Source organism: Mytilus trossulus, chromosome 4 (assembly GCF_036588685.1).
Source record: "Mytilus trossulus isolate FHL-02 chromosome 4, PNRI_Mtr1.1.1.hap1, whole genome shotgun sequence".
Classification (NCBI taxonomy): Eukaryota; Metazoa; Mollusca; class Bivalvia; order Mytilida; family Mytilidae; genus Mytilus; species Mytilus trossulus.
In genome coordinates this window covers 42117382-42189470 of record NC_086376.1, presented here as the reverse complement: position 1 = coordinate 42189470, position 72089 = coordinate 42117382, and the positions used below count along the sequence as shown (strand labels likewise).

At 32.1% G+C, this 72089-nt stretch overlaps 2 long non-coding RNA genes across 2 annotated transcripts in view; one reads left to right on the top strand and one right to left on the bottom strand.

The window, feature by feature from the left end:
• The window catches only part of LOC134713943 (uncharacterized), a 10402-nt gene extending 9369 nt beyond the window's left edge, over positions 1 to 1033 (top strand). The window contains exon 5 of the long non-coding RNA XR_010106438.1: positions 1 to 1033. This exon is cut by the window's left edge and continues 86 nt beyond it. This is a non-coding gene — a long non-coding RNA (uncharacterized LOC134713943).
• Positions 1034 to 43377: 42344 nt separating this feature from the next.
• LOC134715307 (uncharacterized) lies at positions 43378 to 69050 on the bottom strand. Its single transcript, XR_010106652.1, has 3 exons — positions 68302 to 69050; positions 67493 to 67545; positions 43378 to 43714 (listed from the first exon to the last, which is right to left on the bottom strand). It is a non-coding gene; the product is annotated as an uncharacterized LOC134715307 (long non-coding RNA).
• Between the last annotated feature and the right edge of the window lie 3039 nt (positions 69051 to 72089).

Genomic DNA, 72089 nt, shown 5'->3' with positions numbered 1-72089 from the left:
AGTTTGAACTTTGAACTGGCATTTCGCACTAAACTTGTACATTTTTTATACAACCAGAAAAATTCGGTTTGGTTGGTATGATATTGTCGTCTGCTGCTTCATTGTCATCGAAAGACACATTCTGCTTTCAGACAATTATTAAAGTTTGAGTGAAAGAATGTCCATGAAATTTTTCGAATTTACAAGAAGCAAGAAGGTTAAATTGTTTAAGTGTATTGATGTCTCTTAAATTGTACTACAAGGTTCTATGCTACAAAGGGAAGTCTGGAATTGAGGCTGTGGGTTGATGGTTTTGCCTTAAAAAAAATATTTCCTATTCATTTTTATCAATATTTTTCAAATAACAAATATTTTGAGAAGTTTCAAGAAAAAAACTTCAAATGCACAGTTTTGTGAAAGAGACTTTTAAGATCTTAAACCACATTTATTTGGTGTCAAAAATTAGTCACAATCTTAATTTGGAATTTTCAAGCTGGAATATTGTGTTGAAATTTGTCCAAACTATTCAGGGTTTGACCTCTGGGGTTGTATCAGGCTGTGCTCGCCTCTGCAAAGCATTTTATTTTATTATGTTTTATTGTTCTTTGCTTTTTTATTTTAATGTTGGATAATTGTATATAGCTATTAATTTAAACAAATATCAATCTGTGTTGTGCATGTTTGTGACATACATGTGGAAATACTGCATCTAGTTAAGAAATTTATAAAATGTTTCCTAAAATAACCTCTTTCCTATAATTGACTTATTTAAGGAAAGGAAGTGAGAAAAAGTGTTCAAGTCTCCAGACTAGATTTGAATAGTCATCAACTATATAAAGAGACATTTTAATATCTTTTCATAAGAAAACTGATTATCATTTATAATTTATTTGTTGTGAATGGTACTATCTAACCTTTGTTGAAAACAACAACACATTTTCTTTTGTTTATTTAGTTGATGAAGGAATGATAATCAGTAAAACACTGAAATTAAAAACTTTTTTTTATTAATTTTATAACATGTTATGTTTAAATCATGCTTCTGTTGCACATTTTTTATTTAGTAATGTTGTTAAGTATACTAAGATAGATTTAATTAGCACTTTTGTATGAATTAAAACCAAAAGAAAATCAAAGAATTTAAAGTTTTCTTTATCACTTTTATTAATGAGTAATCATTTGATAAATGTTTTTCACTTTATGTTGTCATCATGCTGTTTCATTTGTACTCTTGTTATACTATTTTGTTGTAAAATATTGGGTCTTTTAAAGTAAGATTTTTCTCAGAACTTAATACGAGGAACGTATCTAAGAGCTTATAAAGGTTTAATTATTGTCGTTAAAGAGAATATACTTCAGCCTTAGCTGGATGGAAAGCTGTAGGGCATAACAAATTTTTGGAACCTTATAAAACATCTAAGAAAAGCAGATTTGTTATATTCCTATACAAGACCTGTTTATTGTCTCTTGCTTATGACATTAGATATATTATTGCTGCATGTTAATGCTTATGACCTTAAATATATTATTGCTGTATGTTTATGCTTATGACATTAGATATAGTATTGCTGTATGTTTATGCTTATGATATTAGATATAGTATTGCTGTATGTTTATGCTTATGACATTAGATATATTATTGCTGTATGTTTATGCTTATGATATTAGATATAGTATTGCTGTATGTTTATGCTTATGACATTAGATATATTATTGCTGTATGTTGATTGTCTTTTGCTTATGACATAAGATATATAATATTGCTGCATGTTTATGCTCATGACCTTAGATATATTATTGCTGTATGTTTATTGTCACTTGCTTATGACCTTAGATATATTATTTGTGCAGGTTTATTGACACTTGCTTAAGTTATTTTATTGCTGTTTGTTTAATTTTCTGTTTTTGTTTCATACATTTTACTTGATGGTGTTATCTCAGTGAAAGATTAAATATTAAAACACAAGTGCCTTATTTTTTATACCAATTGTAATGTTTTGTCTTTTTGAAAACGATATTCTCAAATGTACATAACTTAAATTAATAGTGTTGAAATTAAGTAAGGATATGGTATGTGATTGCCAATGAGACAACTAAAAACCAGAGATAAAGGTATTTTCATCCATAGGCGACTGTACAGCCGTCAACAATGAGCAAGACCTATCAAGATTTAAATGTCTGCATGAAAAAAACACAAAAACATTCAAATGGATAAACATAGGACACTGTGTGAAAGCCATATATGCAAAACTATAATACTGAAAATTCTGAAATTATTGCTAGCAATGGTAAGTGTGATTTTTCTCAATTTCAGACCTAAACACTTTTTTTTGTGCAAAATTTAGAATAATTCTGTTTAGTTCATAAAAAATTTCAATATGCAAGTGTATATTATTGTGATTATAACCCTATTACTATTTTCACAATAATAAAAACAGCAATAATTTCTGAATTTATAGTAGATAAATTTTTGTTACTCAATTTGCACTATGTCAGAAAGTGATTTAATTTCAATTAAGCATGCCAAGACAAAAATCGTAAAACACACAATTATATATTTCTACAATTAAGATACAAAGAAATATTTGTACCCATAATAACTTAGTCCGTTTTCTGAAATAGCTTCACTCAAACAATGAGAGGATTTGTTTATGTTGTTTTTTTTAGTTATATCAGTTTCCATGGAAATAATTAGTGTTCCCATGGGAAAAGTATTTTCCCATGGGAAAGAAAGGAGTTCCCTAGGGAAGAAAAATTCCAATGGGAAATTTAAAGTTTCCCTTGGGAAATTTGGAACTTCCCATGGGAACAAACAATTTACTTATGTTCCCATGGGAAAAGTAATTTTTCCCATGGGAACTTTCAATAATCCCATGGGAAATTCTAATATTCCCATGGGAATTATCAAATTTCCCATGCCATGGGAAATGTTCTTTTAATCAGCTGCAGTGACAAGAGTGACAACAGTGGTCACTGAACCATGAAAATGAGGTCAAAGACATTGGACATGTGACTGACGGAAAATTTGTTACATGAGGCATCTATTATATACAAAGTATAAAGCATCCAGGTCTACCACCTTCTGAAATATAAAGCTTTTAAGAAGTTCAACAAAAATTGCAGGCTTGACAAAAATCGATAACAATCATTAATAATATAAAGGACAATAACTTATATTTAAAGTATAAAAAAGAAGATGTGGTATGGTTGCCAATGAGACAACTGTTCACAAGAGACAAAAATGATATAGACATTGATAACTATAGGTCACCTTTCGGCCTCTAACAATGAGCAAAGCCCATTGGTTTCGAATTTCGGCTATCTTGACATATTTGTAGATATAGCACTGGCAAACTTTTTTTTTCCATTTAGAATTTCTCTCTATCTGTTAAAATAGTTTACAAGATACTCAACAAAAACACATATGATGATGAAAAAAATCATTAATCAAGTGCACTAAGTTAAGGATTCGGCTAACGATTAAAGCTATGATGACTTATATGTAGATTTCATCTTGCCATGTTGGGTCATTTTGCTGGTTAAAAAGCTTTTTACTAGTATATTATTTCAAAATGATAGGCAAAAGTGAGAAGAAAATGGTCAGGAAGGAATTCCTACATTAAATCGTATGACTAATTTTTATTTTTACTAAATAAATTGTCGAAAAATCTTGATATTCTGCACTTCTCTGCCATTGCCAGATATTCTATATACGAAATGGTTTTCAATTCAAACCAGGGGCGTAGCTAGAAAGAAATGACGTGGAAGCAAGTTCTGCCAAGCGGAGCGAGGCAAAAACATATTGGGACCCTATTTTGCAGAAAAATGTTTTTTTTGGGGTGTTTTTAGGTCATAGGACGGCTAAAAGAGGAACTATATGTACATGTAGATAAAAATTTATGAATATAAAACTATTAATAAATCTTCTGAATAGAGTAACAAATAAACAACTCATATTTTTGATAAGAATTTACTCAAAATTGTCCAAAATCTGCTCTTTGCGTCTTGGAAGAAAGAAACTTCTCTATTACTTTGTCAATATTCACACTGAAATCCCGATGAATATGCAGTAATGCTATGTAACTGTCGTTGTTCATTGTTGATCGTACATTTGTTTTCAATTACATATGTAGTACCCACAGTGTAGATACTATTCTGTACACTATCCGGAAGTCGCGATTTTCGAAGCGAGGATTTCAAACTGGCTAACAGAACGGTTTTGCTTTGGTGCTTTTTTTCATCATTTGTTTACTCCTATATCTATAATGTGCTTTACACATGTTGAATGTATGTATATCATCATAAATTTTAGTAACTGTAACAAATACATGCAGTAGAATATAAAATATACGTGTGCATCACACCAACTTCAAAGAAAAAAGTGAAATCGATGCACAATTTTGCTCTCGTAGCTAGTACAAAACAAATAATCCTTTTATTGCAAATATTTGCATCAATTTACAGTTAAACATAATTATACTGTTTCAATATTCTTACCGTATTTAAGTAGAATGTTTGTATTTCAAATAAAAAATATGCTTTCCTTGAGGATCCCAAAATAAATTACTGTACGATCAGTCTAAAAGTGACTGTATTCTAGAAGCGATTTCAGATTTTTTGTCTGTATGACCAGTCGTGATTTTGAAGAAAAAAACAACGGCAATTTGAAGGTATATACGTGTCTATGTGATTTTATTATTGTGTCCATGGAACTATAACGTGTAATTTCTTTCATCAGACAATACAAATATATTTCTGATGATTTTTGTAGACGGCAAAATAATTACATTTTTGTTCCGTCAGTCTTATCTAAAATCAAATGCCTAAAAAGCAATACATGATTCGCTTGTGGACTTTGTATTAGTGTGGCGTTGCAGTTATCTGTTTAACTATTGCAATTTTAAAGACTAATTACACCGTCTGCCGTTGACCAATTGGTGATAACATACATCAAGCTTGTCTCTTTTAAAATAACAAAAAAATAGATAGAGAAAGCTTTGTTTAAAAACTTAAGGTATTGTGGAAAGAATTAACGAAATTATACCCGCCACTTCTATAGTCCATGTTTTGGAAAAAAATAAACCACCAAAAAGACTAAATTATAGGTGCACAGGGGCATCATTTAATAACGAATATGAGGAAGTTTTATTAATATATGGTAAGAGTTTGAAAGTTGCGTATAGTAAATGGGTACCACCCAATAAGCCGGGTAGTGGAAAAGTCCTTATCATGGAAATAGTAAACTGCTGAATTTTCGAAAAATCAAAATAAGAGGTGCACAATTGAATTAAATGATAAGGAATCTGAAAAAGATTCATTAAGTTATGACAAGTGTCTAAAGGAAGTTGTGGATATAAAATAGGTACCCCCAATCAAGATAAGGTTATGACAAAGTCCGTATTTTAGATAAAGAAACATCAAAAATATGTTTACCAAAAATTCGAAATAGAAGGTCCATAATACATTACAGCAGATTTCAGTCAGTATATACATAGACATATAATATAATATTGTATTATATGTCTCTGGTATATACTACCCTCCTTTTAAAGTAGCTTAGTCCTACAGAGAGATAGATTGGTTATCAGTTGGGCTAGTCTACTATTAAAGGAGGGTAGTTTACCTAACCTAACAATGACTTCACAGTTCAGCTAACAAGCAAGCTAACCAAAGATATTGCCATTATCTACATACTGACTGAAATCTGCTGTAATTGATTAAAAATGGTGCAATTTTAGAAAAGTTTAACAATTGGTTTTGGAGGTCACGGTTGGAAATACCTGATGGGTGCCCTCATATAATGCAATGGTCAAGTCCGTATCTTATATAAAGAAACCCCATAAAAGATTTTTAATAAAATTCGAAATACATTCCTTTTTTTTTTATATAAATAAGGCCGCTAATTTTCTCGTTTGAATTGTTTTCCATTGTCATTTCGGAGCCTTTTATAGCTGACTTTGTGGTATTGGCTTTGCTCATTGCTGAAGGCCGTACGACGACCAATGTTTGTTAATGTCTGTGTCATTTTGGTCTGTTGTGGACGGTTAATGCCGTCATACTTTTGTAACGTGTAACCGGGCGGGGACGTTTAGATATTTTTATCCTCGGGTTCGTACCAGTTTCCTGGATTTAAAAGGTACGCACTGAAACCCTGAGCGGACCGGACTCCGGACCCGGACTTGGGTATGAAACCCGGACCCGGACTGGTCGCCGGACCCGGACTGAATGCCGGACCCGGACTGTGTTCTTTTTTACCACTTTCAGAAATATTTTTTTAAGATTTATACTGTCATATAATAAGTAATAGTATAGTTTTAAAAAATCCACATTCCGAGCGCAAAATTGACCAAAAAGATTAAAGTAAAGTAAGGAAGAGATAAAATAATTCCCTTGTCGTTATTGTTTTATGGAAATTAATAAAATCTTTTTATTATCAATGAAAGGCAATTAATTTTTTATTCAAAGGAAGAGTGAAGCGCAACAGTTTGAAACAATCGAGGATTATATTTCTTTGTTTGTTTTCTTCTTCTAGACATAAAGGGAAAAATAGAATTCCTGCTTTTCTAAATAATGCGCCCGTGTGTTTATATTTCTCTAAGAAACTGTATAAATAAATTTTGAGTTATTACGACTTTTTTGTCTTATGACTCAATGTTTTACTTCTATAAATGATATATGACGGTTATTTTCTCCCTCTTCATAAACATTTATCGAAATTTACGAATTTAGCCTTAACTTGTGCTTTACATGCAATTGGATAAGAAATTAGATCTTTCTTGTTTTTGCAGTCTTAATTAATCACTTTTAATATTAGTTCACTTTCATGAGAACATTAATTAAGCGTTGTTATGCCACTGTGTAATGAAAGTCTCGTGTTTTATTGGGTGTTTGACATTTACGCCGATTTTTAAAAGTTTCGATCTTTCATTTGCGCCGATTGTGCACAGGTAAATTCCAGGTGAATATCACTTTCTATTCATCAATATAAACCTCTTTCGTTAGCGAGTTGTACATATCATAATTGTCAACTAGTATCATAAGAATTCCTATGATCTCTTATTGTTCCTCATAGTTCTTATGATTTTTTATTGTTCCTCCGAATTCTTATGACTTGATTTTTCCTCCGAATTCTTATGACCTCTTGCTGTTCCTCAGAAGCCTTGTGACTTTTTATTGTTCATCCGAGTTATTATAATCTCTAAGACTTATCGTTCCTACGAATTTGTATGTCTTTTAATTGTTCCTCTTAATTCTTATGATCTTTTACTGTTCCTCATATTGTATTATTGACAAAGTTTTACACAGACTCGCTTTAGGATATTGGGTTAATTGAAAGAAAACGAAAAAAGAAGACACAACCAGGAGTTACTTACAAGATACGTTAAGGCTGTTGGTAATTCAGTGTTTTAATAACCAAAATATAAACCATGATGGATTGCTTTTTACCTTTAGTTGTTGGCCATGTACTAGCTGTGATCAGTAACTGCGAGCATTCTCATATTTGTAGTTGGTGTCGTTATGTTGTGTGGCTGTATAAGTTGTATAAGTACCCATCCAAGTATTAGTACCAACCCAAGTATACTCTGTTTTTGTAAATCTATTTGTATCCATCTGATGAGTTAATATTTTTTCAACTGATTTTAATAGTTTGTTCTTATTTTAGAGCACTGCCCTAAGTTAAGGGGGGTTGTCGCCTTCATACGAGTTAAAACTGGCAACATTAAGTATGTGCCTGTCCCAAGTCAGGAGCCTGCAATTTAGTGGTTGTCGTTTGTTGATGTGTAATACATTTGTATATCTTTCATTATACCGATTTCTTTTCCTTTTGTCATTATTAGGGCCTTCTATAGCTGACTTTCCGGTATGTAATTTGCTCAGTTTTGAAGGTCGTACTGTGACCTATAGTTGTATATGTCTGTGTCATTTGGTCTTCTTTGTCAGCTCTCATTTGCAATCACATCACATCACATCATTCTTATTCTATATCAACATCTCAAATAACGCTTCACTGGTAAATAACATAGTATTTTAATTACTCCATTTTTTTCTACAGTAAAAAAAAAAAGAAAAGATACACTTGCTTATTTCGGATTGTCATCACAAAGTCTATAAAAGTAATTAAACAATCAGATGTGAAAAGGTGTCAAAGACTAAACTATCAATCATAATCAAGCATGTATAGAAGTTAGATTTAAAGGGGCATTAGCTACGAGATATAATGAAATAATAAATAATGTTCAATATAGTGAAATAATTTTATTTGAGCATCCATTGTCAAAATGAACTAAGATACCTCACTTAAGAATTATTCACTCGTAATCTCCGTATCAGTAGTATTCCTTTGGTAAGAAATACCGAAATAATCTTGTGTTATATACAATGAGTGGCATATTACAAAGGCCGTATCCATTAACCGGGATATTTTTCACCCCAAGATGGTACTCTGAATAAAATATTATGCAGCTCCTGATTGGATGATACAAAGTTGAAATTGCTCCAATAAAATTTAAGCAACGATCGATCATCCATGTAATACACAATGTTGAACAGGTGAGTCCGGACTGTGACCTGACATAACCCCGGACTAGTTTGAAGTTTACTATACCTGCGTGTATTGCATTACGACGACTAACTGTATGTACACTGTTAATTGTCGTAAAGTATATTGACGGGACCTTTGATCAAGCATGTAATACAGAAAACAATTATAAGATATTTATCCGACATTTAACGAAACAATTACATGTACTAGCCGAGTCCGGATGGTGACCTGAAGTAACCCCGGACTAGGTGTATTCGCAAACTATAGACATCGAAAGAGATATAAAACTTCACAAATTATTTGATGAAACGAACTTTATCATTTTTATTCATTCATTGTTTTGCTTACTGGATTATCGTCTGAAACATTAATAAAAGACGTTTACCCGAGAATCAACAAAATAATATTAGGCGAGTCCGGACCGTGACCTTAAATAACCCCGGACTGGGAGTATACGGATTGTATATAAATATACCAAATTATTTGTTAAATTGAAAGATTTTTTTCCCCGTTTTGCTTTTGGCTTTTCCTTTATTCATTTTTCTATTTCTTAAATTATTCGATAGTCATCGGAAAAATCAATAAACGACATTTAAGCAGCGATCACCCATGTAATACACAATGTTGAACAGGTGAGTCCGGACTGTGACCTGACATAACCCCGGACTAGTTTGAAGTTTACTATACCTGCGTGTATTGCATTACGACGACTAACTGTATGTACACTGTTTATTGTCGTAAAGTATATTGACGGGACCTTTGATCAAGCATGTAATACAGAAAACAATTATAAGATATTTATCCGACATTTAACGAAACAATTACATGTACTAGCCGAGTCCGGATGGTGACCTGAAGTAACCCCGGACTAGGTGTATTCGCAAACTATAGACATCGAAAGAGATATAAAACTTCACAAATTATTTGATGAAACGAACTTTATCATTTTTATTCATTCATTGTTTTGCTTACTGGATTATCGTCTGAAACATTAATAAAAGACGTTTACCCGAGAATCAACAAAATAATATTAGGCGAGTCCGGACCGTGACCTTAAATAACCCCGGACTGGGAGTATACGGATTGTATATAAATATACCAAATTATTTGTTAAATTGAAAGATTTTTTTCCCCGTTTTGCTTTTGGCTTTTCCTTTATTCATTTTTCTATTTCTTAAATTATTCGATAGTCATCGGAAAAATCAATAAACGACATTTAAGCAGCGATCACCCATGTAATACACAATGTTGAACAGGTGAGTCCGGACTGTGACCTGACATAACCCCGGACTAGTTTGAAGTTTACTATACCTGCGTGTATTGCATTACGACGACTAACTGTATGTACACTGTTTATTGTCGTAAAGTATATTGACGGGACCTTTGATCAAGCATGTAATACAGAAAACAATTATAAGATATTTATCCGACATTTAACGAAACAATTACATGTACTAGCCGAGTCCGGATGGTGACCTGAAGTTACCCCGGACTAGGTGTATTCGCAAACTATAGACATCGAAAGAGATATAAAACTTCACAAATTATTTGATGAAACGAACTTTATCATTTTTATTCATTCATTTTTTTGCTTACTGGATTATCGTCTGAAACATTAATAAAAGACGTTTACCCGAGAATCAACAAAATAATATTAGGCGAGTCCGGACCGTGACCTTAAATAACCCCGGACTGGGAGTATACGGATTGTATATAAATATACCAAATTATTTGTTAAATTGAAAGATTTTTTTCCCCGTTTTGCTTTTGGCTTTTCCTTTATTCATTTTTCTATTTCTTAAATTATTCGATAGTCATCGGAAAAATCAATAAACGACATTTAAGCAGCGATCACCCATGTAATACACAATGTTGAACAGGTGAGTCCGGACTGTGACCTGACATAACCCCGGACTAGTTTGAAGTTTACTATACCTGCGTGTATTGCATTACGACGACTAACTGTATGTACACTGTTTATTGTCGTAAAGTATATTGACGGGACCTTTGATCAAGCATGTAATACAGAAAACAATTATAAGATATTTATCCGACATTTAACGAAACAATTACATGTACTAGCCGAGTCCGGATGGTGACCTGAAGTAACCCCGGACTAGGTGTATTCGCAAACTATAGACATCGAAAGAGATATAAAACTTCACAAATTATTTGATGAAACGAACTTTATCATTTTTATTCATTCATTGTTTTGCTTACTGGATTATCGTCTGAAACATTAATAAAAGACGTTTACCCGAGAATCAACAAAATAATATTAGGCGAGTCCGGACCGTGACCTTAAATAACCCCGGACTGGGAGTATACGGATTGTATATAAATATACCAAATTATTTGTTAAATTGAAAGATTTTTTTCCCCGTTTTGCTTTTGGCTTTTCCTTTATTCATTTTTCTATTTCTTAAATTATTCGATAGTCATCGGAAAAATCAATAAACGACATTTAAGCAGCGATCACCCATGTAATACACAATGTTGAACAGGTGAGTCCGGACTGTGACCTGACATAACCCCGGACTAGTTTGAAGTTTACTATACCTGCGTGTATTGCATTACGACGACTAACTGTATGTACACTGTTTATTGTCGTAAAGTATATTGACGGGACCTTTGATCAAGCATGTAATACAGAAAACAATTATAAGATATTTATCCGACATTTAACGAAACAATTACATGTACTAGCCGAGTCCGGATGGTGACCTGAAGTTACCCCGGACTAGGTGTATTCGCAAACTATAGACATCGAAAGAGATATAAAACTTCACAAATTATTTGATGAAACGAACTTTATCATTTTTATTCATTCATTTTTTTGCTTACTGGATTATCGTCTGAAACATTAATAAAAGACGTTTACCCGAGAATCAACAAAATAATATTAGGCGAGTCCGGACCGTGACCTTAAATAACCCCGGACTGGGAGTATACGGATTGTATATAAATATACCAAATTATTTGTTAAATTGAAAGATTTTTTTCCCCGTTTTGCTTTTGGCTTTTCCTTTATTCATTTTTCTATTTCTTAAATTATTCGATAGTCATCGGAAAAATCAATAAACGACATTTAAGCAGCGATCACCCATGTAATACACAATGTTGAACAGGTGAGTCCGGACTGTGACCTGACATAACCCCGGACTAGTTTGAAGTTTACTATACCTGCGTGTATTGCATTACGACGACTAACTGTATGTACACTGTTTATTGTCGTAAAGTATATTGACGGGAATGTAATACAGAAAACAATTATAAGATATTTATCCGACATTTAACGAAACAATTACATGTACTAGCCGAGTCCGGATGGTGACCTGAAGTAACCCCGGACTAGGTGTATTCGCAAACTATAGACATCGAAAGAGATATAAAACTTCACAAATTATTTGATGAAACGAACTTTATCATTTTTATTCATTCATTGTTTTGCTTACTGGATTATCGTCTGAAACATTAATAAAAGACGTTTACCCGAGAATCAACAAAATAATATTAGGCGAGTCCGGACCGTGACCTTAAATAACCCCGGACTGGGAGTATACGGATTGTATATAAATATACCAAATTATTTGTTAAATTGAAAGATTTTTTTCCCCGTTTTGCTTTTGGCTTTTCCTTTATTCATTTTTCTATTTCTTAAATTATTCGATAGTCATCGGAAAAATCAATAAACGACATTTAAGCAGCGATCACCCATGTAATACACAATGTTGAACAGGTGAGTCCGGACTGTGACCTGACATAACCCCGGACTAGTTTGAAGTTTACTATACCTGCGTGTATTGCATTACGACGACTAACTGTATGTACACTGTTTATTGTCGTAAAGTATATTGACGGGACCTTTGATCAAGCATGTAATACAGAAAACAATTATAAGATATTTATCCGACATTTAACGAAACAATTACATGTACTAGCCGAGTCCGGATGGTGACCTGAAGTTACCCCGGACTAGGTGTATTCGCAAACTATAGACATCGAAAGAGATATAAAACTTCACAAATTATTTGATGAAACGAACTTTATCATTTTTATTCATTCATTTTTTTGCTTACTGGATTATCGTCTGAAACATTAATAAAAGACGTTTACCCGAGAATCAACAAAATAATATTAGGCGAGTCCGGACCGTGACCTTAAATAACCCCGGACTGGGAGTATACGGATTGTATATAAATATACCAAATTATTTGTTAAATTGAAAGATTTTTTTCCCCGTTTTGCTTTTGGCTTTTCCTTTATTCATTTTTCTATTTCTTAAATTATTCGATAGTCATCGGAAAAATCAATAAACGACATTTAAGCAGCGATCACCCATGTAATACACAATGTTGAACAGGTGAGTCCGGACTGTGACCTGACATAACCCCGGACTAGTTTGAAGTTTACTATACCTGCGTGTATTGCATTACGACGACTAACTGTATGTACACTGTTTATTGTCGTAAAGTATATTGACGGGAATGTAATACAGAAAACAATTATAAGATATTTATCCGACATTTAACGAAACAATTACATGTACTAGCCGAGTCCGGATGGTGACCTGAAGTAACCCCGGACTAGGTGTATTCGCAAACTATAGACATCGAAAGAGATATAAAACTTCACAAATTATTTGATGAAACGAACTTTATCATTTTTATTCATTCATTGTTTTGCTTACTGGATTATCGTCTGAAACATTAATAAAAGACGTTTACCCGAGAATCAACAAAATAATATTAGGCGAGTCCGGACCGTGACCTTAAATAACCCCGGACTGGGAGTATACGGATTGTATATAAATATACCAAATTATTTGTTAAATTGAAAGATTTTTTTCCCCGTTTTGCTTTTGGCTTTTCCTTTATTCATTTTTCTATTTCTTAAATTATTCGATAGTCATCGGAAAAATCAATAAACGACATTTAAGCAGCGATCACCCATGTAATACACAATGTTGAACAGGTGAGTCCGGACTGTGACCTGACATAACCCCGGACTAGTTTGAAGTTTACTATACCTGCGTGTATTGCATTACGACGACTAACTGTATGTACACTGTTTATTGTCGTAAAGTATATTGACGGGACCTTTGATCAAGCATGTAATACAGAAAACAATTATAAGATATTTATCCGACATTTAACGAAACAATTACATGTACTAGCCGAGTCCGGATGGTGACCTGAAGTTACCCCGGACTAGGTGTATTCGCAAACTATAGACATCGAAAGAGATATAAAACTTCACAAATTATTTGATGAAACGAACTTTATCATTTTTATTCATTCATTTTTTTGCTTACTGGATTATCGTCTGAAACATTAATAAAAGACGTTTACCCGAGAATCAACAAAATAATATTAGGCGAGTCCGGACCGTGACCTTAAATAACCCCGGACTGGGAGTATACGGATTGTATATAAATATACCAAATTATTTGTTAAATTGAAAGATTTTTTTCCCCGTTTTGCTTTTGGCTTTTCCTTTATTCATTTTTCTATTTCTTAAATTATTCGATAGTCATCGGAAAAATCAATAAACGACATTTAAGCAGCGATCACCCATGTAATACACAATGTTGAACAGGTGAGTCCGGACTGTGACCTGACATAACCCCGGACTAGTTTGAAGTTTACTATACCTGCGTGTATTGCATTACGACGACTAACTGTATGTACACTGTTTATTGTCGTAAAGTATATTGACGGGAATGTAATACAGAAAACAATTATAAGATATTTATCCGACATTTAACGAAACAATTACATGTACTAGCCGAGTCCGGATGGTGACCTGAAGTAACCCCGGACTAGGTGTATTCGCAAACTATAGACATCGAAAGAGATATAAAACTTCACAAATTATTTGATGAAACGAACTTTATCATTTTTATTCATTCATTGTTTTGCTTACTGGATTATCGTCTGAAACATTAATAAAAGACGTTTACCCGAGAATCAACAAAATAATATTAGGCGAGTCCGGACCGTGACCTTAAATAACCCCGGACTGGGAGTATACGGATTGTATATAAATATACCAAATTATTTGTTAAATTGAAAGATTTTTTTCCCCGTTTTGCTTTTGGCTTTTCCTTTATTCATTTTTCTATTTCTTAAATTATTCGATAGTCATCGGAAAAATCAATAAACGACATTTAAGCAGCGATCACCCATGTAATACACAATGTTGAACAGGTGAGTCCGGACTGTGACCTGACATAACCCCGGACTAGTTTGAAGTTTACTATACCTGCGTGTATTGCATTACGACGACTAACTGTATGTACACTGTTTATTGTCGTAAAGTATATTGACGGGACCTTTGATCAAGCATGTAATACAGAAAACAATTATAAGATATTTATCCGACATTTAACGAAACAATTACATGTACTAGCCGAGTCCGGATGGTGACCTGAAGTTACCCCGGACTAGGTGTATTCGCAAACTATAGACATCGAAAGAGATATAAAACTTCACAAATTATTTGATGAAACGAACTTTATCATTTTTATTCATTCATTTTTTTGCTTACTGGATTATCGTCTGAAACATTAATAAAAGACGTTTACCCGAGAATCAACAAAATAATATTAGGCGAGTCCGGACCGTGACCTTAAATAACCCCGGACTGGGAGTATACGGATTGTATATAAATATACCAAATTATTTGTTAAATTGAAAGATTTTTTTCCCCGTTTTGCTTTTGGCTTTTCCTTTATTCATTTTTCTATTTCTTAAATTATTCGATAGTCATCGGAAAAATCAATAAACGACATTTAAGCAGCGATCACCCATGTAATACACAATGTTGAACAGGTGAGTCCGGACTGTGACCTGACATAACCCCGGACTAGTTTGAAGTTTACTATACCTGCGTGTATTGCATTACGACGACTAACTGTATGTACACTGTTTATTGTCGTAAAGTATATTGACGGGAATGTAATACAGAAAACAATTATAAGATATTTATCCGACATTTAACGAAACAATTACATGTACTAGCCGAGTCCGGATGGTGACCTGAAGTAACCCCGGACTAGGTGTATTCGCAAACTATAGACATCGAAAGAGATATAAAACTTCACAAATTATTTGATGAAACGAACTTTATCATTTTTATTCATTCATTGTTTTGCTTACTGGATTATCGTCTGAAACATTAATAAAAGACGTTTACCCGAGAATCAACAAAATAATATTAGGCGAGTCCGGACCGTGACCTTAAATAACCCCGGACTGGGAGTATACGGATTGTATATAAATATACCAAATTATTTGTTAAATTGAAAGATTTTTTTCCCCGTTTTGCTTTTGGCTTTTCCTTTATTCATTTTTCTATTTCTTAAATTATTCGATAGTCATCGGAAAAATCAATAAACGACATTTAAGCAGCGATCACCCATGTAATACACAATGTTGAACAGGTGAGTCCGGACTGTGACCTGACATAACCCCGGACTAGTTTGAAGTTTACTATACCTGCGTGTATTGCATTACGACGACTAACTGTATGTACACTGTTTATTGTCGTAAAGTATATTGACGGGACCTTTGATCAAGCATGTAATACAGAAAACAATTATAAGATATTTATCCGACATTTAACGAAACAATTACATGTACTAGCCGAGTCCGGATGGTGACCTGAAGTTACCCCGGACTAGGTGTATTCGCAAACTATAGACATCGAAAGAGATATAAAACTTCACAAATTATTTGATGAAACGAACTTTATCATTTTTATTCATTCATTTTTTTGCTTACTGGATTATCGTCTGAAACATTAATAAAAGACGTTTACCCGAGAATCAACAAAATAATATTAGGCGAGTCCGGACCGTGACCTTAAATAACCCCGGACTGGGAGTATACGGATTGTATATAAATATACCAAATTATTTGTTAAATTGAAAGATTTTTTTCCCCGTTTTGCTTTTGGCTTTTCCTTTATTCATTTTTCTATTTCTTAAATTATTCGATAGTCATCGGAAAAATCAATAAACGACATTTAAGCAGCGATCACCCATGTAATACACAATGTTGAACAGGTGAGTCCGGACTGTGACCTGACATAACCCCGGACTAGTTTGAAGTTTACTATACCTGCGTGTATTGCATTACGACGACTAACTGTATGTACACTGTTTATTGTCGTAAAGTATATTGACGGGAATGTAATACAGAAAACAATTATAAGATATTTATCCGACATTTAACGAAACAATTACATGTACTAGCCGAGTCCGGATGGTGACCTGAAGTAACCCCGGACTAGGTGTATTCGCAAACTATAGACATCGAAAGAGATATAAAACTTCACAAATTATTTGATGAAACGAACTTTATCATTTTTATTCATTCATTGTTTTGCTTACTGGATTATCGTCTGAAACATTAATAAAAGACGTTTACCCGAGAATCAACAAAATAATATTAGGCGAGTCCGGACCGTGACCTTAAATAACCCCGGACTGGGAGTATACGGATTGTATATAAATATACCAAATTATTTGTTAAATTGAAAGATTTTTTTCCCCGTTTTGCTTTTGGCTTTTCCTTTATTCATTTTTCTATTTCTTAAATTATTCGATAGTCATCGGAAAAATCAATAAACGACATTTAAGCAGCGATCACCCATGTAATACACAATGTTGAACAGGTGAGTCCGGACTGTGACCTGACATAACCCCGGACTAGTTTGAAGTTTACTATACCTGCGTGTATTGCATTTCGACGACTAACTGTATGTACACTGTTTATTGTCGTAAAGTATATTGACGGGACCTTTGATCAAGCATGTAATACAGAAAACAATTATAAGATATTTATCCGACATTTAACGAAACAATTACATGTACTAGCCGAGTCCGGATGGTGACCTGAAGTTACCCCGGACTAGGTGTATTCGCAAACTATAGACATCGAAAGAGATATAAAACTTCACAAATTATTTGATGAAACGAACTTTATCATTTTTATTCATTCATTTTTTTGCTTACTGGATTATCGTCTGAAACATTAATAAAAGACGTTTACCCGAGAATCAACAAAATAATATTAGGCGAGTCCGGACCGTGACCTTAAATAACCCCGGACTGGGAGTATACGGATTGTATATAAATATACCAAATTATTTGTTAAATTGAAAGATTTTTTTCCCCGTTTTGCTTTTGGCTTTTCCTTTATTCATTTTTCTATTTCTTAAATTATTCGATAGTCATCGGAAAAATCAATAAACGACATTTAAGCAGCGATCACCCATGTAATACACAATGTTGAACAGGTGAGTCCGGACTGTGACCTGACATAACCCCGGACTAGTTTGAAGTTTACTATACCTGCGTGTATTGCATTACGACGACTAACTGTATGTACACTGTTTATTGTCGTAAAGTATATTGACGGGAATGTAATACAGAAAACAATTATAAGATATTTATCCGACATTTAACGAAACAATTACATGTACTAGCCGAGTCCGGATGGTGACCTGAAGTAACCCCGGACTAGGTGTATTCGCAAACTATAGACATCGAAAGAGATATAAAACTTCACAAATTATTTGATGAAACGAACTTTATCATTTTTATTCATTCATTGTTTTGCTTACTGGATTATCGTCTGAAACATTAATAAAAGACGTTTACCCGAGAATCAACAAAATAATATTAGGCGAGTCCGGACCGTGACCTTAAATAACCCCGGACTGGGAGTATACGGATTGTATATAAATATACCAAATTATTTGTTAAATTGAAAGATTTTTTTCCCCGTTTTGCTTTTGGCTTTTCCTTTATTCATTTTTCTATTTCTTAAATTATTCGATAGTCATCGGAAAAATCAATAAACGACATTTAAGCAGCGATCACCCATGTAATACACAATGTTGAACAGGTGAGTCCGGACTGTGACCTGACATAACCCCGGACTAGTTTGAAGTTTACTATACCTGCGTGTATTGCATTACGACGACTAACTGTATGTACACTGTTAATTGTCGTAAAGTATATTGACGGGACCTTTGATCAAGCATGTAATACAGAAAACAATTATAAGATATTTATCCGACATTTAACGAAACAATTACATGTACTAGCCGAGTCCGGATGGTGACCTGAAGTAACCCCGGACTAGGTGTATTCGCAAACTATAGACATCGAAAGAGATATAAAACTTCACAAATTATTTGATGAAACGAACTTTATCATTTTTATTCATTCATTGTTTTGCTTACTGGATTATCGTCTGAAACATTAATAAAAGACGTTTACCCGAGAATCAACAAAATAATATTAGGCGAGTCCGGACCGTGACCTTAAATAACCCCGGACTGGGAGTATACGGATTGTATATAAATATACCAAATTATTTGTTAAATTGAAAGATTTTTTTCCCCGTTTTGCTTTTGGCTTTTCCTTTATTCATTTTTCTATTTCTTAAATTATTCGATAGTCATCGGAAAAATCAATAAACGACATTTAAGCAGCGATCACCCATGTAATACACAATGTTGAACAGGTGAGTCCGGACTGTGACCTGACATAACCCCGGACTAGTTTGAAGTTTACTATACCTGCGTGTATTGCATTACGACGACTAACTGTATGTACACTGTTAATTGTCGTAAAGTATATTGACGGGACCTTTGATCAAGCATGTAATACAGAAAACAATTATAAGATATTTATCCGACATTTAACGAAACAATTACATGTACTAGCCGAGTCCGGATGGTGACCTGAAGTAACCCCGGACTAGGTGTATTCGCAAACCATAGACATCGAAAGAGATATAAAACTTCACAAATTATTTGATGAAACGAACTTTATCATTTTTATTCATTCATTGTTTTGCTTACTGGATTATCGTCTGAAACATTAATAAAAGACGTTTACCCGAGAATCAACAAAATAATATTAGGCGAGTCCGGACCGTGACCTTAAATAACCCCGGACTGGGAGTATACGGATTGTATATAAATATACCAAATTATTTGTTAAATTGAAAGATTTTTTTCCCCGTTTTGCTTTTGGCTTTTCCTTTATTCATTTTTCTATTTCTTAAATTATTCGATAGTCATCGGAAAAATCAATAAACGACATTTAAGCAGCGATCACCCATGTAATACACAATGTTGAACAGGTGAGTCCGGACTGTGACCTGACATAACCCCGGACTAGTTTGAAGTTTACTATACCTGCGTGTATTGCATTACGACGACTAACTGTATGTACACTGTTTATTGTCGTAAAGTATATTGACGGGACCTTTGATCAAGCATGTAATACAGAAAACAATTATAAGATATTTATCCGACATTTAACGAAACAATTACATGTACTAGCCGAGTCCGGATGGTGACCTGAAGTTACCCCGGACTAGGTGTATTCGCAAACTATAGACATCGAAAGAGATATAAAACTTCACAAATTATTTGATGAAACGAACTTTATCATTTTTATTCATTCATTTTTTTGCTTACTGGATTATCGTCTGAAACATTAATAAAAGACGTTTACCCGAGAATCAACAAAATAATATTAGGCGAGTCCGGACCGTGACCTTAAATAACCCCGGACTGGGAGTATACGGATTGTATATAAATATACCAAATTATTTGTTAAATTGAAAGATTTTTTTCCCCGTTTTGCTTTTGGCTTTTCCTTTATTCATTTTTCTATTTCTTAAATTATTCGATAGTCATCGGAAAAATCAATAAACGACATTTAAGCAGCGATCACCCATGTAATACACAATGTTGAACAGGTGAGTCCGGACTGTGACCTGACATAACCCCGGACTAGTTTGAAGTTTACTATACCTGCGTGTATTGCATTACGACGACTAACTGTATGTACACTGTTTATTGTCGTAAAGTATATTGACGGGAATGTAATACAGAAAACAATTATAAGATATTTATCCGACATTTAACGAAACAATTACATGTACTAGCCGAGTCCGGATGGTGACCTGAAGTAACCCCGGACTAGGTGTATTCGCAAACTATAGACATCGAAAGAGATATAAAACTTCACAAATTATTTGATGAAACGAACTTTATCATTTTTATTCATTCATTGTTTTGCTTACTGGATTATCGTCTGAAACATTAATAAAAGACGTTTACCCGAGAATCAACAAAATAATATTAGGCGAGTCCGGACCGTGACCTTAAATAACCCCGGACTGGGAGTATACGGATTGTATATAAATATACCAAATTATTTGTTAAATTGAAAGATTTTTTTCCCCGTTTTGGTCTTGGCTTTTCCTTTATTCATTTTTCTATTTCTTAAATTATTCGATAGTCATCGGAAAAATCAATAAACGACATTTAAGCAGCGATCACCCATGTAATACACAATGTTGAACAGGTGAGTCCGGACTGTGACCTGACATAACCCCGGACTAGTTTGAAGTTTACTATACCTGCGTGTATTGCATTACGACGACTAACTGTATGTACACTGTTAATTGTCGTAAAGTATATTGACGGGACCTTTGATCAAGCATGTAATACAGAAAACAATTATAAGATATTTATCCGACATTTAACGAAACAATTACATGTACTAGCCGAGTCCGGATGGTGACCTGAAGTAACCCCGGACTAGGTGTATTCGCAAACTATAGACATCGAAAGAGATATAAAACTTCACAAATTATTTGATGAAACGAACTTTATCATTTTTATTCATTCATTGTTTTGCTTACTGGATTATCGTCTGAAACATTAATAAAAGACGTTTACCCGAGAATCAACAAAATAATATTAGGCGAGTCCGGACCGTGACCTTAAATAACCCCGGACTGGGAGTATACGGATTGTATATAAATATACCAAATTATTTGTTAAATTGAAAGATTTTTTTCCCCGTTTTGCTTTTGGCTTTTCCTTTATTCATTTTTCTATTTCTTAAATTATTCGATAGTCATCGGAAAAATCAATAAACGACATTTAAGCAGCGATCACCCATGTAATACACAATGTTGAACAGGTGAGTCCGGACTGTGACCTGACATAACCCCGGACTAGTTTGAAGTTTACTATACCTGCGTGTATTGCATTACGACGACTAACTGTATGTACACTGTTTATTGTCGTAAAGTATATTGACGGGAATGTAATACAGAAAACAATTATAAGATATTTATCCGACATTTAACGAAACAATTACATGTACTAGCCGAGTCCGGATGGTGACCTGAAGTAACCCCGGACTAGGTGTATTCGCAAACTATAGACATCGAAAGAGATATAAAACTTCACAAATTATTTGATGAAACGAACTTTATCATTTTTATTCATTCATTGTTTTGCTTACTGGATTATCGTCTGAAACATTAATAAAAGACGTTTACCCGAGAATCAACAAAATAATATTAGGCGAGTCCGGACCGTGACCTTAAATAACCCCGGACTGGGAGTATACGGATTGTATATAAATATACCAAATTATTTGTTAAATTGAAAGATTTTTTTCCCCGTTTTGCTTTTGGCTTTTCCTTTATTCATTTTTCTATTTCTTAAATTATTCGATAGTCATCGGAAAAATCAATAAACGACATTTAAGCAGCGATCACCCATGTAATACACAATGTTGAACAGGTGAGTCCGGACTGTGACCTGACATAACCCCGGACTAGTTTGAAGTTTACTATACCTGCGTGTATTGCATTACGACGACTAACTGTATGTACACTGTTTATTGTCGTAAAGTATATTGACGGGACCTTTGATCAAGCATGTAATACAGAAAACAATTATAAGATATTTATCCGACATTTAACGAAACAATTACATGTACTAGCCGAGTCCGGATGGTGACCTGAAGTTACCCCGGACTAGGTGTATTCGCAAACTATAGACATCGAAAGAGATATAAAACTTCACAAATTATTTGATGAAACGAACTTTATCATTTTTATTCATTCATTTTTTTGCTTACTGGATTATCGTCTGAAACATTAATAAAAGACGTTTACCCGAGAATCAACAAAATAATATTAGGCGAGTCCGGACCATGACCTTAAATAACCCCGGACTGGGAGTATACGGATTGTATATAAATATACCAAATTATTTGTTAAATTGAAAGATTTTTTTCCCCGTTTTGCTTTTGGCTTTTCCTTTATTCATTTTTCTATTTCTTAAATTATTCGATAGTCATCGGAAAAATCAATAAACGACATTTAAGCAGCGATCACCCATGTAATACACAATGTTGAACAGGTGAGTCCGGACTGTGACCTGACATAACCCCGGACTAGTTTGAAGTTTACTATACCTGCGTGTATTGCATTACGACGACTAACTGTATGTACACTGTTTATTGTCGTAAAGTATATTGACGGGAATGTAATACAGAAAACAATTATAAGATATTTATCCGACATTTAACGAAACAATTACATGTACTAGCCGAGTCCGGATGGTGACCTGAAGTAACCCCGGACTAGGTGTATTCGCAAACTATAGACATCGAAAGAGATATAAAACTTCACAAATTATTTGATGAAACGAACTTTATCATTTTTATTCATTCATTGTTTTGCTTACTGGATTATCGTCTGAAACATTAATAAAAGACGTTTACCCGAGAATCAACAAAATAATATTAGGCGAGTCCGGACCGTGACCTTAAATAACCCCGGACTGGGAGTATACGGATTGTATATAAATATACCAAATTATTTGTTAAATTGAAAGATTTTTTTCCCCGTTTTGCTTTTGGCTTTTCCTTTATTCATTTTTCTATTTCTTAAATTATTCGATAGTCATCGGAAAAATCAATAAACGACATTTAAGCAGCGATCACCCATGTAATACACAATGTTGAACAGGTGAGTCCGGACTGTGACCTGACATAACCCCGGACTAGTTTGAAGTTTACTATACCTGCGTGTATTGCATTACGACGACTAACTGTATGTACACTGTTAATTGTCGTAAAGTATATTGACGGGACCTTTGATCAAGCATGTAATACAGAAAACAATTATAAGATATTTATCCGACATTTAACGAAACAATTACATGTACTAGCCGAGTCCGGATGGTGACCTGAAGTAACCCCGGACTAGGTGTATTCGCAAACTATAGACATCGAAAGAGATATAAAACTTCACAAATTATTTGATGAAACGAACTTTATCATTTTTATTCATTCATTGTTTTGCTTACTGGATTATCGTCTGAAACATTAATAAAAGACGTTTACCCGAGAATCAACAAAATAATATTAGGCGAGTCCGGACCGTGACCTTAAATAACCCCGGACTGGGAGTATACGGATTGTATATAAATATACCAAATTATTTGTTAAATTGAAAGATTTTTTTCCCCGTTTTGCTTTTGACTTTTCCTTTATTCATTTTTCTATTTCTTAAATTATTCGATAGTCATCGGAAAAATCAATAAACGACATTTAAGCAGCGATCACCCATGTAATACACAATGTTGAACAGGTGAGTCCGGACTGTGACCTGACATAACCCCGGACTAGTTTGAAGTTTACTATACCTGCGTGTATTGCATTACGACGACTAACTGTATGTACACTGTTAATTGTCGTAAAGTATATTGACGGGACCTTTGATCAAGCATGTAATACAGAAAACAATTATAAGATATTTATCCGACATTTAACGAAACAATTACATGTACTAGCCGAGTCCGGATGGTGACCTGAAGTAACCCCGGACTAGGTGTATTCGCAAACTATAGACATCGAAAGAGATATAAAACTTCACAAATTATTTGATGAAACGAACTTTATCATTTTTATTCATTCATTGTTTTGCTTACTGGATTATCGTCTGAAACATTAATAAAAGACGTTTACCCGAGAATCAACAAAATAATATTAGGCGAGTCCGGACCGTGACCTTAAATAACCCCGGACTGGGAGTATACGGATTGTATATAAATATACCAAATTATTTGTTAAATTGAAAGATTTTTTTCCCCGTTTTGCTTTTGGCTTTTCCTTTATTCATTTTTCTATTTCTTAAATTATTCGATAGTCATCGGAAAAATCAATAAACGACATTTAAGCAGCGATCACCCATGTAATACACAATGTTGAACAGGTGAGTCCGGACTGTGACCTGACATAACCCCGGACTAGTTTGAAGTTTACTATACCTGCGTGTATTGCATTACGACGACTAACTGTATGTACACTGTTTATTGTCGTAAAGTATATTGACGGGACCTTTGATCAAGCATGTAATACAGAAAACAATTATAAGATATTTATCCGACATTTAACGAAACAATTACATGTACTAGCCGAGTCCGGATGGTGACCTGAAGTTACCCCGGACTAGGTGTATTCGCAAACTATAGACATCGAAAGAGATATAAAACTTCACAAATTATTTGATGAAACGAACTTTATCATTTTTATTCATTCATTTTTTTGCTTACTGGATTATCGTCTGAAACATTAATAAAAGACGTTTACCCGAGAATCAACAAAATAATATTAGGCGAGTCCGGACCGTGACCTTAAATAACCCCGGACTGGGAGTATACGGATTGTATATAAATATACCAAATTATTTGTTAAATTGAAAGATTTTTTTCCCCGTTTTGCTTTTGGCTTTTCCTTTATTCATTTTTCTATTTCTTAAATTATTCGATAGTCATCGGAAAAATCAATAAACGACATTTAAGCAGCGATCACCCATGTAATACACAATGTTGAACAGGTGAGTCCGGACTGTGACCTGACATAACCCCGGACTAGTTTGAAGTTTACTATACCTGCGTGTATTGCATTACGACGACTAACTGTATGTACACTGTTTATTGTCGTAAAGTATATTGACGGGAATGTAATACAGAAAACAATTATAAGATATTTATCCGACATTTAACGAAACAATTACATGTACTAGCCGAGTCCGGATGGTGACCTGAAGTAACCCCGGACTAGGTGTATTCGCAAACTATAGACATCGAAAGAGATATAAAACTTCACAAATTATTTGATGAAACGAACTTTATCATTTTTATTCATTCATTGTTTTGCTTACTGGATTATCGTCTGAAACATTAATAAAAGACGTTTACCCGAGAATCAACAAAATAATATTAGGCGAGTCCGGACCGTGACCTTAAATAACCCCGGACTGGGAGTATACGGATTGTATATAAATATACCAAATTATTTGTTAAATTGAAAGATTTTTTTCCCCGTTTTGCTTTTGGCTTTTCCTTTATTCATTTTTCTATTTCTTAAATTATTCGATAGTCATCGGAAAAATCAATAAACGACATTTAAGCAGCGATCACCCATGTAATACACAATGTTGAACAGGTGAGTCCGGACTGTGACCTGACATAACCCCGGACTAGTTTGAAGTTTACTATACCTGCGTGTATTGCATTACGACGACTAACTGTATGTACACTGTTAATTGTCGTAAAGTATATTGACGGGACCTTTGATCAAGCATGTAATACAGAAAACAATTATAAGATATTTATCCGACATTTAACGAAACAATTACATGTACTAGCCGAGTCCGGATGGTGACCTGAAGTAACCCCGGACTAGGTGTATTCGCAAACTATAGACATCGAAAGAGATATAAAACTTCACAAATTATTTGATGAAACGAACTTTATCATTTTTATTCATTCATTGTTTTGCTTACTGGATTATCGTCTGAAACATTAATAAAAGACGTTTACCCGAGAATCAACAAAATAATATTAGGCGAGTCCGGACCGTGACCTTAAATAACCCCGGACTGGGAGTATACGGATTGTATATAAATATACCAAATTATTTGTTAAATTGAAAGATTTTTTTCCCCGTTTTGCTTTTGGCTTTTCCTTTATTCATTTTTCTATTTCTTAAATTATTCGATAGTCATCGGAAAAATCAATAAACGACATTTAAGCAGCGATCACCCATGTAATACACAATGTTGAACAGGTGAGTCCGGACTGTGACCTGACATAACCCCGGACTAGTTTGAAGTTTACTATACCTGCGTGTATTGCATTACGACGACTAACTGTATGTACACTGTTTATTGTCGTAAAGTATATTGACGGGAATGTAATACAGAAAACAATTATAAGATATTTATCCGACATTTAACGAAACAATTACATGTACTAGCCGAGTCCGGATGGTGACCTGAAGTAACCCCGGACTAGGTGTATTCGCAAACTATAGACATCGAAAGAGATATAAAACTTCACAAATTATTTGATGAAACGAACTTTATCATTTTTATTCATTCATTGTTTTGCTTACTGGATTATCGTCTGAAACATTAATAAAAGACGTTTACCCGAGAATCAACAAAATAATATTAGGCGAGTCCGGACCGTGACCTTAAATAACCCCGGACTGGGAGTATACGGATTGTATATAAATATACCAAATTATTTGTTAAATTGAAAGATTTTTTTCCCCGTTTTGCTTTTGGCTTTTCCTTTATTCATTTTTCTATTTCTTAAATTATTCGATAGTCATCGGAAAAATCAATAAACGACATTTAAGCAGCGATCACCCATGTAATACACAATGTTGAACAGGTGAGTCCGGACTGTGACCTGACATAACCCCGGACTAGTTTGAAGTTTACTATACCTGCGTGTATTGCATTACGACGACTAACTGTATGTACACTGTTTATTGTCGTAAAGTATATTGACGGGACCTTTGATCAAGCATGTAATACAGAAAACAATTATAAGATATTTATCCGACATTTAACGAAACAATTACATGTACTAGCCGAGTCCGGATGGTGACCTGAAGTTACCCCGGACTAGGTGTATTCGCAAACTATAGACATCGAAAGAGATATAAAACTTCACAAATTATTTGATGAAACGAACTTTATCATTTTTATTCATTCATTTTTTTGCTTACTGGATTATCGTCTGAAACATTAATAAAAGACGTTTACCCGAGAATCAACAAAATAATATTAGGCGAGTCCGGACCGTGACCTTAAATAACCCCGGACTGGGAGTATACGGATTGTATATAAATATACCAAATTATTTGTTAAATTGAAAGATTTTTTTCCCCGTTTTGCTTTTGGCTTTTCCTTTATTCATTTTTCTATTTCTTAAATTATTCGATAGTCATCGGAAAAATCAATAAACGACATTTAAGCAGCGATCACCCATGTAATACACAATGTTGAACAGGTGAGTCCGGACTGTGACCTGACATAACCCCGGACTAGTTTGAAGTTTACTATACCTGCGTGTATTGCATTACGACGACTAACTGTATGTACACTGTTTATTGTCGTAAAGTATATTGACGGGAATGTAATACAGAAAACAATTATAAGATATTTATCCGACATTTAACGAAACAATTACATGTACTAGCCGAGTCCGGATGGTGACCTGAAGTAACCCCGGACTAGGTGTATTCGCAAACTATAGACATCGAAAGAGATATAAAACTTCACAAATTATTTGATGAAACGAACTTTATCATTTTTATTCATTCATTGTTTTGCTTACTGGATTATCGTCTGAAACATTAATAAAAGACGTTTACCCGAGAATCAACAAAATAATATTAGGCGAGTCCGGACCGTGACCTTAAATAACCCCGGACTGGGAGTATACGGATTGTATATAAATATACCAAATTATTTGTTAAATTGAAAGATTTTTTTCCCCGTTTTGCTTTTGGCTTTTCCTTTATTCATTTTTCTATTTCTTAAATTATTCGATAGTCATCGGAAAAATCAATAAACGACATTTAAGCAGCGATCACCCATGTAATACACAATGTTGAACAGGTGAGTCCGGACTGTGACCTGACATAACCCCGGACTAGTTTGAAGTTTACTATACCTGCGTGTATTGCATTACGACGACTAACTGTATGTACACTGTTAATTGTCGTAAAGTATATTGACGGGACCTTTGATCAAGCATGTAATACAGAAAACAATTATAAGATATTTATCCGACATTTAACGAAACAATTACATGTACTAGCCGAGTCCGGATGGTGACCTGAAGTAACCCCGGACTAGGTGTATTCGCAAACTATAGACATCGAAAGAGATATAAAACTTCACAAATTATTTGATGAAACGAACTTTATCATTTTTATTCATTCATTGTTTTGCTTACTGGATTATCGTCTGAAACATTAATAAAAGACGTTTACCCGAGAATCAACAAAATAATATTAGGCGAGTCCGGACCGTGACCTTAAATAACCCCGGACTGGGAGTATACGGATTGTATATAAATATACCAAATTATTTGTTAAATTGAAAGATTTTTTTCCCCGTTTTGCTTTTGGCTTTTCCTTTATTCATTTTTCTATTTCTTAAATTATTCGATAGTCATCGGAAAAATCAATAAACGACATTTAAGCAGCGATCACCCATGTAATACACAATGTTGAACAGGTGAGTCCGGACTGTGACCTGACATAACCCCGGACTAGTTTGAAGTTTACTATACCTGCGTGTATTGCATTACGACGACTAACTGTATGTACACTGTTTATTGTCGTAAAGTATATTGACGGGAATGTAATACAGAAAACAATTATAAGATATTTATCCGACATTTAACGAAACAATTACATGTACTAGCCGAGTCCGGATGGTGACCTGAAGTAACCCCGGACTAGGTGTATTCGCAAACTATAGACATCGAAAGAGATATAAAACTTCACAAATTATTTGATGAAACGAACTTTATCATTTTTATTCATTCATTGTTTTGCTTACTGGATTATCGTCTGAAACATTAATAAAAGACGTTTACCCGAGAATCAACAAAATAATATTAGGCGAGTCCGGACCGTGACCTTAAATAACCCCGGACTGGGAGTATACGGATTGTATATAAATATACCAAATTATTTGTTAAATTGAAAGATTTTTTTCCCCGTTTTGCTTTTGGCTTTTCCTTTATTCATTTTTCTATTTCTTAAATTATTCGATAGTCATCGGAAAAATCAATAAACGACATTTAAGCAGCGATCACCCATGTAATACACAATGTTGAACAGGTGAGTCCGGACTGTGACCTGACATAACCCCGGACTAGTTTGAAGTTTACTATACCTGCGTGTATTGCATTACGACGACTAACTGTATGTACACTGTTAATTGTCGTAAAGTATATTGACGGGACCTTTGATCAAGCATGTAATACAGAAAACAATTATAAGATATTTATCCGACATTTAACGAAACAATTACATGTACTAGCCGAGTCCGGATGGTGACCTGAAGTAACCCCGGACTAGGTGTATTCGCAAACTATAGACATCGAAAGAGATATAAAACTTCACAAATTATTTGATGAAACGAACTTTATCATTTTTATTCATTCATTGTTTTGCTTACTGGATTATCGTCTGAAACATTAATAAAAGACGTTTACCCGAGAATCAACAAAATAATATTAGGCGAGTCCGGACCGTGACCTTAAATAACCCCGGACTGGGAGTATACGGATTGTATATAAATATACCAAATTATATGTTAAATTGAAAGATTTTTTTCCCCGTTTTGCTTTTGGCTTTTCCTTTATTCATTTTTCTATTTCTTAAATTATTCGATAGTCATCGGAAAAATCAATAAACGACATTTAAGCAGCGATCACCCATGTAATACACAATGTTGAACAGGTGAGTCCGGACTGTGACCTGACATAACCCCGGACTAGTTTGAAGTTTACTATACCTGCGTGTATTGCATTACGACGACTAACTGTATGTACACTGTTTATTGTCGTAAAGTATATTGACGGGAATGTAATACAGAAAACAATTATAAGATATTTATCCGACATTTAACGAAACAATTACATGTACTAGCCGAGTCCGGATGGTGACCTGAAGTAACCCCGGACTAGGTGTATTCGCAAACTATAGACATCGAAAGAGATATAAAACTTCACAAATTATTTGATGAAACGAACTTTATCATTTTTATTCATTCATTGTTTTGCTTACTGGATTATCGTCTGAAACATTAATAAAAGACGTTTACCCGAGAATCAACAAAATAATATTAGGCGAGTCCGGACCGTGACCTTAAATAACCCCGGACTGGGAGTATACGGATTGTATATAAATATACCAAATTATTTGTTAAATTGAAAGATTTTTTTCCCCGTTTTGCTTTTGGCTTTTCCTTTATTCCTTTTTCTATTTCTTAAATTATTCGATAGTCATCGGAAAAATCAATAAACGACATTTAAGCAGCGATCACCCATGTAATACACAATGTTGAACAGGTGAGTCCGGACTGTGACCTGACATAACCCCGGACTAGTTTGAAGTTTACTATACCTGCGTGTATTGCATTACGACGACTAACTGTATGTACACTGTTAATTGTCGTAAAGTATATTGACGGGACCTTTGATCAAGCATGTAATACAGAAAACAATTATAAGATATTTATCCGACATTTAACGAAACAATTACATGTACTAGCCGAGTCCGGATGGTGACCTGAAGTAACCCCGGACTAGGTGTATTCGCAAAGTATAGACATCGAAAGAGATATAAAACTTCACAAATTATTTGATGAAACGAACTTTATCATTTTTATTCATTCATTGTTTTGCTTACTGGATTATCGTCTGAAACATTAATAAAAGACGTTTACCCGAGAATCAACAAAATAATATTAGGCGAGTCCGGACCGTGACCTTAAATAACCCCGGACTGGGAGTATACGGATTGTATATAAATATACCAAATTATTTGTTAAATTGAAAGATTTTTTTCCCCGTTTTGCTTTTGGCTTTTCCTTTATTCATTTTTCTATTTCTTAAATTATTCGATAGTCATCGGAAAAATCAATAAACGACATTTAAGCAGCGATCACCCATGTAATACACAATGTTGAACAGGTGAGTCCGGACTGTGACCTGACATAACCCCGGACTAGTTTGAAGTTTACTATACCTGCGTGTATTGCATTACGACGACTAACTGTATGTACACTGTTTATTGTCGTAAAGTATATTGACGGGACCTTTGATCAAGCATGTAATACAGAAAACAATTATAAGATATTTATCCGACATTTAACGAAACAATTACATGTACTAGCCGAGTCCGGATGGTGACCTGAAGTTACCCCGGACTAGGTGTATTCGCAAACTATAGACATCGAAAGAGATATAAAACTTCACAAATTATTTGATGAAACGAACTTTATCATTTTTATTCATTCATTTTTTTGCTTACTGGATTATCGTCTGAAACATTAATAAAAGACGTTTACCCGAGAATCAACAAAATAATATTAGGCGAGTCCGGACCGTGACCTTAAATAACCCCGGACTGGGAGTATACGGATTGTATATAAATATACCAAATTATTTGTTAAATTGAAAGATTTTTTTCCCCGTTTTGCTTTTGGCTTTTCCTTTATTCATTTTTCTATTTCTTAAATTATTCGATAGTCATCGGAAAAATCAATAAACGACATTTAAGCAGCGATCACCCATGTAATACACAATGTTGAACAGGTGAGTCCGGACTGTGACCTGACATAACCCCGGACTAGTTTGAAGTTTACTATACCTGCGTGTATTGCATTACGACGACTAACTGTATGTACACTGTTTATTGTCGTAAAGTATATTGACGGGAATGTAATACAGAAAACAATTATAAGATATTTATCCGACATTTAACGAAACAATTACATGTACTAGCCGAGTCCGGATGGTGACCTGAAGTAACCCGGACTAGGTGTATTCGCAAACTATAGACATCGAAAGAGATATAAAACTTCACAAATTATTTGATGAAACGAACTTTATCATTTTTATTCATTCATTTTTTTGCTCACTGGATTATCGTCTGAAACATTAATAAAAGACGTTTACCCGAGAATCAACAAAATAATATTAGGCGAGTCCGGACCGTGACCTTAAATAACCCCGGACTGGGAGTATACGGATTGTATATAAATATACCAAATTATTTGTTAAATTGAAAGATTTTTTTCCCCGTTTTGCTTTTGGCTTTTCCTTTATTCATTTTTCTATTTCTTAAATTATTCGATAGTCATCGGAAAAATCAATAAACGACATTTAAGCAGCGATCACCCATGTAATACACAATGTTGAACAGGTGAGTCCGGACTGTGACCTGACATAACCCCGGACTAGTTTGAAGTTTACTATACCTGCGTGTATTGCATTACGACGACTAACTGTATGTACACTGTTTATTGTCGTAAAGTATATTGACGGGACCTTTGATCAAGCATGTAATACAGAAAACAATTATAAGATATTTATCCGACATTTAACGAAACTTTATATGTAATAGCCGAGTCCGGATGGTGACCTGAAGTAACCCCGGACTAGGTGTATTCGTAAACTATAGACATCGAAAGAGATATAAAACTTCACAAATTATTTGATGAAACGAACTTTATCATTTTTATTCATTCATTTTTTTGCTTACTGGATTATCGTCTGAAACATTAATAAAAGACGTTTACCCGAGAATCAACAAAATAATATTAGGCGAGTCCGGACCGTGACCTTAAATAACCCCGGACTGGGAGTATACGGATTGTATATAAATATACCAAATTATTTGTTAAATTGAAAGATTTTTTTCCCCGTTTTGCTTTTGGCTTTTCCTTTATTCATTTTTCTATTTCTTAAATTATTCGATAGTCATCGGAAAAATCAATAAACGACATTTAAGCAGCGATCATCCATGTAATACACAATGTTGAAAAGGTGAGTCCGGACTGTGACCTGACATAACCCCGGACTAGTTTGAAGTTTACTATACCTGCGTGTATTGCATTACGACGACTAACTGTATGTACACTGTTTATTGTCGTAAAGTATATTGACGGGACCTTTGATCAAGCATGTAATACAGAAAACAATTATAAGATATTTATCCGACATTTAACGAAACAATTACATGTACTAGCCGAGTCCGGATGGTGACCTGAAGTAACCCCCGACTAGGTGTATTCGCAAACTATAGACATCGAAAGAGATATAAAACTTCACAAATTATTTGATGAAACGAACTTTATCATTTTTATTCATTCATTTTTTTGCTCACTGGATTATCGTCTGAAACATTAATAAAAGACGTTTACCCGAGAATCAACAAAATAATATTAGGCGAGTCCGGACCGTGACCTTAAATAACCCCGGACTGGGAGTATACGGATTGTATATAAATATACCAAATTATTTGTTAAATTGAAAGATTTTTTTCCCCGTTTTGCTTTTGGCTTTTCCTTTATTCATTTTTCTATTTCTTAAATTATTCGATAGTCATCGGAAAAATCAATAAACGACATTTAAGCAGCGATCACCCATGTAATACACAATGTTGAACAGGTGAGTCCGGACTGTGACCTGACATAACCCCGGACTAGTTTGAAGTTTACTATACCTGCGTGTATTGCATTACGACGACTAACTGTATGTACACTGTTTATTGTCGTAAAGTATATTGACGGGACCTTTGATCAAGCATGTAATACAGAAAACAATTATAAGATATTTATCCGACATTTAACGAAACAATTACATGTACTAGCCGAGTCCGGATGGTGACCTGAAGTAACCCCGGACTAGGTGTATTCGCAAACTATAGACATCGAAAGAGATATAAAACTTCACAAATTATTTGATGAAACGAACTTTATCATTTTTATTCATTCATTTTTTTGCTTACTGGATTATCGTCTGAAACATTAATAAAAGACGTTTACCCGAGAATCAACAAAATAATACTAGGCGAGTCCGGACCGTGACCTTAAATAACCCCGGACTGGGAGTATACGGATTGTATATAAATATACCAAATTATTTGTTAAATTGAAAGATTTTTTTTCTTCCCGTTTTGCTTTTGGCTTTTCCTTTATTCATTTTTCTATTTCTTAAATTATTCGATAGTCATCGGAAAAATCAATAAACGACATTTAAGCAGCGATCATCCATGTAATACACAAACATATTTTGTTGTATTGTTCAAATACGTAAATATATTTATTTTTTTGAATTGATGGAAAATAATAAATTAAGTAAACTTCACTATGCTTATCCTTCAAGAGCATACAGCCACCTTTCGGTATATATAAATATTTTTTTATTTTGTACGAGGATTATTTACATTTAGTAATTTCTTTACATTTGCACTGTACCTTTATTTTGTCTTGTATACTTATTGTACGAGTTTTGTCTCTGATATAGACACCTGAAACAGGTTCCTTGATATAATCGTAATTGGCAAAATGAGTGATTTTGAGTTCATTTTCATTTCATATACCATAGATGAATATTTTAGGACAGACAAGGAACAACCAATGAAATGCATATGCGATGTTTTTGATAAAACTCGGTCGATCGATTGTGTATGAATGCTCCAAGTGATTGTACAGTAGATTTGCAAGCGATTGTACTGTCAATAAAAATATCTGACATAGAGAAAATGAATATATTTGAAATTCTCCTTGAACAATGGCTTTGAAACTTTTAGACAGGTGAAACTATATATCAGAAAAGGTACACGTGAAAATTCTGGTAGAAACGATTGGGTTTTCGATGTTTATTTGACAGTTTTGATCGCTGATGTGATACAGCTTTAATCGTTCTACTTGGATCTCCACCATTCTAAGAAACACGTTTTTTTTATTATTTAATTGGTTCATAGTTACATAGAAAATAATTAAGCTATCAAAATTTGAAGCAGACACGTCATAAAGTTATATTAGAGTTCATCAAAGTTTCCATCAAGCAACTTGTAATTTTCAAAATGTCGGATCCATGGCTTGACAGTCTCCAGAATGACAAAAATATTAAAAAACCGTACAGTTCTGTTCCCACACTGTGTATATACAGTTCTTAATAATATTACCACAAAACACAGATCAAGTTTAATTTTTTTAAGTGTCATTTAAACCACTCTAAAGTAAAATTCCTTTACAAATGGAAAAAAATGCTGAAATTTTCGTTTCCGTTCTCTAACATACACGAAGGTTTGACTTTACCAAATGTTAGGAAACTTATACACAACAAAGAGATCAAGTTCGAATGTTGGTAATGTCAATGAAACCTTTCTGGAGTTGTTATACTACGTAAAAAATAAAAAAAAATAAAATGATATATGATATGCAAGCGGGTACATCGTCTGTGTCCCATGGACACATTCCCCATTTTCTCTGAAACATGTTATCTTCATACTGCTGCTGAGTTTCACAATTTAATATATGTAGTAGTTTGTCGCTTGCCTATTTTGTAAACGGAACCTACAAATTTTGAAGGATGGGATCCATAAACAGTTCAACGTTTTTATTGAAAAATGCCTCTACTCCATTTATAGTTGTACATCTTGCGGTAAGGATACCCTTGAAAAACATTAACTGGCACAAAAGGACTCCTGCCAAATATAGTCGTTTTTAAAATATTTTTTTCCTACGTTTATGAAACAAATAAATGTCTGAGAATATAAATAAGATTATTGCTTAAATCATTTCATAGTAAGTTCAAAGTCAAACTAGCGGTGTTCCGTGTAAAAACAGTTTTCAAAATATCATTTTGGTCATAACACTTTTTACATTTGTTTATAATTCGGTCCTTCCCTAATTTACCAGCATGACTAATGGTATTATTGCCAGAGTTATTGTGAGGTGACATGACTAGGTATTCTTGCCATTTCCTATCGGACTTTTGTACACTTATTACACAATTACGTAATGCAGGTTCATGCATCGCGTCATATAAACCACTGTCACGGTATGTATCAGGTCTGGTTATACAGGTCTGATTCATTTTCATAATTATTATAGATGTAATGCATCTTGTATATTTCTGCCAAAATAAACTTCGTTCTGGATAGTTTCAGAAACATAATAATTGTATCATATGTCTCTGATAGATGAACAAAAAAAGGAAAAAATAATTTTAAGAAAATCCACTTTCTCCCTATAATTTATAAAAAAAATATTTCTATGTCATTTGTAAACATTGATACATATATATATATTTTTTTTAAAGTCATTTGTAAACATTGATACATATTTAGGTATATTTTTAAAGTAGTTGCACAACTGTAAATTGAAGATTCAGAATCATTGCAAGTCTAACTTGCATGCTAGACTATACAAGAGTAAGAGAAAAATTTGATGATCTCATATTTAATATAATGTGTTACAGTTCTCCAAAAATTATCTTCCTTCCACTTAATAAAAAAAGAAAAGGTATTCATAAGAAAATTCAAAGTTTTTACCCAGTCCGGGTCCGGCATTCAGTCCGGGTCCGGCGTTCAGTCCGGGTCCGGGTCCGGGTTTCATACCCAAGTCCGGGTCCGGAGTCCGGTCCGGTCCGGGTTTCAGTGCGTACCGATTTAAAAAGCAATTCAAAAGTTCTAAAGTCAATTAAATGTTTACACTATCTCTATCAAATATGAAACAAATACTATAATACATAAAACGAATTTCAACACCTATCAACCTAATCGGAACTTGTTGAATTAAAAACTGTTTAAAACCCTTTCTGTCCGAAACTGTTTAAAACTAACTGTTTGAAACTAGTCTGGAACCTAAATGTATAGATCTGGTTTGAAACCTAAATGTATAAAACTAGTCTGGAACCTAAATGTTTGAAACCTGTCCGGAACCTAAATGTTTGGAACCTGTCTGGAACCTAAATGTTTGAAACGGGTCAGACGGTTTGGAACTATTGTCTGAAACCTAAATGTTTGAAACCCGTCTGGAACCTAAATGTTTGAAACGGGTCAGACGGTTCGGAACTATTGTCTGAAACCTAAATGTTTGGAACTGGTCTGAAACCTAAATGTTTGGAACTGGTCTGAAACCTAAATGTTTGGAACTGGTCTGAAACCTATTAAAACGACTCTTTGGTAACTAGTTAAACTGGTGAAAACTTTCGTATGAAATTTTATTAAATAACATGTCTATAACTGTCTGAACAACAGGGCAGCACTAAGGCATGGTATGTCAGCAAACACTCACTGCAATAGTGAGAGATGTGAGACGCAAAACCTTAGCACCAGCCCTGTTTGGACAATCTGTACCGAACCAACAGTCACAGCCCTTTCTTTATTCTTACTGCAGGTTCCAAGCACTTCACTTTACTTAAACTAAACCGTCTGCCTGCTATTCACTACTTCCTTTCCAACCTATCCGATGTTAACTGTCTGCTGTCTTCGGTACAAATGACGATTTGAACAACAAATGGAAGTTTTTAACGACCTTGACTGGCTATACAGCCCTTGCACGGTCGGTAACGATTTGAACTGAAAAGCTACCCACTATTTATACTTTAAACGCGGACCTCGAAGAGAGCACCCTAGCAAAAAATATACAGGTAAAGCGTCTGATAGCAACCTGAGACTACTATAACACATGTTATAGTAGTCTCAGTAGCAACCAAGGATAAAGGGATGATTTTTGATACAGTTTTCAACGATAAACGGATGATATGGGGAAACTAATAGAGATATCGGAAAATATAAAACTGTAGAACTATTAATATAACCTTCTTAAACTGCAAATTCGTAACACTTTGAACGACAAAATTATTTTTATGTCTACCTGTGCGAATTTCAAACGCGCAATTTTACACCAGTACTGAAAACCTTCTATCCTTTACGGGTAGACTTTACATAGATAAATTAAGTCGTGTAAAAAAAACAAAATAAGTATGCTAAATTTGATGTATGCCTTTTTGTGCTTCTTCGTTACATTTGTTGTTTTTATAGTGATATTAAGATGATAACACAATATTGACTGCTGTACCCCTATTTTTGACATTTTTACTCTTTGAGTATGTTTGTTTTGTTCATGCATCGTTGACAATGTAATGGAATTTGATACGACTGTCATACAAGTTAGAGGTTTAGCTAGCTATAAAACCAGGTTTAATCCACCATTTCAGTCTACATTAGAGAATGCTTGTACCAAGTCAGGAATATGACAGTTGTTATCCATTCGTTTGATGTGTTTGGACTTTTGATTTTGCCTTTTGATTTTGGACTTCCTCGGAGTTTAGTATTTTTACTTTTTATCAAATGTGTTGAAGAAAATTATTTCACTTTCAAAGTCTATTGTTCTGACTTACTATTTATAACAAGGCCCTTATAACTATACTGCTGCTTATACTATTATTGATGTTGTGTCTTGATGAAAAATAAAATTATCAGCCTTCAAACTAATTGTGACTATTATCTATGCCTTGTTATTTAAATATCCATGTCAAACTTGCAGAATCAAGTAGTGTGTCTACAGCTCACATTGGTTGTGAATGTCCATAAATGGACAGTTAAGCCTTTTTCAACTGATTCTTATAGTTTGTTCTTATGTTGTACTGTTATACCACTGTCTAAGGTTAGGGGCGGGTTGGGATCCCGCTAACACGTTTAACCCCGCCATATTATTTATGTATGTGCCTGTCCCAAGTCAGACACCTGTAATTCAGGGGTTGTCGTGTGTTTATGTGTTAAATATTTGTTTTTTGTTAATTTTTTAGCTCACCTGGCCCAAAGGGCCAAGTGAGCTTTTCCCATCACTTTGTGTCCGGCGTCCGTCGTTGTCCGGCGTCGTTAATTTTTACAAAAATCGTCTCCTCTGCAACTACTGGACCAAATTAAACCAAACTTGGCCACAATCATCATTGGGGAATCTTGTTTAAAAAATGTGTCCGGTGACCCGGTCAACCAACCAAGATGGCCGCTATGGCTAAAAATAGAACATAGGGGTAAAATGCAGTATTTGGCTTATAACTCAAAAACCAAAGCATAAGAAGCAAATCTGAAAATGGTAAAATTGTTAATCAGGTCAAGATCTATCTGCCCTGAAATGATCAGATGAATTGGACAACCCGTTGTTGGGTTGCTGCCCCTGCATTGGTAATTTTAAGGAAATTTTACTGTTTTTGGTTATTATCTTGAATATTATTATAGATAGAGATAAAGTGTAAACAGCAATAATGTTCAGCAAAGTAAGATTTACAAATAAGTCTACATGACCGATGGTCAGTTGACCCCTTTAGGAGTTATTGCCCTTTATAGTCAATTTTTAACCTTTTTCCATAAATCTTAGTAATCTTTTACAAAAATCTTTTCCTCTGAAACTACTGGGCCAAATTAAACCAAACTAGGCCACAATCATCATTGGGGTATCTAGTTAAAAAAATGTGTCCGGTGACCCGGCCATCTAACCAAGATGGCCGCCACAGCTAAAAATAGAGCATAGGGGTAAAATGCAGTTTTTGGCTTATAACTCAAAAACCAAAGCATTTAGAGCAAATCTGACATGGGGGTTAATATTGTTTATCAGGTCAAGATCTATATGCCCTGAAATTTTCAGATGAATTGAACAACTTGATGTTGGGTTGCTGCCCCTGAATTGGTTATTATCTTGAATATTATTATAGATCGAGGTAAACAGCTGTGAACAGCAATAATGTTCAGCAAAGTAAGATTTACAAATAAGTCAACATGACCGAAATGGTCAATTGACCCCCTAAGGAGTTATTGTCCTTTATAGTAAATTTTTAACAGTTTTCATAAAATTTGTAAATTTTTAACTACTGGGCCAAGTTCATTATAGAGAGATAATTGTAAGCAGCAAGAATGTTCAGTAAAGTAAGATGTACAAACACATCACCATCATCAATACACAATTTGGTCATGAATCTATCTGCTTCCTTTGTTTAATATTCACATAGACCAAGGTGAGCGACACAGGCTCTTTAGAGCCTCTAGTTTATATAAATAAGGCCGTAAGTTTTCTTGTTTGAATTGTTTTACATTGTCTTATCGAGGCCTTTTATAGCTGACTTTGTGGTGTGGGCTTTGCTCATTGTTGAAGGCCGTAGGGTGACCTATAGTTGTTAATTTCTGCATTGTTTTGGTCTCTTGTGGACAGTTGTCTCGACAATCATACCACATCTTCTTTTTTCATAGTTACACCATTTAAGTATTTTAACACCATATACATAGATAACATATCAATTGTATCAGAGAAACAATTTGAACAATTTGAACAAAACAGTTAGATGAATTGGGAAGGCAGTTAATACAACATATAAAGTAGACTAATAACCTATAGCACCTGACAAACTGAAGTAACCACTAAAACTGGTATGAGGGCAAACAAGACATGCCTCAAAAGATTATCTTTCCCGACAAATCTTTTAAGAGCATTGACTTTGTTGCCCAGCCAGTTCTTTTTTCACAAGTGTGAACTTTTTATTTTGCTTTGGTTGTTGTTTGTTGCTGACGCTAGTGTCTGTTTTTTGTTAATTGTTTTGTCTTTAAATCAGGTTATTGGTTATGTCTTGGAAATTATTTAAACACTGAACATTTATAGCTTTCTACAAGCATCCCTCAAAGCTCTACATTGAAGGCTAGACCTGTAACTACATTTTTTTTACATATTTCCACCGCATGTGATCATCATTGGGGAGTTGTGTTTTGTTTTTTTTGCAATCACACCACATCTGATTTATTTCCCTGCTGAACCATAGGGGTCATTTAGTTTTACCAACATATTTACATCTCCAAATTTGTTTCTATTCTCCAACTTTAAATTGCCTCCATCAAATATTATGTAACTTACTGTGGATTCTTTATTGTGGGTACCAATTTTCCTGCATATGGGAAAACTTGCATATCCACTGATATTTGATTTCGTGATTTTGTCGAAATTGGAGTACAATCCTTTAGAAAATAAGTCATTTGAGTAATGCTTAATTTCATGGTTCACATGTATCCACAAAGTCCATTAGAATAGGTATCCAATGAATAGTAATGAATCCACAGTATACACAATTCTAAAAACCGTGAATGTTTTACCATTCTAGAGTTTTGCCCTTTACAAATTGAACAAGAATATGTTCAAAGTATACATAATGTAGGATCAATATGTCTCACTTTTGCAGAAGTCTCAGGCTCAACAAAAATTTAGAACCAGGTGGAATAAAACCTACTGGACAATCAAGACATACATCAAATAAAGTAGAACTATTGGTTGTATAAAACCACATTATTTACCACAAGTGATATCCCTATTCACAAATTCTCGGCTCAGTGAAACCCTGTGTTTTAAGACATGTGCAATTTGCAAGATATGCACGTAGTTATCTTTTTCCTCACAAGTCTCAGTCACTGACCCATAAATATGAGGCCAAGGACAACAGACATACAACACATAAAATTTGTATTTGTATAAAGGGTATGAAGTATCAAGTTGTTCCATCTTTGACCATTGACCAAATTTAGAAACAAAATTATCCCAACTTTAAAAGAACAAAATATTAAAATGTATACAGCATAAGAATAGGAAATTTTCCTTTTATATAAAGATGAGATATTTAAGATAAGATATAATTTATAACAAACAAAGGGCCCACAAGGGGCATATTGAGAATACAAGTATAATGAAAATGCATAAATATATACAACGTACACACACAATAAAGATACAATTAGAAAGTAAAAAACAAACTTGATTTATAGTACATGTATATAATATATCGTATTTTGTATAGAAAATAATAAATCTAGTTCATGTTGACTTGAATAAAATTACCAACACATATGCATTTTGAATGCACAAATGTGGTCACTTCCAAAATTAAGATAATGCCAAAATATGCCAAAATAAAACAGAACAAAATATGTAATCTACATAGCTGTATACTCTATAAATGGTTCTATCACCTGTCAGTACTTTATTTTGGTATTGCAAATAATACTGTAAATTCAGAAATTCTTCTGATTTTGTCATTTTAGACTTAAATGCGATTTAAATTTTTTACGATTTTTTTAGAAAAATCCTGTTTAATTCACATAAAATATTTCAAAATGCGAGTTGTAAGTATTGTGTGATAGAACCATTTATAGAGTAGCATTTTTCACAATAATAAAAACCTCGCATAATTTCTGAATTTACAGTAGTTAGGTTTTTCTTGGACTGTTGAGGATATCTACATTTTTGACAAAAGATTGATGTATTCTGGTTAATATTGGTTTGGTTTTGATTTATGAAAATAAGTATGAACATGAGGAAATGTTTAACAAGGGTGCAAACACTGAAATGTCTCGCCTTCTTTACTAATCATTGATATCATGTTGATAGTCCCTAATATAAACCTTTATTACAACTGTCACATAAACTTTACAGTAACCAAGAAAACTAAGTATTGACCCATGAACCAATGAGGTCCAAGGTCAGATTTACAATGCCAGGCAGACATGTACAGCAAACAATTCATCCATACAATAAATATAGTTGACCTATTGTTTATAGATTAAGAAAAAGACCAAAACATTAAAACGAGGTTAAAGTCAGATGACACCTGCCAGTTGGACCTGTACAGCTTACAGTCCTTACATACCTGATACACTGAATGTACTAGACCTATAATTGCTTATAGTATCTGAGATTTGGTTAAAAAAAATAACAGGCTTGACAAAAACTGATAGGACTATATATAAGATCATAACTTTGTGTCTTATTCATTGTTTTGTTTATTATTGTAGCTTGTTGATTTGAGCCTTTTTCAACTGATTTTAACCTTATGTCATAACACCACTTGTACAGTTTCAGTTCAAGATAGGGTTTGGCACTCATTTTTTACCCCTTCCAACAATGCCTGTGCCTGTTCAGGACATTGTGTCCATAAGCATATATAAGGGGTTGTCAATTTACCAGTATTTACTTATGTTTTTGTTTTAAATTGTGCATATAAATCAGGTTGCTTGCATATTTGCATTTTTTTACACTCGTCACTATGGAATCATTCAAAGCTTAGTATAAAGTGTGGGTGTTAAGAATGTTCTGTTCTTCCATAAGACAAAATAGTTTGTAGAAAACATCAAGGACTTTGATAAATATGTCCCGCCATAATCTTTCAATTCTTTGATTGTGAACAGAAGGCCCAGTCATGAAGCTTCCTCTTCCCTCACCATTTACTGAAATCATGAACCGTCCAGAGTCTGCATATTCTGTACCATGGTCAGCATGTATTCTGCTGGGTACTCCATAGTTCTTCACACCCTGAACAAAAAAGCATGCAGCAGCCTTTGATGTGTTGAAAATAGAAGCCCTTAGGAATGGAATGAGTCTTGAGTGATCATCAATACCACCATGCACAATTATGCCCCATCTTGTTAAAATCAAGCGGGTCCAGGACCAATCCAGTATATCTTATCATAATCCTTTGTTTTTAAATCAATTTCCTATGTGCATATAGTTAGGGTAATTCAGAGCTAGTAAACTCAGTGTATGGTAAATATTTCCGGTTATGGAATACATTCGTCTGCATTTATTTCCATATTTTTCTAGAAATTCACAATTGCATGATTGTAGTAGAATTGTTCTGTGTATATTAAGAAAATGGTGTTTCGGTTATGGTCATGTAGACCTAGGCTTATCCTCATCAGGTATCCCTAGCCTATATGTTTCTTCCTTTGTAATATGTAGAATAGTTCAAATTTGATTTCTCTTATGGGGATACGACACCTGTTGATATCTTCGTTTTTTATCTTTTTTCTTCTTTCTATTTTTTTGGTATTTTTCTTCTTTTCTATCAAAAAGCTCTTCAGTTAGTATATTGTTCTTTATATTTTTTCTTTATTGATTTCGCGGTTATATTTTATTTTTTTCCCCTTTTTCCTTCTTTGAATTAGTTAAATACTCTTTTAGATTATTATGTCTCTTTGTATGTTTTTTCATGCTTTTAATACTCTATTTGAGAGATTAAATATCTTATTTTGTTATTCTATTTCAAAACAATTTAGTTATTACAGCAGTCTCTATTTGAGAGATTACTTTGTTTTTGCTATTCTATTAATAGCATTCTCTATTTGAGAGATCGTTATGTGTCTTTTTGAGTATAACTTGTATTATCAATATTCCGAGTATCAATCACTATTTTAGAGATGATTATTACTGTTTTATCAATCTCTATTTGAGAGATGATTATTACTGTTTAATCAATCTCTATTTGAGAGATGATTATTACTGTTTTTTTTCCCAAAAACAAAGAAGCAGTCTCTATTTGAGAGATTACTTTATTTTAGCTATTCTCTTAATTAATCTTTATGAGAGAATTTATTATATGTTGCTATTCTATTTGAGAATAACGTGTAATATCAAACTCTATTTGAGAGATGATTATTACTGGTTGTTTTTAAAAACACAAGACACAATAGTCCTTTACTTCCGATGTTATAGCATAAAAATAGATCATGTTCTGTGTGATAGATAAGTATGTGTATTTTATCAGTCAAATATTTCTATCTGATTGCTTCCACGTGATTACAAGATCGCGTATATTGATTGGTTGATTCTATATACGTCACAGATGCATGCACGTGTGTTTTGACATCACATGACCTAAACTGTTTCTTAAAATAGTTCAGGAGTGTCCATAACAGATACACATATAAATGTATTATTTTCTTCTTCTGGATCGATATTAATGATGAAAATAAATAGAAAATCCGTTACATGTATTCTATATACATGATATACATATATCGTATCTCTATTAAAATAATAGTTGTATTATTGGTCAGCTAAATAATTATAGTTTGGTAGTTAAAGTCAATTAGCATTTTTCTTTTAGAAAAAGAACAATTATTTGTCAGCGTTTGCACAAATAATTATTGTAATATTTGTATATACAGGTGGTCGAATCCCCATGAGAATCAAATCTGAACTAGTGACTTGTATGTATATTTAAGTCAAGAACTTTATAACATTCCGTTGATGTAATTAATATTTCTTATCATTTCACTTTAATGATTGACATATCCTGTTAAGTACTTCCTGTATTCTTTTCATGTGGCACATTTAATATTTCGGACATAACTATTTGTTACTTCATTGTAAGTTATTGATGCTCCATTTTACTTCTCAAGCTTAATTCTTTAATATAGTTGCAATGTTCCTTCCTCTGGCTAAGAGTTGTTTTATATAGTTTTTCAAATCTATATTTCAGTTTTTTGTCCCTTATCATGGTTTTGATAAGCAATTTGACAAAGGGTTATAATAAGCGTATATGGAGATTGTCTTTATGACAATACTCAGGTTAGACCACGGATAGAGCGAGGCTCCAAATATCATGTTAAAATCAAGCGGGTCCAGGACCAATCCAGTATATCTTATCATAATCCTTTGTTTTTAAATCAATTTCCTATGTGCATATAGTTAGGGTAATTCAGAGCTAGTAAACTCAGTGTATGGTAAATATTTCCGGTTATGGAATACATTCGTCTGCATTTATTTCCATATTTTTCTAGAAATTCACAATTGCATGATTGTAGTAGAATTGTTCTGTGTATATTAAGAAAATGGTGTTTCGGTTATGGTCATGTAGACCTAGGCTTATCCTCATCAGGTATCCCTAGCCTATATGTTTCTTCCTTTGTAATATGTAGAATAGTTCAAATTTGATTTCTCTTATGGGGATACGACACCTGTTGATATCTTCGTTTTTTATCTTTTTTCTTCTTTCTATTTTTTTGGTATTTTTCTTCTTTTCTATCAAAAAGCTCTTCAGTTAGTATATTGTTCTTTATATTTTTTCTTTATTGATTTCGCGGTTATATTTTATTTTTTTCCCCTTTTTCCTTCTTTGAATTAGTTAAATACTCTTTTAGATTATTATGTCTCTTTGTATGTTTTTTCATGCTTTTAATACTCTATTTGAGAGATTAAATATCTTATTTTGTTATTCTATTTCAAAACAATTTAGTTATTACAGCAGTCTCTATTTGAGAGATTACTTTGTTTTTGCTATTCTATTAATAGCATTCTCTATTTGAGAGATCGTTATGTGTCTTTTTGAGTATAACTTGTATTATCAATATTCCGAGTATCAATCACTATTTTAGAGATGATTATTACTGTTTTATCAATCTCTATTTGAGAGATGATTATTACTGTTTAATCAATCTCTATTTGAGAGATGATTATTACTGTTTTTTTTCCCAAAAACAAAGAAGCAGTCTCTATTTGAGAGATTACTTTATTTTAGCTATTCTCTTAATTAATCTTTATGAGAGAATTTATTATATGTTGCTATTCTATTTGAGAATAACGTGTAATATCAAACTCTATTTGAGAGATGATTATTACTGGTTGTTTTTAAAAACACAAGACACAATAGTCCTTTACTTCCGATGTTATAGCATAAAAATAGATCCTGTTCTGTGTGATAGATAAGTATGTGTATTTTATCAGTCAAATATTTCTATCTGATTGCTTCCACGTGATTACAAGATCGCGTATATTGATTGGTTGATTCTATATACGTCACAGATGCATGCACGTGTGTTTTGACATCACATGACCTAAACTGTTTCTTAAAATAGTTCAGGAGTGTCCATAACAGATACACATATAAATGTATTATTTTCTTCTTCTGGATCGATATTAATGATGAAAATAAATAGAAAATCCGTTACATGTATTCTATATACATGATATACATATATCGTATCTCTATTAAAATAATAGTTGTATTATTGGTCAGCTAAATAATTATAGTTTGGTAGTTAAAGTCAATTAGCATTTTTCTTTTAGAAAAAGAACAATTATTTGTCAGCGTTTGCACAAATAATTATTGTAATATTTGTATATACAGGTGGTCGAATCCCCATGAGAATCAAATCTGAACTAGTGACTTGTATGTATATTTAAGTCAAGAACTTTATAACATTCCGTTGATGTAATTAATATTTCTTATCATTTCACTTTAATGATTGACATATCCTGTTAAGTACTTCCTGTATTCTTTTCATGTGGCACATTTAATATTTCGGACATAACTATTTGTTACTTCATTGTAAGTTATTGATGCTCCATTTTACTTCTCAAGCTTAATTCTTTAATATAGTTGCAATGTTCCTTCCTCTGGCTAAGAGTTGTTTTATATAGTTTTTCAAATCTATATTTCAGTTTTTTGTCCCTTATCATGGTTTTGATAAGCAATTTGACAAAGGGTTATAATAAGCGTATATGGAGATTGTCTTTATGACAATACTCAGGTTAGACCACGGATAGAGCGAGGCTCCAAATATCATGTTAAAATCAAGCGGGTCCAGGACCAATCCAGTATATCTTATCATAATCCTTTGTTTTTAAATCAATTTCCTATGTGCATATAGTTAGGGTAATTCAGAGCTAGTAAACTCAGTGTATGGTAAATATTTCCGGTTATGGAATACATTCGTCTGCATTTATTTCCATATTTTTCTAGAAATTCACAATTGCATGATTGTAGTAGAATTGTTCTGTGTATATTAAGAAAATGGTGTTTCGGTTATGGTCATGTAGACCTAGGCTTATCCTCATCAGGTATCCCTAGCCTATATGTTTCTTCCTTTGTAATATGTAGAATAGTTCAAATTTGATTTCTCTTATGGGGATACGACACCTGTTGATATCTTCGTTTTTTATCTTTTTTCTTCTTTCTATTTTTTTGGTATTTTTCTTCTTTTCTATCAAAAAGCTCTTCAGTTAGTATATTGTTCTTTATATTTTTTCTTTATTGATTTCGCGGTTATATTTTATTTTTTTCCCCTTTTTCCTTCTTTGAATTAGTTAAATACTCTTTTAGATTATTATGTCTCTTTGTATGTTTTTTCATGCTTTTAATACTCTATTTGAGAGATTAAATATCTTATTTTGTTATTCTATTTCAAAACAATTTAGTTATTACAGCAGTCTCTATTTGAGAGATTACTTTGTTTTTGCTATTCTATTAATAGCATTCTCTATTTGAGAGATCGTTATGTGTCTTTTTGAGTATAACTTGTATTATCAATATTCCGAGTATCAATCACTATTTTAGAGATGATTATTACTGTTTTATCAATCTCTATTTGAGAGATGATTATTACTGTTTAATCAATCTCTATTTGAGAGATGATTATTACTGTTTTTTTTCCCAAAAACAAAGAAGTAGTCTCTATTTGAGAGATTACTTTATTTTAGCTATTCTCTTAATTAATCTTTATGAGAGAATTTATTATATGTTGCTATTCTATTTGAGAATAACGTGTAATATCAAACTCTATTTGAGAGATGATTATTACTGGTTGTTTTTAAAAACACAAGACACAATAGTCCTTTACTTCCGATGTTATAGCATAAAAATAGATCCTGTTCTGTGTGATAGATAAGTATGTGTATTTTATCAGTCAAATATTTCTATCTGATTGCTTCCACGTGATTACAAGATCGCGTATATTGATTGGTTGATTCTATATACGTCACAGATGCATGCACGTGTGTTTTGACATCACATGACCTAAACTGTTTCTTAAAATAGTTCAGGAGTGTCCATAACAGATACACATATAAATGTATTATTTTCTTCTTCTGGATCGATATTAATGATGAAAATAAATAGAAAATCCGTTACATGTATTCTATATACATGATATACATATATCGTATCTCTATTAAAATAATAGTTGTATTATTGGTCAGCTAAATAATTATAGTTTGGTAGTTAAAGTCAATTAGCATTTTTCTTTTAGAAAAAGAACAATTATTTGTCAGCGTTTGCACAAATAATTATTGTAATATTTGTATATACAGGTGGTCGAATCCCCATGAGAATCAAATCTGAACTAGTGACTTGTATGTATATTTAAGTCAAGAACTTTATAACATTCCGTTGATGTAATTAATATTTCTTATCATTTCACTTTAATGATTGACATATCCTGTTAAGTACTTCCTGTATTCTTTTCATGTGGCACATTTAATATTTCGGACATAACTATTTGTTACTTCATTGTAAGTTATTGATGCTCCATTTTACTTCTCAAGCTTAATTCTTTAATATAGTTGCAATGTTCCTTCCTCTGGCTAAGAGTTGTTTTATATAGTTTTTCAAATCTATATTTCAGTTTTTTGTCCCTTATCATGGTTTTGATAAGCAATTTGACAAAGGGTTATAATAAGCGTATATGGAGATTGTCTTTATGACAATACTCAGGTTAGACCACGGATAGAGCGAGGCTCCAAATATCATGTTAAAATCAAGCGTGTTAAAATCAAGCGGGTCCAGGACCAATCCAGTATATCTTATCATAATCCTTTGTTTTTAAATCAATTTCCTATGTGCATATAGTTAGGGTAATTCAGAGCTAGTAAACTCAGTGTATGGTAAATATTTCCGGTTATGGAATACATTCGTCTGCATTTATTTCCATATTTTTCTAGAAATTCACAATTGCATGATTGTAGTAGAATTGTTCTGTGTATATTAAGAAAATGGTGTTTCGGTTATGGTCATGTAGACCTAGGCTTATCCTCATCAGGTATCCCTAGCCTATATGTTTCTTCCTTTGTAATATGTAGAATAGTTCAAATTTGATTTCTCTTATGGGGATACGACACCTGTTGATATCTTCGTTTTTTATCTTTTTTCTTCTTTCTATTTTTTTGGTATTTTTCTTCTTTTCTATCAAAAAGCTCTTCAGTTAGTATATTGTTCTTTATATTTTTTCTTTATTGATTTCGCGGTTATATTTTATTTTTTTCCCCTTTTTCCTTCTTTGAATTAGTTAAATACTCTTTTAGATTATTATGTCTCTTTGTATGTTTTTTCATGCTTTTAATACTCTATTTGAGAGATTAAATATCTTATTTTGTTATTCTATTTCAAAACAATTTAGTTATTACAGCAGTCTCTATTTGAGAGATTACTTTGTTTTTGCTATTCTATTAATAGCATTCTCTATTTGAGAGATCGTTATGTGTCTTTTTGAGTATAACTTGTATTATCAATATTCCGAGTATCAATCACTATTTTAGAGATGATTATTACTGTTTTATCAATCTCTATTTGAGAGATGATTATTACTGTTTAATCAATCTCTATTTGAGAGATGATTATTACTGTTTTTTTTCCCAAAAACAAAGAAGCAGTCTCTATTTGAGAGATTACTTTATTTTAGCTATTCTCTTAATTAATCTTTATGAGAGAATTTATTATATGTTGCTATTCTATTTGAGAATAACGTGTAATATCAAACTCTATTTGAGAGATGATTATTACTGGTTGTTTTTAAAAACACAAGACACAATAGTCCTTTACTTCCGATGTTATAGCATAAAAATAGATCCTGTTCTGTGTGATAGATAAGTATGTGTATTTTATCAGTCAAATATTTCTATCTGATTGCTTCCACGTGATTACAAGATCGCGTATATTGATTGGTTGATTCTATATACGTCACAGATGCATGCACGTGTGTTTTGACATCACATGACCTAAACTGTTTCTTAAAATAGTTCAGGAGTGTCCATAACAGATACACATATAAATGTATTATTTTCTTCTTCTGGATCGATATTAATGATGAAAATAAATAGAAAATCCGTTACATGTATTCTATATACATGATATACATATATCGTATCTCTATTAAAATAATAGTTGTATTATTGGTCAGCTAAATAATTATAGTTTGGTAGTTAAAGTCAATTAGCATTTTTCTTTTAGAAAAAGAACAATTATTTGTCAGCGTTTGCACAAATAATTATTGTAATATTTGTATATACAGGTGGTCGAATCCCCATGAGAATCAAATCTGAACTAGTGACTTGTATGTATATTTAAGTCAAGAACTTTATAACATTCCGTTGATGTAATTAATATTTCTTATCATTTCACTTTAATGATTGACATATCCTGTTAAGTACTTCCTGTATTCTTTTCATGTGGCACATTTAATATTTCGGACATAATTATTTGTTACTTCATTGTAAGTTATTGATGCTCCATTTTACTTCTCAAGCTTAATTCTTTAATATAGTTGCAATGTTCCTTCCTCTGGCTAAGAGTTGTTTTATATAGTTTTTCAAATCTATATTTCAGTTTTTTGTCCCTTATCATGGTTTTGATAAGCAATTTGACAAAGGGTTATAATAAGCGTATATGGAGATTGTCTTTATGACAATACTCAGGTTAGACCACGGATAGAGCGAGGCTCCAAATATCATGTTAAAATCAAGCGGGTCCAGGACCAATCCAGTATATCTTATCATAATCCTTTGTTTTTAAATCAATTTCCTATGTGCATATAGTTAGGGTAATTCAGAGCTAGTAAACTCAGTGTATGGTAAATATTTCCGGTTATGGAATACATTCGTCTGCATTTATTTCCATATTTTTCTAGAAATTCACAATTGCATGATTGTAGTAGAATTGTTCTGTGTATATTAAGAAAATGGTGTTTCGGTTATGGTCATGTAGACCTAGGCTTATCCTCATCAGGTATCCCTAGCCTATATGTTTCTTCCTTTGTAATATGTAGAATAGTTCAAATTTGATTTCTCTTATGGGGATACTGTTAAAATCAATCGGGTCCAGGACCAATCCAGTATATCTTATCATAGTCCTTCGTATTTAATTCAATTTTCTATGTGCATACATTTAGGGTACTTAAGAGCTGGTAAACTCAGTGTATGATATTAAAATATTTCCGGTTATGGAATACATTCTTCTGCATTTATTTCCATATTTTTCTAGAAATCCACAATTGCATGTTTGTAGTATAATTATTGTGTGTGTACTAAAAAAGGTGTTTCGGTTATGGTCATTTAAGACCTAGGCTTATCCTCATCAGGTATCCCTAGCCTATATGTTTCATCCTCTGTAATTTATAGCATTATAGTTCAAATTTGATTTCTCTTATGGGGATACGACACCTGTTGATACATTCGTTTGTTTATCTTTTTTCTTTTTTCTATTTTTTGGTATTTTTTCCTCTTTTTATCAATAAGCTCTTCAGTTAGTTTATTGATCTTTATATTTTTTCTTTATTGATTTCGTGTTTATATATTTTTTCCTTTGAATTCTCTTTGTATGTAAAACGTTTTCTCATTGCTTTTAATACTCTATTTGAGAGATTAAATATCTTATTTTGTTATTCTATTTCAGAACAATTTGCAGTCTCTATTTGAGAGATTACTTTGTATTTGTTATTCTATTAATAGCATTCTCTATTTGAGAGATCATTATGTGTCTTTTTGAGAATAGTTTGTATTATCAATATTCAGAGTATCAATCTCTATTTGAGAGATGCTTATTACTGTTTTATCAATCTCTATTTGAGAGATGATTATTACTGTTTTTTCACAAAAACAAAAAAGCAGTCTCTATTTGAGAGATTACTTTATTTTTGCTATTCTATTTATTTCTCTTTTTTAGAGATTATTATATGATGCTATCCTATTTGAGAATAACGTGTAATATCAAACTCTATTTGAAAGATGATAATTACTGTTTCTTTTAAAGAAAGACAAGACACAATAGTCCTTTACTTCCGATGTTATAGTATAAACATAGATCCTGTTCTGTGTGATAGATAAGTATGTGTATTTTATCAGTCAAATATTTCTATCTAATTGCTTCCACGTGATAACAAGATCGCGTATGTTGATTGGTTGATTCTATATACGTCACAGATGCATGCACGTGTGTTTTTGACATCACATGACCTAAACTGTATCTTAAAATAGTTCAGGAGTGTCCGAAACAGATACACATACTAATGTATTATTTTCTTCTTCTGGATCGATATTATTGATGAAAATAAATAGAAAATCCGTTACATGTATTCTATATACATGATAACTATATCTCGTATCTCTATTAAAATAATAGTTTTATTAGTAGTCAGCTAAATGATCATAGTTTGATAGTTAAATTCAATTCGTATTTTTCATTTAGAAAAATAATCTATTATTAGTCAGCTATTAAACATATAATTATTGTAATATTCGTATATACAGGTGGTCGAATCCCCATATGAGAATCAAATCTGAACTAGTGACTTGTATGTATAAGTCAAGAACTTTATAACATTCTGTTGATGCAATTAATATTTCTTGTCATTTCACTTTAATTGACATATCCTGTTAAGTATTTCCTGTATTCTTTTCATGTGGCAGATTTATTTCGGGCATAACTATTTGTTACTTCATTGTAAGCCATTGATGCTCCATTTTACTTTTCCAGCTTAATTCTTTAATATAGTTACAATGTCCCTTCCTCTGGCTTAGAGTTGTTCTATATAGTTTTTAAAAATCTATATTTCAGTTTATTGTCTTGTATTATGGTTTTGATAATCAATTTGACAAAGGGTTATAATAAGCGTATATGGAGATTGTCAAAGACAATACTCAGGTTAGACCACGGATAGAGCGAGGCTCCAAATATAATGTTAAAATCAATCGGGTCCAGGACCAATCCAGTATATCTTATCATAGTCCTTCGTATTTAATTCAATTTTCTATGTGCATACATTTAGGGTACTTAAGAGCTGGTAAACTCAGTGTATGATATTAAAATATTTCCGGTTATGGAATACATTCTTCTGCATTTATTTCCATATTTTTCTAGAAATCCACAATTGCATGTTTGTAGTATAATTATTGTGTGTGTACTAAAAAAGGTGTTTCGGTTATGGTCATTTAAGACCTAGGCTTATCCTCATCAGGTATCCCTAGCCTATATGTTTCATCCTCTGTAATTTATAGCATTATAGTTCAAATTTGATTTCTCTTATGGGGATACGACACCTGTTGATACATTCGTTTGTTTATCTTTTTTCTTTTTTCTATTTTTTGGTATTTTTTCCTCTTTTTATCAATAAGCTCTTCAGTTAGTTTATTGATCTTTATATTTTTTCTTTATTGATTTCGTGTTTATATATTTTTTCCTTTGAATTCTCTTTGTATGTAAAACGTTTTCTCATTGCTTTTAATACTCTATTTGAGAGATTAAATATCTTATTTTGTTATTCTATTTCAGAACAATTTGCAGTCTCTATTTGAGAGATTACTTTGTATTTGTTATTCTATTAATAGCATTCTCTATTTGAGAGATCATTATGTGTCTTTTTGAGAATAGCTTGTATTATCAATATTCAGAGTATCAATCTCTATTTGAGAGATGCTTATTACTGTTTTATCAATCTCTATTTGAGAGATGATTATTACTGTTTTTTCACAAAAACAAAAAAGCAGTCTCTATTTGAGAGATTACTTTATTTTTGCTATTCTATTTATTTCTCTTTTTTAGAGATTATTATATGATGCTATCCTATTTGAGAATAACGTGTAATATCAAACTCTATTTGAAAGATGATAATTACTGTTTCTTTTAAAGAAAGACAAGACACAATAGTCCTTTACTTCCGATGTTATAGTATAAACATAGATCCTGTTCTGTGTGATAGATAAGTATGTGTATTTTATCAGTCAAATATTTCTATCTAATTGCTTCCACGTGATAACAAGATCGCGTATGTTGATTGGTTGATTCTATATACGTCACAGATGCATGCACGTGTGTTTTTGACATCACATGACCTAAACTGTATCTTAAAATAGTTCAGGAGTGTCCGAAACAGATACACATACTAATGTATTATTTTCTTCTTCTGGATCGATATTATTGATGAAAATAAATAGAAAATCCGTTACATGTATTCTATATACATGATAACTATATCTCGTATCTCTATTAAAATAATAGTTTTATTAGTAGTCAGCTAAATGATCATAGTTTGATAGTTAAATTCAATTCGTATTTTTCATTTAGAAAAATAATCTATTATTAGTCAGCTATTAAACATATAATTATTGTAATATTCGTATATACAGGTGGTCGAATCCCCATATGAGAATCAAATCTGAACTAGTGACTTGTATGTATAAGTCAAGAACTTTATAACATTCTGTTGATGCAATTAATATTTCTTGTCATTTCACTTTAATTGACATATCCTGTTAAGTATTTCCTGTATTCTTTTCATGTGGCACATTTATTTCGGGCATAACTATTTGTTACTTCATTGTAAGCCATTGATGCTCCATTTTACTTTTCCAGCTTAATTCTTTAATATAGTTACAATGTCCCTTCCTCTGGCTTAGAGTTGTTCTATATAGTTTTTAAAAATCTATATTTCAGTTTATTGTCTTGTATTATGGTTTTGATAATCAATTTGACAAAGGGTTATAATAAGCGTATATGGAGATTGTCAAAGACAATACTCAGGTTAGACCACGGATAGAGCGAGGCTCCAAATATAATGTTAAAATCAATCGGGTCCAGGACCAATCCAGTATATCTTATCATAGTCCTTCGTATTTAATTCAATTTTCTATGTGCATACATTTAGGGTACTTAAGAGCTGGTAAACTCAGTGTATGATATTAAAATATTTCCGGTTATGGAATACATTCTTCTGCATTTATTTCCATATTTTTCTAGAAATCCACAATTGCATGTTTGTAGTATAATTATTGTGTGTGTACTAAAAAAGGTGTTTCGGTTATGGTCATTTAAGACCTAGGCTTATCCTCATCAGGTATCCCTAGCCTATATGTTTCATCCTCTGTAATTTATAGCATTATAGTTCAAATTTGATTTCTCTTATGGGGATACGACACCTGTTGATACATTCGTTTGTTTATCTTTTTTCTTTTTTCTATTTTTTGGTATTTTTTCCTCTTTTTATCAATAAGCTCTTCAGTTAGTTTATTGATCTTTATATTTTTTCTTTATTGATTTCGTGTTTATATATTTTTTCCTTTGAATTCTCTTTGTATGTAAAACGTTTTCTCATTGCTTTTAATACTCTATTTGAGAGATTAAATATCTTATTTTGTTATTCTATTTCAGAACAATTTGCAGTCTCTATTTGAGAGATTACTTTGTATTTGTTATTCTATTAATAGCATTCTCTATTTGAGAGATCATTATGTGTCTTTTTGAGAATAGCTTGTATTATCAATATTCAGAGTATCAATCTCTATTTGAGAGATGCTTATTACTGTTTTATCAATCTCTATTTGAGAGATGATTATTACTGTTTTTTCACAAAAACAAAAAAGCAGTCTCTATTTGAGAGATTACTTTATTTTTGCTATTCTATTTATTTCTCTTTTTTAGAGATTATTATATGATGCTATCCTATTTGAGAATAACGTGTAATATCAAACTCTATTTGAAAGATGATAATTACTGTTTCTTTTAAAGAAAGACAAGACACAATAGTCCTTTACTTCCGATGTTATAGTATAAACATAGATCCTGTTCTGTGTGATAGATAAGTATGTGTATTTTATCAGTCAAATATTTCTATCTAATTGCTTCCACGTGATAACAAGATCGCGTATGTTGATTGGTTGATTCTATATACGTCACAGATGCATGCACGTGTGTTTTTGACATCACATGACCTAAACTGTATCTTAAAATAGTTCAGGAGTGTCCGAAACAGATACACATACTAATGTATTATTTTCTTCTTCTGGATCGATATTATTGATGAAAATAAATAGAAAATCCGTTACATGTATTCTATATACATGATAACTATATCTCGTATCTCTATTAAAATAATAGTTTTATTAGTAGTCAGCTAAATGATCATAGTTTGATAGTTAAATTCAATTCGTATTTTTCATTTAGAAAAATAATCTATTATTAGTCAGCTATTAAACATATAATTATTGTAATATTCGTATATACAGGTGGTCGAATCCCCATATGAGAATCAAATCTGAACTAGTGACTTGTATGTATAAGTCAAGAACTTTATAACATTCTGTTGATGCAATTAATATTTCTTGTCATTTCACTTTAATTGACATATCCTGTTAAGTATTTCCTGTATTCTTTTCATGTGGCACATTTATTTCGGGCATAACTATTTGTTACTTCATTGTAAGCCATTGATGCTCCATTTTACTTTTCCAGCTTAATTCTTTAATATAGTTACAATGTCCCTTCCTCTGGCTTAGAGTTGTTCTATATAGTTTTTAAAAATCTATATTTCAGTTTATTGTCTTGTATTATGGTTTTGATAATCAATTTGACAAAGGGTTATAATAAGCGTATATGGAGATTGTCAAAGACAATACTCAGGTTAGACCACGGATAGAGCGAGGCTCCAAATATAATGTTAAAATCAATCGGGTCCAGGACCAATCCAGTATATCTTATCATAGTCCTTCGTATTTAATTCAATTTTCTATGTGCATACATTTAGGGTACTTAAGAGCTGGTAAACTCAGTGTATGATATTAAAATATTTCCGGTTATGGAATACATTCTTCTGCATTTATTTCCATATTTTTCTAGAAATCCACAATTGCATGTTTGTAGTATAATTATTGTGTGTGTACTAAAAAAGGTGTTTCGGTTATGGTCATTTAAGACCTAGGCTTATCCTCATCAGGTATCCCTAGCCTATATGTTTCATCCTCTGTAATTTATAGCATTATAGTTCAAATTTGATTTCTCTTATGGGGATACGACACCTGTTGATACATTCGTTTGTTTATCTTTTTTCTTTTTTCTATTTTTTGGTATTTTTTCCTCTTTTTATCAATAAGCTCTTCAGTTAGTTTATTGATCTTTATATTTTTTCTTTATTGATTTCGTGTTTATATATTTTTTCCTTTGAATTCTCTTTGTATGTAAAACGTTTTCTCATTGCTTTTAATACTCTATTTGAGAGATTAAATATCTTATTTTGTTATTCTATTTCAGAACAATTTGCAGTCTCTATTTGAGAGATTACTTTGTATTTGTTATTCTATTAATAGCATTCTCTATTTGAGAGATCATTATGTGTCTTTTTGAGAATAGCTTGTATTATCAATATTCAGAGTATCAATCTCTATTTGAGAGATGCTTATTACTGTTTTATCAATCTCTATTTGAGAGATGATTATTACTGTTTTTTCACAAAAACAAAAAAGCAGTCTCTATTTGAGAGATTACTTTATTTTTGCTATTCTATTTATTTCTCTTTTTTAGAGATTATTATATGATGCTATCCTATTTGAGAATAACGTGTAATATCAAACTCTATTTGAAAGATGATAATTACTGTTTCTTTTAAAGAAAGACAAGACACAATAGTCCTTTACTTCCGATGTTATAGTATAAACATAGATCCTGTTCTGTGTGATAGATAAGTATGTGTATTTTATCAGTCAAATATTTCTATCTAATTGCTTCCACGTGATAACAAGATCGCGTATGTTGATTGGTTGATTCTATATACGTCACAGATGCATGCACGTGTGTTTTTGACATCACATGACCTAAACTGTATCTTAAAATAGTTCAGGAGTGTCCGAAACAGATACACATACTAATGTATTATTTTCTTCTTCTGGATCGATATTATTGATGAAAATAAATAGAAAATCCGTTACATGTATTCTATATACATGATAACTATATCTCGTATCTCTATTAAAATAATAGTTTTATTAGTAGTCAGCTAAATGATCATAGTTTGATAGTTAAATTCAATTCGTATTTTTCATTTAGAAAAATAATCTATTATTAGTCAGCTATTAAACATATAATTATTGTAATATTCGTATATACAGGTGGTCGAATCCCCATATGAGAATCAAATCTGAACTAGTGACTTGTATGTATAAGTCAAGAACTTTATAACATTCTGTTGATGCAATTAATATTTCTTGTCATTTCACTTTAATTGACATATCCTGTTAAGTATTTCCTGTATTCTTTTCATGTGGCACATTTATTTCGGGCATAACTATTTGTTACTTCATTGTAAGCCATTGATGCTCCATTTTACTTTTCCAGCTTAATTCTTTAATATAGTTACAATGTCCCTTCCTCTGGCTTAGAGTTGTTCTATATAGTTTTTAAAAATCTATATTTCAGTTTATTGTCTTGTATTATGGTTTTGATAATCAATTTGACAAAGGGTTATAATAAGCGTATATGGAGATTGTCAAAGACAATACTCAGGTTAGACCACGGATAGAGCGAGGCTCCAAATATAATGTTAAAATCAATCGGGTCCAGGACCAATCCAGTATATCTTATCATAGTCCTTCGTATTTAATTCAATTTTCTATGTGCATACATTTAGGGTACTTAAGAGCTGGTAAACTCAGTGTATGATATTAAAATATTTCCGGTTATGGAATACATTCTTCTGCATTTATTTCCATATTTTTCTAGAAATCCACAATTGCATGTTTGTAGTATAATTATTGTGTGTGTACTAAAAAAGGTGTTTCGGTTATGGTCATTTAAGACCTAGGCTTATCCTCATCAGGTATCCCTAGCCTATATGTTTCATCCTCTGTAATTTATAGCATTATAGTTCAAATTTGATTTCTCTTATGGGGATACGACACCTGTTGATACATTCGTTTGTTTATCTTTTTTCTTTTTTCTATTTTTTGGTATTTTTTCCTCTTTTTATCAATAAGCTCTTCAGTTAGTTTATTGATCTTTATATTTTTTCTTTATTGATTTCGTGTTTATATATTTTTTCCTTTGAATTCTCTTTGTATGTAAAACGTTTTCTCATTGCTTTTAATACTCTATTTGAGAGATTAAATATCTTATTTTGTTATTCTATTTCAGAACAATTTGCAGTCTCTATTTGAGAGATTACTTTGTATTTGTTATTCTATTAATAGCATTCTCTATTTGAGAGATCATTATGTGTCTTTTTGAGAATAGCTTGTATTATCAATATTCAGAGTATCAATCTCTATTTGAGAGATGCTTATTACTGTTTTATCAATCTCTATTTGAGAGATGATTATTACTGTTTTTTCACAAAAACAAAAAAGCAGTCTCTATTTGAGAGATTACTTTATTTTTGCTATTCTATTTATTTCTCTTTTTTAGAGATTATTATATGATGCTATCCTATTTGAGAATAACGTGTAATATCAAACTCTATTTGAAAGATGATAATTACTGTTTCTTTTAAAGAAAGACAAGACACAATAGTCCTTTACTTCCGATGTTATAGTATAAACATAGATCCTGTTCTGTGTGATAGATAAGTATGTGTATTTTATCAGTCAAATATTTCTATCTAATTGCTTCCACGTGATAACAAGATCGCGTATGTTGATTGGTTGATTCTATATACGTCACAGATGCATGCACGTGTGTTTTTGACATCACATGACCTAAACTGTATCTTAAAATAGTTCAGGAGTGTCCGAAACAGATACACATACTAATGTATTATTTTCTTCTTCTGGATCGATATTATTGATGAAAATAAATAGAAAATCCGTTACATGTATTCTATATACATGATAACTATATCTCGTATCTCTATTAAAATAATAGTTTTATTAGTAGTCAGCTAAATGATCATAGTTTGATAGTTAAATTCAATTCGTATTTTTCATTTAGAAAAATAATCTATTATTAGTCAGCTATTAAACATATAATTATTGTAATATTCGTATATACAGGTGGTCGAATCCCCATATGAGAATCAAATCTGAACTAGTGACTTGTATGTATAAGTCAAGAACTTTATAACATTCTGTTGATGCAATTAATATTTCTTGTCATTTCACTTTAATTGACATATCCTGTTAAGTATTTCCTGTATTCTTTTCATGTGGCACATTTATTTCGGGCATAACTATTTGTTACTTCATTGTAAGCCATTGATGCTCCATTTTACTTTTCCAGCTTAATTCTTTAATATAGTTACAATGTCCCTTCCTCTGGCTTAGAGTTGTTCTATATAGTTTTTAAAAATCTATATTTCAGTTTATTGTCTTGTATTATGGTTTTGATAATCAATTTGACAAAGGGTTATAATAAGCGTATATGGAGATTGTCAAAGACAATACTCAGGTTAGACCACGGATAGAGCGAGGCTCCAAATATAATGTTAAAATCAATCGGGTCCAGGACCAATCCAGTATATCTTATCATAGTCCTTCGTATTTAATTCAATTTTCTATGTGCATACATTTAGGGTACTTAAGAGCTGGTAAACTCAGTGTATGATATTAAAATATTTCCGGTTATGGAATACATTCTTCTGCATTTATTTCCATATTTTTCTAGAAATCCACAATTGCATGTTTGTAGTATAATTATTGTGTGTGTACTAAAAAAGGTGTTTCGGTTATGGTCATTTAAGACCTAGGCTTATCCTCATCAGGTATCCCTAGCCTATATGTTTCATCCTCTGTAATTTATAGCATTATAGTTCAAATTTGATTTCTCTTATGGGGATACGACACCTGTTGATACATTCGTTTGTTTATCTTTTTTCTTTTTTCTATTTTTTGGTATTTTTTCCTCTTTTTATCAATAAGCTCTTCAGTTAGTTTATTGATCTTTATATTTTTTCTTTATTGATTTCGTGTTTATATATTTTTTCCTTTGAATTCTCTTTGTATGTAAAACGTTTTCTCATTGCTTTTAATACTCTATTTGAGAGATTAAATATCTTATTTTGTTATTCTATTTCAGAACAATTTGCAGTCTCTATTTGAGAGATTACTTTGTATTTGTTATTCTATTAATAGCATTCTCTATTTGAGAGATCATTATGTGTCTTTTTGAGAATAGCTTGTATTATCAATATTCAGAGTATCAATCTCTATTTGAGAGATGCTTATTACTGTTTTATCAATCTCTATTTGAGAGATGATTATTACTGTTTTTTCACAAAAACAAAAAAGCAGTCTCTATTTGAGAGATTACTTTATTTTTGCTATTCTATTTATTTCTCTTTTTTAGAGATTATTATATGATGCTATCCTATTTGAGAATAACGTGTAATATCAAACTCTATTTGAAAGATGATAATTACTGTTTCTTTTAAAGAAAGACAAGACACAATAGTCCTTTACTTCCGATGTTATAGTATAAACATAGATCCTGTTCCGTGTGATAGATAAGTATGTGTATTTTATCAGTCAAATATTTCTATCTAATTGCTTCCACGTGATAACAAGATCGCGTATGTTGATTGGTTGATTCTATATACGTCACAGATGCATGCACGTGTGTTTTTGACATCACATGACCTAAACTGTATCTTAAAATAGTTCAGGAGTGTCCGAAACATTTTACATTATAATTGGAGCCTCGCTCTATCCGTGGTCTAACCTGAGTATTGTCTTTGATAATCTCCATATACGCTTATTATAACCCTTTGTCAAATTGCTTATCAAAACCATAATACAAGACAATAAACTGAAATATAGATTTTAAAAACTATATAGAACAACTCTAAGCCAGAGGAAGGGACATTGCAACTATATTAAAGAATTAAGCTGGAAAAGTAAAATGGAGCATCAATGGATTACAAGGAAGTAACAAATAGTTATGCCCGAAATAAATGTGCCACATGAAAAGAATACAGGAAATACTTAACAGGATATGTCAATTAAAGTGAAATGACAAGAAATATTAATTGCATCAACAGAATGTTATAAAGTTCTTGACTTATACATACAAGTCACTAGTTCAGATTTGATTCTCATGGGGATTCGACCACCTGTATATACGAATATTACAATAATTATATGTTTAAAAGCTGACAAATAATAGATTATTTTTCTAAATGAAAAATACTTATTGAATTTAACTATCAAACTATAATTATTTAGCTGACTAATAATAATAAAACTATTATTTTAATAAAGATACGAGATATATTTATCATGTATATAGAATACATGTAACGGATTTTCTATTTATTTTTATCAATTAATATCGATCCAGAAGAAGAAAATAATACATTTTTATGTGAATCTGTTACGGACACTCCTGAACTATTTTAAGATACAGTTTAGGTCATGTGATGTCAAAAACACACGTGCATACATCTGTGACGTATATAGAATCAACCAATCAACATACGCGATCTTGTAATCACGTGGAAGCAATTAGATAGAAATATTTGACTGATAAAATACACATACTTACCTATCACACAGAACAGGATCTATGTGTATACTATAACATCGGAAGTAAAGGACTATTATGTCTTGTTTTTCTTTAAAAAAAACCAGTAATTATCATCTCTCAAATAGAGTTTTATATTACACGACGTTATTCTCAAATAGAATAGCAACATATAATAATCTCTTAAAAAGAGAAATAAATAGAATAGCAAAAATAAAGTAATCTCTCAAATAGAGACTGCTTTTTTGATTTTGTGAAAAAACAGTAATAATCATCTCTCAAATAGAAATTGATAAAACAGTAATAATCATCTCTCAAATAGAGATAGTTACTCTGAATACTGATTATACAAGTTATTCTCAAAAAGACACATAATGATCTCTCAAATAGAGAATGCTATTAATAGAATAGTAAATACAAAGTAATCTCTCAAATAGAGACTGCAAATTGTTCTGAAATAGAATAACAAAATAAGATATTTATTCTCTCAAATAGAGTATTAAAAGCAATGAGAAAACGTTTTACATACAAAGAGAATTCAAAGGAAAAAAATAAATAAACACGAAATCAATAAAGAAAAAATATAAAGAACAATAAACTAACTGAAGAGCTTATTGATAAAAAAAAAAAAAAAAAAGGGAAAAAAAAGGAAAAAATACCAAAAAAATAGAACGAAGAAAAAAGATATAAAAAACCGAATGTATTAACAGGTGTCGTATCCCCATAAGAGAAATCAAATTTGAACTATAATGCTATATATTAAAGAGGATGAAACATATAGGCTAGGGATACCTGATGAGGATAAGCCTAGGTCTAAAATGACCATAACCGAAACACCTTTTTTTAGTACACACACAATAATTATACTACACACATGCAATTGTGGATTTCTAGAAAAATATGGAAATAAATGCAGAAGAATGTATTCCATAACCGGAAATATTTTAATATCATACACTGAGTTTACCAGCTCTTAAGTACTCTAAATGTATGCACAGAGAAAATTGAATTAAATACGAAGGATTATGATAAGATATACTGGATTGGTCCTGGACCCGATTGATTTTAACACTAACCTGAGTATTGTCTTTGACAATCTCCATATACGCTTATTATAACCCTTTGTCAAATTGCTTATCAAAACCAAAATACAAGACAATAAACTGAAATATAGATTTTAAAAACTATATAGAACAACTCTAAGCCAGAGGAAGGGACATTGCAACTATATTAAAGAATTAAGCTGGAAAAGTAAAATGGAGCATCAATGGCTTACAATGAAGTAACAAATAGTTATGCCCGAAATAAATGTGCCACATGAAAAGAATACAGGAAATACTTAACAGGATATGTCAATTAAAGTGAAATGACAAGAAATATTAATTGCATCAACAGAATGTTATAAAGTTCTTGACTTATACATACAAGTCATTAGTTCAGATTTGATTCTCATGGGGATTCGACCACCTGTATATACGAATATTGCAATAATTATATGTTTAACAGCTGACAAATAATAGATTGTTTTTCTAAATGAAAAATACTAATTGAATTTAACTATCAAACTATAATTATCTTATAGTTGACTAATAATAAAACTATTATTTTAATAGAGATACGAGATATATTTATCATGTATATAGAATACATGTAACGGATTTTCTATTTATTTTCATCAATAATATCGATCCAGAAGAAGACAATAATACATTATTATGTGTATCTATTACGGACACTCCTGAACTATTGTTAGATACAGTTTAGGTCATGTGATGTCAAAACACACGTGCATGCATCTGTGACGTATATAGAATCAACCAATCAACATACGCGATCTTGTAATCACGTGGAAGCAATTAGATAGAAATATTTGACTGATAAAATACACATACTTATCTATCACACAGAACAGGATCTATGTGTATACTATAACATCGGAAGTAAAGGACTATTGTGTCTTGTTTTTCTTTAAAAAAACAGTAATTATCATCTCTCAAATAGAGTTTAATATAACACGTTATTCTCAAATAGAATAGCAACATATAATAATCTCTTAAAAAAGAAATAAATAGAATAACAAAAATAAAGTAATCTCTCAAATAGAGACTGCTTTTTTGTTTTTTTTGGGAAAAAAAACCAGTAATAATCATCTCTCAAATAGAGCTTGATAAAACAGTTATAATCATCTCTCAAATAGAGATTGATACTCTGAATACTGATTATACAAGTTATTCTCAAAAAGACACATAATGATCTCTCAAATAGAGAATGCTATTAATAGAATAGCAAATACAAAGTAATCTCTAAAATAGAGACTGCAAATTGTTCTGAAATAGAAGAACAAAATAAGATATTTAATCTCTCAAATAGAGTATTGAAAGCAATGAGAAAACGTTTTACATACAAAGAGAATTCAAAGGAAACAAATATATAAACACGAAATCAATAAAGAAAAAATATAAAGAACAATAAACTAACTGAAGAGCTTATTGATAAAAAAGAGGAAAAAATACCAAAAAAATAGAAAGAAGAAAAAAGATAAAAAAACGAATGTATCAACAGGTGTCGTATCCCCATAAGAGAAATCAAATTTGAACTATAATGCTATATATTACAGAGGATGAATAAATATAGGCTAGGGATACCTGATGAGGATAAGCCTAGGTCTAAAATGACCATAACCGATACACCCTTTTTTTAGTACGCACACAATAATTATACTACAAACATGCAATTGTGGATTTCTAGAAAAATATGGAAATAAATGCAGAAGAATGTATTCCATAACCGGAAATATTTTAATATCATACACTGAGTTTACCAACTCTTAAGTACTCTAAATGTATGCACATAGAAAATTGAATTAGATACGAAGGATTATGATAAGATATACTGGATTGGTCCTGGACCCGATTGATTTTAACATAGATAATTGAATTAGATACGAAGGATTATGATAAGATATACTGGATTGGTCCTGGACCCGATTGATTTTAACAATATTAAAAACACTAAATAAAAAAATTGCAAACTTTCATCTCTTTAACTCAGTGATTGACTTATTATTGATTATTGAGCCCATATCTATTCTATTATTTATATCTATAAATATAAATCTTTTCCTATATGTGATGTATTTGTACATGTGTGTAGGCCAAATTAATGAATAGATATTTTGGGACTTGATAACAATTTTAAAGGTGGCACTGCCAACTCATTCTTTCTAAACTGCACTGAGGAAGAGGAAACCTTTTAATGCCTCACAACATATCTATTATCAAGAGCTCTGTTTACATTTTATTCTATTCAAATGTCAATTTCTTCTAGTATAATTCTAATTGAAGAAAAAAACCAAACTTATACAACGTGAATATTCAAGAAAATAAAGGTACTTATTCTTAGCATTGTTGATATTACAAGAATGTGGAGTTAAACTGGTGGATTATAAAGAATCTCCCTTTGAAATAAATTTCACCCTGTTTGGAGACCACGACATTGCTCTATCTAACAAAATTACAAACAAACATGTATCCATAGTACAGATGCCTCATTTGCACCATCCTTTTCCATGTTCAGCAGACTTTGAATTGTGGGTCATTAAAATAAAACGATCATAGTATAGAGAACATGTGTACTAAGTTTCAAGTTGATTGAACTTCTACTTCATCAAAAACTACCTTGACCAAAACTTTCACATGAAGTGGGACAGATGCACAAACAAATGAACAGAGGGCCAACAAATTGACAAACCAATGAACGGACAAACAGACAGACAGACAAACAGACATAATGCCCTTAAGTGGGGCATAAAAATGATATAAATGAAATTAAAAATTATATAATTATAACATTTAATTAATATATGAAACTTAGGATTGGTGGTTTTCTTTCTAAAATAAAACATAAAAAAAATACATTTCAACAAATTTTTTTTTTCTTTCTATTATTAGATTCTCCATTCTAGACCTACTAGAAGTGTTTTAATTAGATATGACCATTACAAATATGTCTTAAGTCTTAAAGTTAAATTGGTCCATTTTAATTTATTTTCAAAGTATGAAATAATTCTAGCCATAATGAATACGATCCAATCAAGTTGAATTGAAAAAAATGTGAAAATTTTCTTTAACATACACAAAACATGTCTAAAGTACATACTTTACTGTTAGTTATATCACACAAACATTTCATGCAGCCACAGTAAAAGTTACCTGAAAAAGAAATATACATCCTTAAATAAATCTGTCAACATCATTTTAAAATTGAGGCAATATTCAAGGCACAATAACAAATAGCTGAGTGTGCATTATAATAATATTTTACTGTGGATTCATTTATTTTCGTGGGTATCAATTTACGTGGATTGCTGAAAACTTGCATATTCGTGGATATTTGATTTTGTGGTTTTGCCAATCTCTGTATAAAAAGTCTATTGAAAATATGATATTCGTTGAACATTTGAATTCGTTGTTCACCTGTTAGCTGTACCCACAAAAATTGGTATCAAACAAATAATAATGAATCCACAGTATACAACACAAATCGTTTCCTCCATGTCCAAGATAAATTTTTTCCTTCATTGTTTAATCATAAATCAGGCCTTTAGATTTTATTTTGAACTGTTTCACGTTATGTGATGTTGGAGAAGTTTATGGTTTACAGTATAGGTTTTACTCATTGTTAAAGGCCATATGCTGACCTTTAGTTTGCTTACATTGATGACATGTGTTCTCTGGTTGATAAAGGTCCTATTGGAAATCATAACACATCTCTTTATTCTAGTACATGGATAGAGACTTTAGAATAATGGAAAAACATAAGATTTCCTAAATTTTTACGTCCCTTCGAGATTATACATTCAATTATAACTAAAGAAAACATTAAAACGTAAGATCTACATCTATAAAAACTGTGGCATCAACATTCTATCGGATGAATAGTTCATAAATCTTTGTTTTTATTCTTACCATAAAAGTCCCATTCAATGGTCATTCTCAGCCTTAATCCTTGGAAGCAAGTCATTTCGTACACTGACCATTTCATACCTCTGCCATTTCGTACCCATGATAATATCCATTTTGTACCCAATGGGAAAAATGCATCTACCATTTCATACCTCATGCACTTAATACATGTAAGCTATTTCGTATCATATTTTTGTATAGTTTTTCATGATTTTAATGGTTTTTTTTTTAAAACATAACATATTAAATAAAATTATGCATCCAGACGAATCAATGTTATAAAGACCGATTGGTTTGATTAAGCAGCACATTATTATTTTTTTTAAATCCATGCATATGATGTATACATGTAGTTCCAAATACACCTTACGATAGTCTATTTAAAATATCTAAATATTAAGGCACACATCTCAATTTCAAATGACTTGTGTGTTCAATCAACATTTCTATTACCTCAGTACGGCGTTTGCCTTTGGTTACTACTAACTATTGAATACCAGATTGAATACGGTACATATTTTGTCAATATTTATCATTATTTGTTTTTTATGAGAAACTACCAAACAAAAGTATTATATGTCTCTGATACTATTTAAATTATTAGGAAAAGAATTAGCATGACTCAAGATTCTGCATATATTGTGCACATTTCAAGAACTTATGTTTCTCATCTTCAATTGTATTATCATTTTTCAAAAATAATGGTAACAATAATAATTTGAGACCTCTGACAAATCACAGTAAAATTTCAATCAATTGTATGCTAACGGTAGCCGAAAATTATGCTTGTCGCCTGACAATAAAGGACATTATTACCCTCAATAATGCTACATATAATTGTTTTGTCTTTCTTTGTACGATGCATGTAAACAGTTTATTTTCATTGTCCTAAATTTATCATTTTTTTCAGCTTCAGCGACCAAATGGTTCAATATATTGGTGGTGTTCAGTACGTTCAAACAAATCTAGATGTCCAGCAACAGTTATCCAGTCTGGTTCAAATTTCAGACCAGGTTCTAATCAACACAACCATGACTCAGCTCCTGGAGCAATTATCAAACTGAAGATAGTTTCACAGGTATTTAAATATTAATTTATATAACATACCTATGCAAATATCATTACCGAGAACATAATTTAAAATAATAGTTTACATTTCCATGTTATCAACATTTAGAATTATTTGAAAGATATACAAAAAAAAGGCGATGTGGTATGATTTCAAAGTAGACAACTATCAACCAGAGTTCAACTGACATAGATAGAAAGAAACTGTTTATATAAATTAATATTTGTGCCGATAGATTTTACTCAATTGGTCTTTTTCATGTGAAATCAAACTTAGCATATTTTTTCATTCAGTCTAAGCGAGAAGCCGCAACCAATGCCTTCAAGCCAGCAGCACACATAGTCAATGATGACATGGTTAGTCATTCCGACCATACAGCCCCAGTAGGTAGCAGACCTAAAGTACACAACCTTCAGAGGTCCACTAACCCTCTACGTGAGAAAAGCAGACCAAAAGATCCAACAGATTTAAACTTTGAGGTATGATTTGAACTAACCGAATGGTCTCTTCCAGTATTATCAGATTATTTTCAATAATTATATTATATGAAATTTCATAACTATCCGAAAATATAAATAAAATGGATATAAGATGTGGTATGAGTGCCAATGAGACATAATTGAAGTGTAAAATCAACATTGAGCAAAACCCAACCTCATAGCTCATAGCAAATATAAAACATTTTATAACATTATACATTGTACTAATTTGTTTATTATAATATATATACATTGTAATATAATACTATTTATTCCCTATTTCAGACCAACTATGACTTTCTACCAGAGAACTTTTTCAAGAAAGATGTTGTTGTTGACAGCAATCGACACCTCATTTTTGCCACTGATAGCCAGTTGGACGTTTTATCCTCAGACATAGTATGGTACATGGATGCATCTTTCAAGATCATCAGGAAACCATTCTACCAGATGTTTTCGATACACGCACTCCTTCGTACTGGTAAAGATACAAAGCAGGTTACATTAGTTTTCTGCATGATGTCTTCCAGAACAAAGAAAGGATACAAGAAGGTGATTATTAATACATGTTATTATTATACCTTACATATATTTTAAATAATTCTATCGGATGAAACGTTATCATGTGACATGGAATAATTTAGTTGTGTTTCATTCAATTGCAAGGAAGGAGGAATAACCCTAAAAATTTCCACAAGCAGTGAATAACCCTATTATTCACCAGTGAATAACCTTTTGAGTTTTTATTTGTACTTGAGTTATCTCCCATGAAAATGATGTCACAGACGTAAATAAAGAAAATGGCAACGTCCACGTTACACTGGAAGCCAAACGAAAGACAAGGAAATAAGGCATTGGACATGAATAGCGTGCCAGCAGCTGATGATAGCTCTTATAAAGTATAACTGTCCTTTTCAGGGCCATCAATATTTTACAAAAAGATTCTAACTTTGTTGTACATTCAAGAAGTTCTAGAACACAAATAAATTTTCAAATGTCAGCTTGTCTTTGACTTTGTTATGTAAAGTTTAATAAATATAGGAAGTGTTTGAAAGACCTTTCAACTGTTTGTTGAGTATAATAAAACAATTCTGGCCCCTTAGAATTGATGAATAGCCAAAATTGTCAACCCTTAAAAGTTATTTCACTTCCTGCTGCGCCCTCAATGAAATAAACTTCTTGTGTTGACAATTTTGGATATTCACCTTAAATTATCAACGGTCCGTAATGGTATATTGTATTACATATGCATCTATTGTAAGTTGTGATCTTGCATGCAATATTTGCCACTGGATGTTAAACAACCAACAATAAATCAACGCATTAGTTTTAATGATTAACTATTGTTGCAATATCATATATAAAGAAAGCTCTACACAAGAGACTATAATTAACAACAATAAGTCACCATACAGCCTGCAGTAATGAGCAAATGATATACATGCATATTGCATATTGTATAGTGATAAATATTTTTAAACAGACAACTGTGATCTAAATATTTTATGTACATTTCAGGTGTTGAAGAAGATTGTCTGCATGCTACCAAGGCCGCCAGTAGTAAAAGAATTGGCAGTTGACTTTGAGCAAGGTACCTGGCAAGCTGTCAAGTCCATGTTCCAAAATGCCAGCATTAAGGGATGTGCATTCTATTGGGGTCAGGCCATTCAGTTACATCCGCCACACCTGGATGAGCAGCACCTTCTAGCTGATAGAGTCCTGGTCTGTCTCCATGAGACCAACAGGCACCAACAATGAATGTCGAAGACAGGCACAGCAGTAAATCCGGCAGTGGTAATAAGGGACTATAAACTTTGTCACCCTTACTTCACGACGAGTCAAGCCTATACCCTCATATAGTATACAACTAGTATCCGAGGGTAAACTGAAGAAGATACAAAGAAAGCAGGCTCGTACAACACAGAAAGCAATGTTTGACCACTAGCAGAAGTATGTTGATGGGGACATTTCTGTAAGCCGCTCTCTACGTCTCTGTGGAAGCCTTGTGTATTTCCTGATTCTCACTATTGACATTACGAATAGAGTTATGTGCAAAGTGCCTTGACTAAGTTGACTTTCCTTGTATGATAAACAATAATCAATAGGCATTCAAATGTTAAAAATATCTTCACCTTATTTTTTCAATAACAGTTACACAATAGTTGCTATAAAAGGTTAAAATTTAGTGCAGAAGATCTCATGCATAAATATTCTCTTGTTTGCTCTCAAGCATAGATATTCTC